This window comes from Populus trichocarpa, chromosome 3 (assembly GCF_000002775.5).
Source record: "Populus trichocarpa isolate Nisqually-1 chromosome 3, P.trichocarpa_v4.1, whole genome shotgun sequence".
Taxonomy (NCBI): domain Eukaryota; kingdom Viridiplantae; phylum Streptophyta; class Magnoliopsida; order Malpighiales; family Salicaceae; genus Populus; species Populus trichocarpa.
The window spans coordinates 13641308-13692570 of record NC_037287.2 but is presented as its reverse complement, the minus strand read 5'-3'; the positions used below and the strand labels follow the sequence as shown (position 1 = coordinate 13692570).

Below are 51263 nucleotides of genomic sequence, written 5' to 3'. Positions count from 1 at the left end.
ATTCATCCCTAGGGTTTCCCTCTTCTTTTTTTTTTTTTTTCTTTTTTAACATCTAGAGCGTTTCCTTAGGGACAATTTTTGGGTATTTTCAATTGGATAGCTATATAGAAAACTAAAAAATAATAACTACTACAATAGTTTTTTTTCTATTGATTTTGGGTCTCCAAGAACATAGCTACATGGGATGCTAAAACCCCTTTTGTCAAAATAAAAAAGGCATTCCTATATGTTTTTTTTTTTAAGAAAACCATAAAATAAAGAGAAGATTTTAACTCTATTCTCTCTTTAAACTTTACCCCTCTCTTCACTCATTCTATAAAAAATTACAAAATAATTTATTAAATTTATGTGTTTGATAATGTAGTGTAAAATATTTTTAAAAAATATTTTTTCTTTAAAATATATTAAAATAATTCTTTTAATAATTTTTAATAATTTACATCAGTATATCAAAATTATTAAAAAAAACATTAAAAAAATCAACTTAATGCTTTTTAATGCTTTTTAAATGAAAAACATAAAAAAAAAAACCGCTGCACTTCCAAACACTCACAAAATACCTCTTTTAATTGGAGAACCAATTGAAGAAAAAAACCAACTACATTATTCAAAATAATAAATTGATAATTTGACTCTTTCAAATGGCTTTTGCCATTGAAAATGCCCTTAAAAAGAAACCCATGGTTGTTAAAATAGAGAGAGAGAGAGAGAGAGAGAGAACAGGGGAAACATTTTAATGAATTATGAAGTTTTACCACTGAAGACAGGTTGCTGATGATGTAATGGACAAAATCCAATCTGAATGATATATGGATTTGTCATTCAAACACCCTATGAAAAAAATGATTATAAGCATTGAGGCTAATGCTGGACTCCTAATATTATATAAAAAAAAAACATGAGTTTTTCACTCTAGCTCTACGCTATTATGGACTAAGCCAGGGTATTGCTATAGATTACGACACTGTTTTGTTTATTTTTTTTCTTCCCAATCTTTTTTATTATTTTACCTTTATTATACCAAATTAATGGTGTGAAAAAAGTTCACTTTGGATTTTTTACTTTTGATAAAATTTTGGTTCCTTTAATTTTTGAAAAAGCAACTTAGATATAAAATTTTAATTTCCTTATTTTTTAGTTTCAAGAATAAGAAAAGAAAGAAAAAATCACTAATTTCTAGTTAAAGAAAGAGAAAGTCTCAATTAACACCAATTTCAATCATAAAATATATCAATTTTGGTATCAACGAGTTTCATTCGACAAGAAAAGTTTCACTGGAATATTATTTGGCCTTCCCATCACTTGAGATAATAGATTTAGCTTGACAAGTTTTTTTTTAATTTAGGTTGGTTTTGGACTAATTTAAGGGTTAATTGAGGCTTATAAATGAGTTTATAAAGTCTCTGTAATGTTTTTTTTATCAAAATATTGATTGAAAAATGAGTTTTTATGCATAAAATACCCCTGTTCTAATTTTTTGATGACTTTTTGATCGTCAGTTCCAGGATTGCAAACAACGTGTTACATGTTTTTTTTTAAAAAAAACACGTTGTCTACATTCAATGTAAAATAAAAATTCAAGATATTTGGCGCCTGGACCAGGCCTCTTTTGAATGTTCCAGGCACCCAGGCCTCTTGAAAACTGTCCTACTAAACTAGAAAGAAAACAAAAATGGCTATCGAAGCATCCACATATCCTTTAACATCGTAAGGATACACCTGTTTGGTCGGACAGTCTTAAAGTTTCTGATCATTAGGCTCCCATCCACGTATTCTTTAGCAAGAAGCCAAGAATTTCGGTGTTACGAGTTCTGTGTTTTTCATGGTTTAGTTTAAGGCGTTCTGTTAATAAAGCAGGAGAAGATACCACTTTGGATTCCATTGTAGAGTTAAATTAGTTAATCTTCTATACAAGATAGAAAAGGAAGTTACTGTTTGACTGGTTTCATGCTAATTAAGCTTTTTACGTTGTTGAAGAATCTCTTTAGGACAAATTAATTCTAATTGATCAAAAACAGCTCTTAATAAAACAAAAACCAATAATAGAGACCATTACACTTTGAAACAGTACTGGTTAGATTTGATAACTAGCTAGGTGGGGCAAAGCCATTGAACATAAAGAAAATCTGCATTAAAAAGAAAGTTCTCCGATTAGATCCTTAATTGCATGCAGTAAAAACAACATGGTTGCTAACTTTATAATTTTATTTTTTAAAAAAATTAAGCTCCGTAATTTATTTTCTATTAAATTATTATTATTTTATCACCTGACATGTAGATTGACTGGTTAATCTGAGTTAACATGAATCGATCTCTGATATGTTATCGTTTTAATATTTATATAAAAAATATCATCTTAAATATTTATTTTAAATCAAATTATGTTTATTTTTTAACATGTCAAGCCAATAGATTGTATGAAGTAGATTCTCAAGTAATTTAATTTTTTTATAATAAAAATATTAATAATAACTAGATATTTTTTTATATATTTTTTTTATATTACATGCAATACAACTCAGACTACACAGACTGACAATCTAGTGATTGTCTATGGTGATAAAGAAAAGGATGCCACTGAAATGATAGATGATGCTTTTTCTAAAAATATCTCTACCATTCTCCACTAGCGTATGTTGGCATGAAAAGGGATAAGTGTGATAAGAAAATCAGCTCAAATTTCCAAATGTGGTGAAGCAATATATATTTATTAATGGCTAATGGGACAATATGTACACGTACGTGAAAAGGTTGCTGGTCGTTCTTGATTGAATTAATCTATGAGGAAATCACTTGAATTTGGTTCTCTGGATTTCAATTTCTTTCTGCAAATATTGATTTGTTATTCAACTTTACATCTATCTCCCACTCTTGTTTTGAAATTGATCGCTTTGTTTGGCCTATTGAACTATAAAATATTGCATGCGCATTCTTTGGTTTTGATCTCTTGTTTTTCCTCTATTTTGGCTTAGATTTTTACCTTTATCTCTCACATTTTTAGATATGAGTGAAAGGTCTCATCCTCTTTCAAAAAGGAAGCAACTCTTCTAGTTGAGATCTCCTCCCACTAAGGTATATGATGATGAAAAGTGATGCATGGCCTTCAAATTTGGCTTTTGCTATGCCGAATAGGAGGTGGAGGTGGAGGTGGAGGTGGAGGTGGAGGTGGAAGTCTTAGTTTGCTTTTACTAAAGGGTAGTAAAAGCCGTCTTGCAAGTTAATACATGGTGTTATTGTTAACAGTAAAGTGTTAGAATCTTCAAAGAAAAATCCTCAAGAAAGCATCACAAGGTCAGTGCTATCATGGAAAGTGCAAGAATCCACTAGCAAGGTCTCTGCCATGGGCTCTCACATGGAAGCTAATCACTTAGCATTTGAGGCTGCTTAGCACATGCAAGCAAGCTGAGCCCAAGACAGATCCAGGTTAGTTTTTGTTCATCTACTGTTTCTTTCTTGCTAGGACTCTTGCGTTGTGGGCTCATTCTGAACCATCCTGCACACTTTGATCATTTGCTTGACAATAAATTCGCCTCACCACACATAACAAGCTGCGGTGTCTGTCTTTCACCGTGATTTCAACTTATTTGAGCGTTATTTTGATTGTTTTTTAAAATATTTTTTATTTAAAAATATATTAAAATAATATATTTTATTTTTTATAAATTATTTTTGATATCAGCATATCAAAATGATTTAAAACATCAAAAAAATATTAATTTAAATTAAAAAAATATAAAAATTATTTAAAAAAAAAAAATACTTTTAAAACACAAAAATAAAATCATGTGCAAAGTTTTTCTTTTTAATTTCTTCTTATTCTCAAAGACAACTCCTAAAAACAATTCCCAACTACTAAGAAAACTAACATACTCAATCCATAAAATATTAAATATAAAAATAAAATGAGTATATAATATACAAGTTGGATTGGGTTGACTGAAATTTAAATATTTTGACCCGTCACTTGACTTATGATATCTATTTCTTTAAATAAATATTTCTCTTTAAATATGCCATGAAAAGTAATTTTAGGCCCATAATATTTATATTGATTTGGTTAAATTTTTATTTTTTAGAGTCATTATACACCCTTTTTTTTTAGTATTTGAAATGAGTTTATTAGGGTTTCTAGGATGTTTTTAAGTGTTTTTAGGTGAAAATAAGTTAAAAATTAATTTTTTAAAATCTCAAAACTTGAAACTTAACATTCTAACTATTAAAGATGGTTAGAAAAATAACTAAAAATAATATGTCATCTGTTATTTAAGTAACATCAAATTGGATAGATAATGTATTATATATCTATAAAAAAAACAACTTGACACTTGGGCTGGAATATAAAGCCCATGCATAACTGGGTGTTTTTTTAGATATTCCTTTAGTATTTTTTATCTGTTTTTTAAACTCTTAACAAAAAAATATATTTAAATTCATTAATTAAAATAACATTTTAGCAATTATTCAATTATAGCATTGCTATCAAGAAGATTATGGTTTTTATAGTGATATTATTGATTATTTTATGAATAATTATGAGTTAGTCTAATATGTATATTTTTTAAAAAACAATTTTTTCATTAACATTTAATAAGAATAAAATATCTATTTTTAAAATTTCTTATTAATTTTTAACAATTTTCACAATTTTATCATTCTTAGAATTTTCTCATATATATAAAGTAATCAATTCATGATTTTTTAATTAAAACTTAGAAAACAATACTTATTATAATTTTCTTTTATAAAACATAAATAATTAAAAAGATTAGTTTTTTTTATATATATAAAAAATATACGTTTTCCCTTTTATTGTGGACCTCCACCATTCCAATGTCCAACACAGACAACACGATTATACAAGACTTAAATGTAGTCCCACGTCTGACCCCACTCACTCTAATTTCTTTCTCCAAAACGCTGTCGCTGATAACCCAACTTTAAACACTATTCTCGAAACGACATCGTCTAGCACTAAAAAAAACGCATTCCCTCATTTTATTACAAGAAAATAAAAAACAGCAACTCCCCCAGCAACGTTTAAGACTTTTAAGAGGGCGTGAGACAGCATTTTATCCAAAGAGAAAAACAAAACGACCCGACCCGAATCAGAAAAAAATGGGCAAGGATTTGAGCGACGATCAGGTGTCATCAATGAAAGAAGCGTTCACGCTCTTCGACACAGACGGTGACGGAAAGATAGCCCCATCGGAATTGGGGATCCTTATGAGATCTCTCGGTGGAAACCCGACCCAAGCTCAATTAAAATCCATAATCGCCGAGGAGAACTTGACGGCACCGTTTGATTTCCCTAGATTCCTTGATTTAATGGCAAAGCACATGAAAGCTGAGCCGTTTGATCGGCAGTTGCGTGATGCATTCAAAGTGCTTGATAAGGATAACACAGGGTTTGTTTCTGTTGCGGATCTGCGTCATATTTTGACCAGTATTGGAGAGAAATTGGAGGTGGCGGAGTTCGATGAGTGGATCCGAGAAGTTGATGTCGGGTCCGATGGGAGGATCCGTTACGATGATTTTATTGCTAGAATGGTTGCTAAGTGAAAGTGAATGATTTGGATTTTAAAGATTTGTAAGTGTTTGTTCGTTTGTTTTGGAAGCAAATTGTGGTTAGTTTTTTTTTTTTTTTTTTTGGGGGGGGGGGGGGGTAGTAGTGTTTGCTTTGGGTTTTGTTTGTAATGGATGGTGTTGGTGTTTTTATTTTAATAATTGAATTGTTGAATTAATTTTCATTTTCTTTTTGTAGTTAGCGTGTGGATGCTATTGTTGAATCTGTAATTTTTTACAGATATTTGGGTGAAATATATTGTAAGGAACTATTTTTTAGCTATTCTTCCGTCCGCATTTAAGGAACGTTTGGTGAATCTGGGGTTCTGGAAGATTTTTGAAGAAGAAGAGTCTGTCAAGCATTTGAGAGGGATTTTACAGGTCCATGAAATTCCTGGTTTTGAGAGCTTTTAGGTACACGGTACTGGAAAATTGTAAAGAGCAAAACAGAGATTGAAATCTACCATTATTTAGTTTGCCTGGTTTACAGCTCTGTGCTTAAAGATGGGCATGGTCATGGGTATGTGGACCTGTTGAGGTTGATAAAATAGGTTTGGATTAGCATAAATCATCGGTGTTTCTGCCAAAAACTTGTGATAAATAATGTCAGGTTGATGAAACCAGATTTAATGCTATAGAAGAATGAAAGCTCCTGCTTGTTGACAGTTGTTGTATGTGCTTGTTTTCTATGTTTTACTCTTTGTGCTGGATTTGTTTTGGCAAAGTCGAGTGTGTTCGCGAGTTACAGGTTTAATTTAGGTTATAAAGGTTTGAGTTTTGGAATTGTATCCTTGGTAACACAAGGTGGCAGGGGGAAGGTCGATGAATGCTTCCATTAGACTGTGCTGAGCTTTGAGATATGAATGGGCTTTGAACATAGCGTACTTATTTTGAGAATTGTGCAGAGTAAGTTATCGAGTATGTGCTTCTTGTCTGGCAATTGATTTCAACTGGGACAACCTTTGTTCTTCCCTAGTTCCAGCATGCTTCATGTTTGGGTTTTAGGTGGCCGGACACCAAGTGGTTCTTTTTGTCATGATTTGGTGCTGTTTAGAGTCTTCTCCTCAAAAAGCCAGCTCGAATGGATGATCGTGTTTATTTCTTTCTATACCGGCCGGGCCTGGCAAAGAGGAGCTGGCCCGGGCCTTGGCAAAGTTTTCAATCGTGCTATGAAGTTACACACAACTTGAAGCTTAGGCACCGAAGGGAATCATGGTTTTGAAAGAACATCCGTTCCCTCATAGGAGGAGGTTTAGCTTGCTGACCCAGCTGCATGGATGACCAACTTGCAATATGAGATTTACAATAAACAAATAATTCACTCGATTAATTTGAAGCATCAAACAAAGGCTTCGCAATGACTTACAAAACATTTAGCAAGAAAATGTCCTGAGCCTAAACAAAGAACCTCAAGTAATGTTACAGTTTGCAGCAATTTCGTGTTATTTTACACAACCATGTGCAAATGTCTATTTCACACCATTCGTCTGCGTTTTTGCCCAAAATATGAAGTGATGTACATCAACTTCCCTCGAGAGGGAAGCAAGTCGTAAAAAAGTTTCCAGAGTATATTGGAAAAAGATTTCAATAGCTATGACGTGTTGTTTTCTCAAAAAACAGAGATGAATTGTGTCTCCCGGAGCAATGAGGCAAAGCTGTGCATTACTTAGAGGCTGGTCGTGTGAGGTATGTGATTCTGAGCTTTCCGGAGCTGGACACAACTGATTTTCCTTCGATTGTCCTTCAGAGCTTCCTTCATCATCTTTGGGCTCATCATCTGGATCTTCTTTACCATCTTTCTCTTCACCATGGCTCCCACCAGCGCCATCCTTTGGGATGCCCCTGACCATGTCTGGCTGGGCTTCTAACCCAACTCGTCGCAGGTGTAGCTGCATGATTGGAGATGGCCAATCAAAACATACTGTTTATGAGGCAATAATATTAAACAATGCATATCTATTGGCGAATATAGAAATCAGCTAACCTGAAGATGCAAGTTAACTTCATCTGGGCGTGAAAGAAATGGAAAGTCACCTCCACTCTTCAAGTGAGCACACCGTGCTTCAGGATATCTATCACTCAGCTGATCTTTGAGTTGTTGAGGAGTTGCACAGTAATCATTAGTCTTCGAGAAATGTGGCAACCGTGTCAAAATAACATATTGAGTGGTTAGCAATTTTTTCTTCTTAATTTCCTTCTTTCAGTTACAAGTTACAATTAAATCTGTAGGCTATCTATCCAAGATCAGTGAAAACTTATGACAGAGATCATAAAAGTAAATTAAAAAAGAAAACAAATCATCAAAGATTCAAGTATTCAAGTATTCAAAGAGTCAAAAGTAAGTGTAGTAAAAAAAACTTAAAGAGACATTAAAGGTATGATACTGGCATGCAACATGGTTTCCAAATGTCTGAACGTCAGATCATAAAATATGCAACTAAGTTGAAAAAGGCATAACCAAGAGACTATTATTTGTCTCAGAATCAAATCTCGAATATGAGCATTGATATCCATCTGTCTGAAATGGAAGAGCATATTGTTTGCTTGGTAAAAACATTACAAAAAATATAGGCTGCGATTAATTTTTTTTTCAATGACATTATTTCCCAGACAATTAAATCTCTATATTGTCAATATATCACACTTATTTTTACAAAATATTTTTTCAATCCACACATACAGAGACAAGTTTGAAATAACTTACATCCATTATAGTAATACATGAATCTGAAAGTAGAAGAGATCCAACTGAAGCAGCATCAACATTCAGAGTCAACCTGGAGGCCAAGTCATCTCTCGAAAGCGTTTCAACCTGTTACCAATCAATGAGTCAACCAGGTTCTCTAATGTAGCGAATGGTTTGCCCAAAAAACAGAAATGCAGAATAAATTGCTCTATGGAAGATAAATGATCACATCGTTGTTAATGGACTATAAATGATGAGACTGCATGGTAGATTTATTATTTATTCTTTCTTTAAATGATCTCATTCTTGTTGATGGTCTATAAGAAACAATGAGACTGCACAGTAAATTTATTTGTTATTATTATTATTGAAAAAGAAAGGTAGAACAATGATTACCACCAATTCAGCCTTTCCAAAAGGAGAAAACAGGGGGTAGAAAGCCAATTCAACCAGAAACAGGATGCACTACACAATACTAGGGTTACAAAATAAGATAAAAGTAGAAGCTACTAAGATAAATGGAACACAATTGAATGCACAAATCAAGCTAACTACAAACTATTTATCCACGTTATGGACAAGAAACCTTGGTCTTGAAAAAACTTAAGTCAACCCTACAGCAACTGCCAGCTAAAAAGGTACAAGCAGATTGGTTGACAGATTATAATCAAAGCTGTGAGAGAAATTATAATCAAAGTTTCCACCCCTCCTCCTGCACGCACATGCAAAAGAAAGTGGTTGTTGAGGCTACTCAACATAGGAACCATCTTATTGGACGAAATTTATATAAAATTCTAGAGTTACTTCTAGAACTAATAAAACTTCAATTAATCTAAAGAGATTGTTTCATGGCATCATTGATGCACAGGATAAGTGAGATCAGAGATGGGCTTCATAGACTCTACCTGAGAAACAACAAAATCCACTGAATCTGCAATAAATGGTTCATGAGGACCATCGCGAATTCCAGTTAAGACATACCTTTTCAGAAGAAAAGATGGGGTCCAACTTACACTGCAGAAACAATACAAAAATTAAGACTATTTTGGAGAGCGCAAAATTAACACATGATTGCAAAGAGCACATCAGGTAAAAGTACTGATACAACTCTGAAAAATTTAATGCAGTTAAAAAAAGAGAGTAAAAAAGGAAACATGATGACCACATACACAGGAGCCCACGGCATGGCAGATGCAAAACTGCGAGTCTCCAAAAAGGTGTTTGATAGTATCAATGATCTCACTCGCCTTGGACGATGCTGTGCAAAAAGCTGTGCTAAGAAGCCCCCTAAAGATGTTCCATAAAGATGTATCTGTAAGAAAAGAAATCAGTAACAAGAGCAAAAGGCGAGTAAAACTACAAAGATATGCACTGAAATAAGAAATTCAAACACTTCCAGTTTAAGATATAAGCTATTATTACAGTTAGCACATTGCTTTATGAATCCTACTGAGGTGTTCTCCTTATGTGGTAGGCTCAACTGAACCGCACACCTGCAACCAGTTATTCTTCAACCTACAAGTAATGTTTGTAACAACTTGACTGGGTAGTGGACAAGAAAAAAAGATCAAACCCTACTCCTCTACTACTAATTGAGTTGAACAGGATCTAAATTCATGCTCAACATTTTCAGCCACAAAGATCATCGTTTTTTGTTCCCTGCATGCAAAATCTGAAAAATCTGCAGCTGGAACAAGTAAATCTTGCTGAAAAACTGTACAGCTGAATTCAGTAACATTAAATTATCTACAGATATCATATGGAAATAAATGAAGACTCGCTGGTTACTATGACCAGGGAAAAGGTGAAACTCATGTGTTTTGAAGTGATACCAACTTAAAGTTATTACTTCCTGACTTTGCACTGTACAACCAACATATATAACCACTCAGCCAACTGAAAAAGGATCGCTTCTGTTGTTGTTTGCTGAACCTAACAAGCTTCATATGGTCTTCAATAAAGGCCCTGATTCCTTAACACCAAAGTTCTCTTTGGTAAATTAAAAATGAAGAATATGAAGCCATAATGAACGGCTTCATAACAGATTCTTAACCTGGTATCTGTCAACAAATCTTTACCACCAAGGCAAAGTGGCAATGCTATTCTTTACTAAAATTAAAAGGAAAAACACATAATCTTGCTGGCTGTTCAAAGGGTATTCCTTCCAATATTTGAAGCACCAAGGGAATTAAAGCCTCATGAAATGCAAAGACAGGTTCGATAGCAAAAGTACCACTTTGGAATTCAATAAAAGGTGCACCAAACAAGCAGTAATTTGGTTTCCTGCAACATTATTTTATATAATTATAAGCCACAAGCAAATGAAGGTTCTTACATGATGAACATCGATGACATCCAAAAACTTTTCAAATGCTTGGATCCACTCATGATGATTCCACACGCGTGGAATATCAACAGAAATAACTCGGTACCCCTGAAAATTCACAGAAGTCATGCTACATGACTTCAATATGATAACTGGAAACAACAGAAAGGAGAAAGAACAAAACTCTAAACAAGTAATATTTATGGCAACAGACTGTTAGAGAATAATATAAATCATATCTTGGAGCCTCACCTAACAGTTTAAGCTATTGGGTTGAGATGGTTCTTTGACATGGTATTAGAGCCTTGATGACCAAGCGGTCACGAGTTCGAATCTCACCATCCCCATTTATTTGATAAAAATTAAGCACAAGGTAATGTGGGCCTGTGCAAGTTTCAAGCCCAAAGAGCTTTAACTTGAGGGGGTGTGTTAGAGAATAATATAAATCATATCTTGGAGCCTCACCTAACAGCTTAAGCTATTGAGTTGAGATAGTTCTTTGACAGACCAAGTTTAATTTCCACAAGAAAGGACAGCAGCCAAAGCAGTCAAATTTACTTCAATTAATGAACCCATTCAACTTTTAAAATATAAAGTTCCAAATCATATAAAGATAGAGGAAATGAAAAAAATATGACATTCAAAACAGCCTAACAACAAATAGCAACCTCAGTTTCTCCAATTCAGGGTTTGACAAATTTCTATAGTTAGGAATTTAGGTTCTACTGAAGTATGGATTGTTCTCTGACTCTCTATCAAATAAAATCAACCAGGATTTAAATCTGACTTGGTGAATCAGACTGGATGAAAGGAGGAAACGATTGAAGGAGACAAATGCATCATAACAGTTGAAACTCGGAGATCATGCTCAACACAGAGTGCCAAGTGAGTTGACGTTAATATAATTTTTTAAACAGCTAAAACTCAATATGCAGAGAAAAGTTTTGAATTTTTGCATCTGTTTGCAGCTACAAAAAAGCAGACTCATTCACATACTGTTAAAACTTAGCCAAGTCCCCAATAAAGCTTGTTTTACAAGCCCCCACACCAGCAATAGGGAAAAGTAAACTTTGCTCCAAAGCAATGAGCTTTAAGGATCCCAGTTAAGGAAAACACAAGAATGACAAACCCAGCACCTCTTTCTATTCAAATGTTAGAACAACAAACTTCCTAGTAAATCCATTCTAGATTACTGTAAATAGTAAACCCTTGTAAACAGAAGTTTAACATTATTTTTACCCTTTTTCTTCTAGCATTAGGTCCACCATCATAAATCTATCCTTCAGGATATGAACATGAAAAACTGGGGAGTCCTAGATCAAGCCTGTAGATCTCCTTCGGTGCAATGTGAAAATGAAAAATTGACCTCAACAGATTCAATTGAAAGTGCAAGAAACAAAGAGAAAAGTTTGAACCCCTTGTATCTAAGAAACTATGATATCCAACAAATTACCTTCATGGACAATGACATGATCTGCTTATAGTAAACATCTGCTGTCCCTGCTATTCCAGGAAGACAAATAAGTGGGGGAACCGCTTTGGGACCAAAATCATAGTATCTCCACTGCTTTGTCCCGATCTAAAAAGAAATTCAAATGAAGGAGACAGCAAATGAAAAGAATGATATCAGAGAGGGAAACCATCCAGCCACTTCTTTGTGCTTCAAGAAAAAAGAAAAACAAAATAAAAGAACAACAATCGTAATATCGTCGATTAAATCGACGCCCCATGGTTTGAAGCTTCGTACATAAAAAATAAATAAAAGACCAACTCATCTGTTAAAACCTAGCAGAAAAATAGTACGGGGAAGCTAAGGGATGAAATTAAATATCAGTAGGGCCAAGACTTGCGTGATTCAAGCACTACACAAATTGAAGATACAGAGTATAACCCTCGATCAATTACAGTTTGAAACTTACGTACAATTTTTTTTAAAAAAAAAATTATTCAACCCATTTTAGATTGAGAATTCAAAACGATCCAAGATAATAGAATAAAATTCAAATGAAAGCCTGGGCATTGACTCAAGACAAGAGCTTGTAAGTAAAGCAGGAGCACAAACAAGTAACCAGAGTAAGTGCTAACGAGTAAAACTCCAAATCAAGAAAACCCAGATCAAGAGAGAACATGAAACGGAGACAACATCCGATGATTAACTCTCAGACAGGGGAGACCAAATCATACTTGAAAATAAAACAAATACAAAGGGTAAAAGTAAAACATAAAACCCATGATTCAATTCATAATGAAACGGGAGAAAGCGAGAAACCTACGGGAATCTTGTGGAGAGGGACTTGCGACTTGAAATGAATATAATCACCGGGCGCCGAGAAGACGCCTTTCATTGTATATAGAATAGATAGGGTGGGATAATTCAGATCAGTCAAGGCCACCTTTTGATTTTCCAGTTGCAGGCCAGAGCTTTTGTCTAAATGGAACTGTTCTGAGAGAGTGATAGAAAGAGTAAATGCCAACAAAGGCACTCCTACATCATGATGTGAAGAACTTCGTACATCAAACAAATCTCAAGGATCCATTTCGTTATAATTAGAAATAAAACCTGTTCAAATCTCAAGGTCAATTATTTCATCAGATGACTGCATAATTATAACCTGGCATGGTCTTTTCAAGGATTTTAAAAAAGATTTAAACTTGAAAAAGAAAATCTAAAATTTGAGCTGAAAATATTTAAAGCTCAGGTGTTGATGAATTTCTGTACTACAACACCAACATGATAAAAAAAAATCATTCGTGAGAGTAAAATGCAGTCGCACACACAATGTAGATTTGTCATAAATATGTAGCCATACAATTAGCAATATAATACTCTTTCTTGGATATTTGTTTTTTTTTTTAAATAACGGGGCTGATTTTCTTTTTTAATTTATGTTTTTATTATTATTTATTTTTTGTCTTTCTCCCTCTTTCTATATCTTAGTTAAATAGTGTTTTTGATATTATTGTTATTTATAAAAATAAATATTTTAAAAAATATTTTTAATTATATTTTTAAAAAAAGTAAATTTAAAAATATATGTTGATTAACAAAATTATTAAATAAATTTTTATACATAAAATAAATAAAAAAAACAAGTATTCATGAATAAAAAATAATTTCTATAAAACTAAAGTTTAAAATATGTTTATTTCAATGTAAAATATATAAATTATTTAATTAATCAAATTGTTTTTTTATTGAGTGAAAAAAAATGCTAGCTAAATAGTGATTTTGAAAACTTTGTTTTGGTTATATATATATTAAAATTGAATATTCAAGTACACGAATCTCAACTCCGTCTGGGTCTGTTTAGGAGTGTGGTTGTGATTTTTTTTAAAATATTTTTCATTCCGAAATGCATCAAAATGATATTTTTTTATTTTTTAAAAATTATTTTTGAGATCGGCGCAACAAAACGATACAAAATATAAAAAAATTAATTTTTAACAAAAATATTTTTTTTAATTTTTAACCAAGTTCAGATTCAAACCACTGATACTACAAACTCATCAGTGTTTGCCTTGTTTCGCATTGTGTGTGTTTTTTTAATTCTTTTAACATTATATTTTTTTATTTTTTATTTTAATATGTTGATGTAAAAATTAAATTTTAAAATATAAAAAAAATATTATTTTAATATATTTTTATACCAAAAACACTTTAAAAAATAATTTTAACTACACTTATTTATAAATAAGTTCTAAATTTTTTTTATGTGTGTTTGAGATCAAAAAATATGGTGAGAAATTATTAGTTTTTTTAAGATATAATCTTTTTAAAAACCAAATCATGTATCACTAAAAAGTAAAAATACATATTTTTTATTATTTTTTTATAAATCTTACCCAAATAATCCAACCACACATCACTGCACCTGAATCTAAGGCACCGTGCTTTTAGTTTTGGCTCAAGAGTTTTCCAGAATTTTCATTTTTTTTTCTTCAGCGATTTCAAAATTTCACAGTATCTTTCTAAATAATAATTTTATAAAATAAAAGTTTATGGGCTGAACATGGGCTTGTAATACCAACCCATTTATATCCTGTTGGACTCAATAACGTAAAGCCTAAACAGAACCCTAATATATTTCTCATCATCAACGTCTCAGCTCCACTTTCACTGAAAAACCCTAGCTAGGAAGGCGCCTCTGCAGATCCCTCGCTGCTTTTGATTACGGTACTCAACCTATTCTTCCTTCTTCTTTTTTATTTCCGATTTTTATCTCCACTCGTTCCGATCTGTCTCGTTAATATATCGAATGCCTGTATCTTCTTTTTTATTTGTTTCTCATTCTCATTCTCATTCTAGCTCTAAAGACCCGTTCTTTTTTTTTTCCTTGTAAGATTGTAAACGTTTCTTGGCTTCAAAGTTTTTGGGCTTTAGCTCAGTGATTTAAATTCTGTTTGGTTACTGGGAATGAAAGAAAAACATGGAGAAGAAAAGGAAATATTAAGAGAAGGGGTTCCAGATATTGATTTGGTTGTTTCTCGTATAGCTATTTAATGGGCTTTAATTTTTTTTTTTAATTTCTGTAAGGGGTTAACTATGACTCTGTTCGCTGGGTGGCCAAAGATCAGTTTGTTATTTAAATCGATTTTATTGTTTTATAGTTCACTAGCTGTTTGTTGGCATATAAACGTATATATCATGAAAACCTAGAATGGAATGGTGTAACATTGTTCAATATCCGCCCTTTATTGAACAACATTATCCAAAGGCTGAATAGCCATTTTCGTTTGAATGTTTATTTGTTATTGTGCACCATATTTTTGTGCATCCAAGACATCTGCTGCTAACAACATCTGCAATGTATGTGTGTTGCAGCAACAATGGTGCGAGTTAGTGTTTTGAATGATGCTCTGAAGAGCATGTACAATGCTGAGAAACGTGGGAAGCGTCAGGTCATGATCAGGCCCTCCTCAAAGGTGATCATCAAATTTCTGTTGGTGATGCAAAAGCATGGTAGGATGCCATTTTAACCTGCCTTCTACTTTTAATTGTCTGATGACTTCAAATCATAACTCATATTTTTTTTGCCTTTTGCTCTGCAGGATACATTGGTGAATTTGAGTTTGTGGATGATCACAGGGCTGGTAAAATTGTGGTTGAATTGAATGGAAGATTGAACAAATGTGGAGTAATTAGTCCTCGTTTTGATGTGGGTGTCAAGGAGATTGAAACTTGGACTGCAAGGTTGCTCCCTTCAAGACAGGTCAGTGCCAAAAAGAAAATTTCAATTTCATTTCACGCTTTGAAATTCTGCTTCTATTGTGAATAATGAGCTATTATAAACCCGTGAATGGGATGTGTGGTATATTTAGAGTGTCCTGTCCATTGCCAGGCAACCTCCTTGCAGCTTTGATTAAGTTTTACCAATGTCTATTTTGTCTCAGGGTGTTGTGGTTTTTATTCATTTCCCTAAAATCGTTGCTCTTAGAAATACTTGTCCATATGAGTTCCATTACTGTAGGTTCTTTTGATGGAATAGCTTATGGCGTTTTGCATGACCTCTGCAATATTGGCTGATTCTTGCAGTTTGGATATATTGTCTTGACAACTTCTGCGGGCATTATGGACCATGAGGAGGCCAGAAGAAAGAATGTTGGTGGCAAAGTGCTTGGTTTCTTTTACTAGGCTGGGTTTAGCTGGATTGCCATGGAGTGAGTTGTTCTTATAATGGGAAGGTTTTTGCTGTACCCTGGAACTTATTTTTACAGTAGGATTATTTCTATGCTTTGTTTGATCTATGATCTCTTTTTGTTAGCGTTGGTGGTGGCTCTTTATCCACATTATTTGAGGACATTGATGTTTTTGTGGTTCCCATTTATCTGAAAGCAACTTGATTTTGGGCATCTAATGCTACGTTTCTTTCCAGGTTGAAATTACATTACTGAAATCAAGTTACCATTCATTATTGAAGTATATTCATTAACTAAAAACAGTCTCGGTATGTGATTAAGGCATTATAATTTGATTGTTGCAACCAAAACAACCAGATTGTGAAATTAGATGTATTTCCTAATGAGCTTATATATTATAATTATAATTATAAATAAACTTAAATGGCAGCGGTGCTTTACTCTGCCTCCAGAAACAAAAGCGCAATGGTGCTTTGCTTTACTCTGCCTCCAGAAACAAAAGCCCTAGCTCCTCTTGTGTTAATGCCCGCCCTTATTTAAAATCCCAGGCAGTCAGGCTAGAGGTCCATGGAGAACTACAAGTCCAAGGGCACTCTACTAAACGCCTCGTTGACTAGGGGTTTCATCTTGTACAGTGGAGCATACAAGTACATTGATTGTAAGCCACATAAACGCTGCGAAACTGATTAGCAGATAGGTGCCCCGTGGATATTGAAAGTCATCTAGGTAGCATTTGGTTTTCTTCGGAAAAAATTTGAGTGTTGAAATTAATAATATTATGATGATTTTAATTATAAATTAAGATTGATTTAGTGGGTTAATCTGGAATCGGGTTAACTCGAGGCCTAGATTGATCTGAGTTTAAGAAAAGATTGAGGAAAGATTGACTTGATCTGAACTAGTCAACAACCCGAGTTGATTCAGGATAAAATAAGAGTAAAAAATATGTTGATATTTTTAGAAAAATTTTTTAGTAAAAGATTGTTTTAATTATTTTTTAAAAACATTATCAACCAGGTTGATCTTTCTAACCTTTGATTTGAATATTGTATCTGATTAATTTTTGAGTTGGATTTTAAAGTTATGAGAGGAACTATTTTTATTTATATGTTGAAAAACAACGTATAAAATAGAAATTGGGGCCAAGGTAAAAGATTTTATTTGTATATATTTTTTATTTAAAAAAAAAAAAATTAACTTCTCACTGTAGTGCTTAATTATTATTTATAATTTATTTATTTATTGATTATTATATATTTCAAGTTAATTGTATTCACAGATATATCTTTCTTTACGTCTATGATGATTTATAATATTTTTTGGTATGTGATAATAATAATTTTTCTAGCTAAATGGAACATAAAAGTTGAATTGAACACAAGATGATGTCTGCCTTTTAAATTCAAAAAGTTTTTATTTAAGAAGATTTATTAAAAAATAATATAAATAATATCTTAAAACATTACCTAATAGTCTAATTTTCTAGATTGGAGATAAATTTTTTTTATCAGATATGAGCATAAATCTATATCTAATGGGATGAATATTTGACATAAACGAAGCTAAATGGATAACAACAACACGTGAATTATAAAAGATTTAACTAGTGAAAAGTATTGTAAATATGAATTTTAAATTTATAGTTTTATTTCTTAAAAATAATGTTACGAAAATCTATTTTTTAAAAGGTTTACAGTAATTTTAATTAGACCATAATACTTTTACTAGAAAACAACTAAGAATTCAAAAACATAATCTGAGATAAAATAATAAATCCAAAATCACCTAGAAAAATAACAAAATTATCTTAAACCATAACTTTGTGAGCATAATTTTGAAAGAACCAGTAGTCCAATAAGAACAGACTCATTTCTATATTAAAATTGCTTATAGAATCATTTAGAAAAGTTTAAGTTAAAACCAACAATTATATCAATTAATATATTTGTATTAAGTAGCTAATTTAATCTTGTACCATCATTTTTTTTTAATCTAAACCTATATCACTAATTTATAATAGGTAATTCGTATAATTTTTTTGGATTAGATTCTCATCTAGTTATTGTAAATTCTTAACCAGCTATAACAACTTCTCATTCAAATATTTAATTTTAATTTTTAAAGAAATGTGTTTTTTATTTTGTTAATTACTTGATAAATACTTCAACATTTCTTCATCATTTCCAAATTAATTTACTTAATTTTTTTGTAATATAAAATATATATATTTTATTTTATTCACTGCCAACCAAACAAGATAAAAATATATTCACTCTATTTTCTAAATCACTATCAAATATAATCACGTCTCTCCTGTCTAGTGTTTCCATTGAATCAACTTTCTCTATTTCTTTTTTGCCTTTTCGAGTTCTTGTTGATCGAAGAATTGAAGAAAGAGGTGAACGGATTTTGACCAGTTGGAGAAAAAAAACAAAAAGAGGATTCGAGAAAGGTGAAATTGGTAAAAATTGGTCATTTTTGAATTATAGCTGTTGTTGTAATATTGCAATAGCCCAAATTTTCAGGTCAGTCCACCATATACATATACAAGCCCAATTCTACAAAGAGTAACAAGATGCCCTTTTTTAGTCACGGCAGCCGATTCGTGGTCTTCTGCAAAGTCGAGTGCTCATGACCTGCAAAAACTTCTTGAAGCTTTGCAAGCAACCGAAGAAATGTCTATAATCCCAACAACATAAGCTAGCCCTGTACTCTCTCTCTCTCTCTCTCTCTCTCTCTCTCCATATATGAAAAAGTTCCAGTTTTTAAGACTCTCGGTTGCTTTGTATCAACAAACACCTCTGCATATGCTCATGTTTCTCAAATTTCGAAACTTTTCCCATTCAATAAAATCTACACGGCTAAAAAACCAAAACCCGTGTTTTGAATTGTTTAGATTCTGCCATTTTGATTCAAAACTGGGTTTGGGTTCTTCAAGCCTAACGCCGACTTTATCACCTCAGAAACCCCAAAACAATGTTGCAATTTTCTGGGATTTGGACAACAAACCCCCCAAAACTGTCTCTCCATTTGAGGCTGCTATTAAGCTTAAAACTGCTGTGTGCTCATTTGGGTTTGTTAAATACATGGTGGCTTACGCTAATAGGCATGCATTTAGTTACGTGCCTCAAGTTGTGAGAGAGGAAAGAAAGCAGAGAAAGTCGTTGAATCAGTTAGAAAATAAGGGTGTGATTAAGCCTGTAGAATCTTATTTATGCAGAGTTTGTGGAAGGAACTTTTATAATAATGAGAAGTTTATTAATCATTTTAAGCAAATTCATGAGCGTGAGCAACAAAAGAGGTTGAATCAGATAGAATCAGCAAGAGGGAAGAGGAGAGTTATGTTAGTGGGTAAGTATGCAATGAAGATGCAGAAGTATAAGAATGCTGCTAGGGATATTTTGACTCCAAAAGTAGGTTATGGTTTGGCTGATGAGTTGAAAAGGGCTGGTTTTTGGGTTAGGACTGTTTTGGATAAGCCACAGGCAGCGGATGTGGCATTGAAAGATCATATGGTAGATATGATGGATAAGAGGAGAGCTGAGTGTTTCGTGCTTGTATCAGATGATTCGGATTTTGTTCATGTTTTGAAGGAGGCTAAATCTAGATGTTTAAAGACGGTTGTGGTAGGGGATGTTAATGATGGGGCATTGAAGAGGGTTGCCGATGCAGGATTTTCTTGGCAGGAAATTTTGATGGGGAAGGCTAAGAAGGATGCAGAAACGGTTGTGGGACGGTGGAAGGACCGTGATGTCTTGAAGAGATTGGAGTGGATATATGATCCGGAGGTAGAGAAAAACTTGCATGGCATGGTTTATGAGTTTGATAATCATGAGAGCAAGGATGAATGTGATGGCAATGATAGTGAGGATGGAGATATTGATAATATTCTTGATGGTGATGATGTTGGTTGTTTGCAAAAGGAAGATGCCAGAGGTTGGTGGGAGCTGGACTCTAATCCTGAGGTCACTTCTTCACAATCATGCTGATGGTAATTGGTAGTTAGGTGTACAATCAGTTTTATGGCTTTTGTGGAGTTCACAATTGTCCTGGATAGCATTTAGAAAATTGTATAAGCAGAACCACCACAAAGAACACATGATCAAACACGTATTGTAAGCAAATGGAGCTATATAGATCTGTTAATCTCTAGTATGTGTTTTCTGGAGTTATTTTCCACCTTATATCTTGAATAGTACTTGCAGCCTAAATGAATTGCTTCTTGTCATTTCCCCTTTTTTCTCTGCCTGATTAGTGTTTGTTTTTTCCATTTCTGTTCTGTAATGTTGAAATCTGTCATTTGTCATTGCTTCATTAAGTAAATGGTGAAATTCTTTCTTGCCGTACTTATTTTCTGGCTTTTCTAATTGTCACTTTCTGGACCAGAGAAAGGAGGTTGTTCGGCAACTTGCAGCCTCACGGTGATAAAAAAGCTCATTTATTTTAATGTTTGGATCTTGATCAATTGGGATATTGAAATTCTTAAAACAGAAAGAAGAATTTGTATGCTGTTGGAAATAAGGGACCTTTTAAGCTCAGTAGCATATAGTCGCTCTAGTACTGATGGTAATTCCCAAGGAAAAATTTTCTGCTTGTTCTTGGTATGCATCTTAACTTGCTTAGGCTGTTAGGCTGATGGTATGGACAATAAAACCTTGGATTTTCGATATTAATGTGTGATTCTGCATGAATTGTGAGAAATCTTGAGTGGAATAATGCTAGATGTCAAGATGGAAAAGCAAGACTGTCAGTGGTTGCAGAGTCCGTCCTAGTCAAACCAAAAGAAATTCTGAAAGCCTAACTGTTCTTGGGCCAGGCAATTCTCTGCAGCTTGACATTTTCTTGGCAAAGTAATGCAGAAAAAATTGCAGAATAGTTAAGAAGAAAAAATGCAACGAAGTTGCATAGATAGGCGCTGCAAAAAGCTAGTCGATCTCATGCTTGAGTAGGAGTGGTGAGTTCAGTTTCTTTTTCAGTCAATTTTCTCTCATTTTGTTTTCAGGTAAAGAAATTGCTGATAATTGCTTGATGTCCAGGAGCTTTGTACAAGGACATTGATTGTTACTATGTTCCGGTTGATTTAAAGAATTTCTCTGGAACAAAATGCAATGTTCGTATTTCTTTACTCGTTTACTTGTAGTTGAAAAAATTACATGACAAGGTGCTTGTTTAAGTTCCAGATCGAGGATTGTAGATAGCGTTGAGCAAAATTACTGGACAAACTGTCTGTGTTACAAGTGCTTCAAGGAATATGTTTTATGTTTAGTTTTTCCTTCGTTGTGAATTGAATATTGAGCAACTTGGAGAGGCTCTGTACCCCATCGCCACCAATCAGTTCGCAACTTGCCGTTCTTGACTTGATTCGTATGGAGAGGTTCCGCGTCTGGATAATGTCATGGTTGAGAATGAGGCATGATGAGGACAGAAGAAGAATCTCAAGACGTGATCTCCAGGATGTAGGCCTATCAGTAAGCGTGAGGAAGCGAACTATCAATAATGGAATTAATCAGACGTAGTTAAGTTATTAGATGTAATTGTATATAATTAGATGATATTATATGATTAATACACCCATTTACCAAAGAGAAGCGTTTATCATAAAGTATATTATATTTTAGTGCCATGCACTAAAATATCACAAAGAGGTGTTTAAAAATATAATAGAAATTATTTTTTAAAATATTTTTTTAAAAAATTTATTTTTGATATTATCATATCAAAATTATAAAAAAAACACTAAAAAAATAATAATTTAAAACAAAATTCTTTTTATATTTTCAAGAAACACCATTACCAAACAATCACTAATGAGCTCCGTAGAAACAACGCTTGTGGAAGTGGAACAAGTAAAACATTGTATGCTTCTGGATTTTCAACTCAAGACTCTAAAGTATAATCCTGCATAACTTTCATAGAGAAGCCTGATCCTGAAACTGTTTACAAATTCCTCTCGATAATGGTATAATCTAACTCAAACCCCTCATTTTTTCTCAATATAGGGACAGTTGAATAAAAAAAAACCTAGAAGTGCGCGTCGGGCAGATAGCACACCAGACCTGGCCGTTTATCCACGCAGTCCAACCATGCTCTTCTCATATTTTATTTTAAATTATTTTTTTATATTTTTTAAATTGTTTTGATATACTAAAATAAAAAATAAATTTTAAAAAATAAAAAAAATATTTTAATACATTTTGAAGAAAAAAATTATTTTAAAAAATAATTATTATTACAAAACCAAACACTATCTAAAAAGTGTGGTAAAAATTACTTTTTAAAGTGTAGAAATAATATTGATTTGGAAGCAATCACTGCGAGATGAATTTCGGATTTACTACCTGTTTAAATTAGCTTGCAAATGAACAATCCACAAGCTTTCAAATAATTCTGCAATCTTAATACCGCTGATAAATCTTGCATAACGGAGCTGATTTCTTAATGTTTCATGGATGCTCCAACATGCCATAGATTATAATTTATACCAAGACTTCCCTTGCCAATTGCCACAGGTCATACCCAGATGCTACTGGGTTCCAGGGCTTTACATCACACCTAGGTTGCATTCCGATAGTCCAAAGACGTCTTTCAATATATTGGATGACAAAAGGACAGCAGGTATTACTTTTCAGCAAAATTCCCCAGTTCTCTCATGTTCTCAACGAGCATAAGCATTAAGCAGTCGTTTATTCACAAATCAAGAGTGATTCAACTAGTGAAACAACGCAAATTGGCTTTCTTCCCAATCTGATCAACGAAATACAAGTCTTATATGCACTCAGGTTCGGTGTGATTAAAGATGACAGCAGCGGGAATACAAGACACTCTGTTTTTTGAGAGTGAAGAAGAACAGAAAAGAACGTTAAATCTCGAGAGCCAACCAAAAACTAACAAGAACGATTAGTTTGCGCACAAATTACTATTTAGCAATAGAATCAAGAAGGGTCCTGGACGAAAGCGTCCACTAACAACAGCTCAAAACTTGCGAGAATAACATCGGAGAGTGAGGTAAAAACAACAAAAAAGATTGCATGCCAAGCAACGTACACGTACTTGCCTAACTTGAATTAAAATGGTCCTAAGGAACACAAATCTCATACGACCTGCATAGTTGAATGCCTGACTAGATTAGCTGCTTTTTCATTGATAAAAGAAGGCAATGTCCATGACATGAAGAAAGGCTGCTCAAAGGGCACCAATCTAAAATCAAGAGCAGAATAATTTAACATCAGAACTCATCTTGAAATTATTTTCCAACAATAATTTCATTTTCTAAGACTATAAACCTAAAACAAATGAAGTAACCTGTGGAAAAAAAACAATGAATAAAACACTTCTACTGAGACGATCAGATATCTCCTGCAAAGAATATGCTTCCACCTAGCATATCAAATGCATTGCAAGACAAATAGTCCTCCTTATATCATAAGCAATGACAAGTTGGCAAAGTATATTTCAACATGATAAAATTCAAATTCAAAGCAAGTCATGTATAATTCACCAGGATTTCTTCTTTGACCCTGAAAAATAACCAGTATACCATCTCACAAACTTCTTGAGCCCCGTCTCCAAATCTGTTGTTGGCATATATCCAAGCTCCCTCTGGGCAGAACTAATATTGGCATGCGTAAACTCCACATCCCCATTTCTAGGTAACGGCAACACCTTCTTCTTAGCCTTTACCTTCAAAAGTTTCTCCAATATGCTCACAAGCTTACTCACAGGCACCGGCGATGTATTCCCCAAATTGAACACCCTCAATTGCGCTGGTCCCCTTTTCTTCCCTCCGCTCCCAGTACTATTTTTTGCTGTATCCAACGCTGCTAGACACCCCTTCACAATGTCATCAATGTAAGTAAAATCCCTAGCCACGCTCTTTCCATCAGCAGTCTCATATACACCAATCTCCTTCCCCTTCAAAATATTCTTAGTAAAAAAGAAATACGCCATATCCGGCCTTCCCCAAGGCCCGTAAACTGTAAAAAACCGCAACCCAGTAATCGAAAGACCATAAATATGATTATAACTATGCGCAAGCGCTTCACCTGCCTTCTTAGTCGCTGCATATAAACTCGCAGGCTGATCAGTCCTATCCTTCTCCGAAAAGGGTACTCTTTTATTAAGCCCATAGACAGAACTCGATGACGCCCACACAATGGCAGGCTGTGGATCAGCTGATTTACAAACCTCGAGCAAGTTAACAAACCCAGCAATATTACTATTCACATAAGACTTAGGATTCTGCATCGCATAACGCACCCCCGCTTGAGCAGCTAAATGCATAACATGAGTAAAATAAACAACATCAAAAAGTTTCTGCAACAACTTAACATCATTAATATCTCCTTCAACAACGAAAACCCCTGATCGTTCAAGTACCTTTTGTCGGTCTCGTTTTAAATTAACATCGTAGTAATGATTGAAATTGTCAAGTCCAAGAACACCATCGCCGCGCCGCTTCAGAGCAACAGAGACATGGGTTCCTACAAAACCGGCGGCACCGGTGACAAATACGGTGAAGCCGGCGCGTAATTTGGGACGCGCCGATTTGAGGACTTTTTTCTCCCACTGAGAGCCTCCAGGGAGGGAGTTGGTGATTTTGCTGCGGTTGGAGGGAGAAGAAGGAGAGGAAAGGAGGGAAAAGAAGAGGAATATAATGAGAAAGAAGAAAGAAGAGAGAGCGAATTTGGAGAGTGAAGAGTAGAGGCGGAGGGAACGTTGGCGGTGGGTTTGGAGGTAAAGTAATGATTTTTCTTGTTTTAATTTGCCTGGTGTGGAAGGTCGGGTTGTGTCAAGGAGTGACATGCTTTAGAGATTCTAGCCTTTTGTAGAAATAGGTATATAGTTGCGGCGGCGGCGGCGGCGGCGGCGTGCTGCTGGCTGCGGATGAGGCCGATGGTTTTTGGAGGGTTGGGATTTGTCTTTTGGGAAAAAGTGGAGGTGTTTATAAGGCAAGGTGTGGTGGGAAAAGGAAAGTTAGAAATTTTGTCCGAAAGAGAGACAGAGATAGCCGGGCAGTGTTCGGAACGGGGTTAAAATCGGTTTATAAAAAAAAATTGATTTTTTTAAATTTTTTTAATTATATCGATGTGAAAAATAGTTTTTTTTTTAAATAAAAATATTATTTATATATATATTTTTTAAAAATATACTTAAAAAAATCTTTATCATACTCAAACATTCTCTTATTTATACTTTTAAGTTTTAAGTTGGAGGTTTTTCTTTAATTTATTATTACATGAAGTACTAAATTTTATAATTAGTGATTTGCTAATTTTCCTTTTATTTTATTAGCAAAAGTGGGAAAACACGGTCATTTACAAAAGAACAAAGCATTTAATTGGCTGAATCCAGCTGGGATTTCTGATTAAATTGAAACGGAAAAATGGAATATGATTTTGTTTTGAATGTTTTTGATGATTGGACGGCTGGGATGTAGCGACTTCCATGTATATATATATATATATATATATATATATATATATATATATATATATATATATATATATTCTGCACAATAGAATTGACATAATGGTCAAGAAAATCCTAATTCAATGAAATCAATAAAATATCTCATTTAACGACAAAAAGAAAATTAAATTTCTCATTTAAGATTCTTTGCTTGAATGCTTTGTTTCCTATAAAAAACAATTATTTGGAGTTTGGACACATTGCTAGTTTGCCCCTTGACAGGCATAGAACGCATCATCACACGTTTTTCTAATACTGATTGGCTCAAAACAAAACAGAAAATGAGTTTTTTCACGTTAAACAATAAATACCCAAATGGTATTTTATGAAAATAAAAGTTATCATACTCAGAAATTGGGTCTTAATAAAAAGTTCTTAAAGGATTGAGACATTATGGAAATTTCTCTCTCTTTCTCTCTTTTCTTTCCATTTATTTTATGTCTATTTCTATTATTTATAATTCATCATAACTTTTTATTACTTTTATACTTAGAAGATATGCTTAAATATTTTTTTTTTTGTTAAACTTATAGAGATAGGGTTAATTTAATACTCAATTATTAACTTGTGAAATGTCAACATAGTCAAATTCATATACATCTTGCTCTGTTATATGTTATTCTTGATGTTAATTGATCAACCAAATAATTTATTAATCACTTTATATGACAACCCCAACTATTTGAATATAATTTCAAGTAATTACTTTTAGAAATAAATTAATATACACTCTACTGAAATTCTGGTGGAGTTTTCTTTATACTTGGACTATACCAAGTTATTGATATCTTCATCAATATCTAGATCTAATAGTACAATCTTGATCCAATCATCCTAAATCTTGTTCTATATCAACAGTTCAAGAATGATATATAAATTAGTTTAACATCAACAATTTATAATATTTATATTTATATCACAAGATAGTAATATAAACATCGACGAGTGGACTCTGGTGCAAGTGAAATCTAAAAATAAATTATTTTGTTATGTTAACAAATAGTTTAACCTTGTGAGAATTAAAACTTATTCATGATTGTTCAACTCATTAGATCGACTTGAAAACAATTATAAGATAATTCATGCATATACTTTACCTTATAAGATAGGTTCAATATCCTGGTAATTAGACAAATTGATGTCACTGGCTCATTACCTGACACTAGCCCCATTATTAGATGATTAGTTTCATTGTCCATTACCAAGTTAATCCATTTATTAGGTAACTAGTTCCACATATATTAATATGAAAATAAAAACATATCACATTTAAAATATTTGCCACTATTTGGCATAATGAATTTGTTGAATAAAGTATTAAAGTGTCAAGCACCTTTTTCACAATAATATTCATTCACTTGCTAACTAACTCACACATAAGTTATTTTAGAGTTCTTCTTTTTCTCCTCTCTCTCTCTCACTCACACACACACACACACACACATATTCAACATTACTTTCTGTTATGGCAGTCTAACATGAATTACACATGATTTCCACTGTTTCAATTAGTAATAGATCATATATCCAATCTTGTCAATATGGTTGATAATAATTCTTGTATAGGAGTTCCACCATTGTGGTCAAAAGTAATACATACAAGTTTTTTCCATCGTTGTGGTAAATCACATCTCATAATATACTGTATATTATTGCCTATGCGATTTAATTACAAATTAAATATCAATTTCTACCTTGAAGACATATGCCTTCCATTAACAATAACAACAATAATACATTATACAATTTAATTACCATTATAATTCTAATGATTATAAAATCATGTATAAATAATTAAAAAGACAATGGAGGGTCAATCCCTTACCTTCACTCTTGTTATCCAAGCTCATATGGAGTCGAGTTTCTTTTCGAATATTTTTTCACATCATAAATTACATTAAATCACTAGCATATCCATATTATGTATCTCAAACGTTTGTGTGTGTGTGTGTGTGTATCAACAGATGATAATGGTTGATCGGATTAATTCAATTCAATAACTTGATCGATCAGTTTCTCTAATATTTTGTTAATTTCCCCTATCGGTAGATTAACCAATAGACTGGTTCCATCAACCGATTAAGATAATAATAATCTTAACTGTTTATTTTATAAAACGACCGTTCGATTCAATAGAATCATATAATTTTTGTTATTTATCTTTTGATTTTTACCAAGCTATCATTAACATCATCGCACTATATTTTTACAAATAATTTAAAACCTTCATTGTTAATGTTAATAAGCATCCAATTACTAAAATTCTTGTATCAACCATTTAACAATTTATCAATAACTACTTCTCATTAGAATCACTATTAAATAACTTTTTTCCATACTGATATTCTATATTTATCATTATGTTATTTTCATCTCTAATCTCATCTTACTTATTCACAATATTTTGTTTCATTTTAAATATGTAGTCATATCAAAATATATAAATTATATATATTTATAAGCACAAATTTCACATAACTTAAACCTTTTATTTATACTGAAATCACAACATATCAAGAAATCTATTATAGTCAACGCATGACTTCATTATATCATCCCATCCCATCCCATCCTCATCATCCTATTACATCATTTTTTTTCCCCAGTAGGATCAGTTTTGACCTTGTTTCTTGCATGTTGTTGTCTTTTGCAGGGGTTCCTCTAACCACTTGAGCATTCACTTAGCCATCTTTGCAAGCTCTATTGTTGGCTTTTTTCTGTTATTCGGTGCGCCATTTGATTTAGTTTTTTCAGCTTGGACTTTCTCTAAGGTACTTTGCTTTGTCTCTTTTGCATTCTTATTGATCGATTGTTGTCCATGGAGATTGACTTTGGCTCATCTTGATCTTCCTTTCTATGTTTTTTATGTTTAAGGTCACCTCATGGCTGGCAGGCAGGTTGAACTACAAAAATCAACCTTTTCTTCTGGCAATTCTTCCATGAAAGGATTACCTACCCCGACTCTTGGTGGTGGAGGTGACTTACCTGCCCAGTATAAGCATCTAGATGGTATCAGTTCATCAATTCCAAACTATGGATTGAGTGGGTTTTCCATAAATCCAGCATTGGCTTCCATGATTGCTCAGCACCTTGGCACAGGTAATCTGCCACCATTATTGAAAATGTTGCTGCAGCATCTGCCATGGCCACCCTGGGATGGACTCATGAGTGCTTGGAGGTGGCTTGCGTTCTTGAGCAAGTCTAATAGCTGCTTCATTGGAATCTTGGGAGATGGGGCAGTCCAATAGCAGGAAGTGCTCTTCAGGCACCTTTTGTTGATCCTATGTATCTCCATTACTTGAGGGCTCCTGACTATGGTGCTACCAGCTTGCTGCTATTAATGATCCCTCAATAGATATGAACTACTAAGGTAATTCATTCTTGAATTAGCTTGAAATTTAAAAGGCTTATAGTCTTCTATCATCTTTGAATCACAGTGTGGTGTCCTATTAGGTGGGAAATCTGTCGTTTCTGATCATTATGGTTATTTTGGGAATCCTGCCTTCAGTGTTGGTATGCCATATCCTGGAAGTCCCCTGGCAAGTCCTGTCATTCCAAACTTCCCATAAGACACAATGAACTGAATATGCATTTTCCTCTGGAATGAGGAGCTTAGGCATCATAGGACACTGGCCCTTGGATGCAGGATGTAACATGGAAGAAGCTTTTAGTCATCCCCAATGGAAGAGTTTAAGAACAATAAACAAAGTTTCTTGAGCTTTCAGAAATTGCTAGCCATGTTGTTGAGTTCAGGTATCTATTGAACAAAAACATCTTATTTTCATTCATTATCTTATCATTTTTATCTAATTCAATGATTTGAAATTCCTTACAGCAGTGCGGATCAGTATGGGAGCCAATTTATTCAACAAAAACTTCAGACTACCACAACGGATGAGAAAAATGTGGTTTACGAGGAAATCATGCCCCAAGCTCTGGTTCTGATGACTGATGTGTTTGGTAATTATGTAAATCAGAAGGTGCCATATATCTATGCTTTCTTACTTGTCATGGTTTTTATGGATTCTGCTTGTGAAATTAACTGCGTATTTGCATGTAGTTTTTTGAGCACGGGCTTCCATCGCAGAGAAGAGAATTGGCTGGCCAGCTTTTTGGTCATGTTTTGACACGTAGTGTGTGTTTATTTTAGTGGTTGATTTTGTATTTGTTGCAGGGTAAAATTCTTAACGGCACAAAACATAAACATGTTTTTGCTATTGTATTTTTTATTTTTAATGGTGAGTTATCACTAAAAACAAAAACAACAGCAAAAACATACTCACTTCAAATGTATGGCTGTCGAGTGATCCATTAATCATACTAGAGGAAAAAATAAAAAAAGTTTCACCGCTTAAGATAAGCACTCCAAGGGAATAATACAAAAACCATCACATATAAAAAGCCACGTATGATCGAGGCAATATAAAAATCACAATCACAACAGACCTCAGAAATTATTCAATCGGAAATCCCTGGAGTTCTGAGAGGTAAAAGCATGTATAATCAAGCACAATAAGCCAATAGTGGATTTATTATATAGTCCTCACTCGGTGAGTTAATATATTATCACGGTCACTATACCATTTATGCGTAGAGGTTCAGGTTGGACAATCTGGGCGTTGGAATGGCGATCAGAGGAGTTGATTTCTCCAGAACAACCCCAAACTTCTCTGAAGTATCAGCCCTTTCACCGTTTGGTAATTCCCATTTGAACATATGCAAGAAGGTGGCCAAACAATACATGAGCATCCTTTCGCCCAGAGGCTGACCTGCACAGATCCTTCTACCGGACCCAAATGGAAGATATTGCATATTATTTCCGAGATAATCCAGTCTACTAACGTCGCTCAGGAACCTTTCCGGTTGAAATTCTGACGGATTGTCCCAGAATTTAGGATCTCTATGTATAGCCCAAACGTTTAGAAAAACTTTCGCATTCCTTGGTATTGTGTATCCCCCAACAAAGCAAGTGTTTGATGGGGAACGGGGTAGTAACAGTGGCGCTACCGGATGCAATCTCAAGGTCTCCTTCACAACCGCGTGCAAGAACTGTAACTTGTCAATGTGGCGTTCTTCAACAATTTCGTCGGTGCCCACCGCATCTGTCAGTTCTTTCTGGGCATTTTTCATCACCTCTGGGTGTAGCATCATTTCTGCCATTGCCCATTCGACCGTAGTTGAGGTTGTGTCGGTGCCACCGACAACGATGTCCTGTCGTTGTCGTCATCATCATAAAAGAAAAGAAAAGAAAGCATTATTGGAGATACTTGGAAAAGAAAGGAAGAAAAATAAACGTCCCTCTTGGGAGTGTTATGTATCCACCTCCATGTATATGATAATTTAATATGATATTTTTTTATAATATATGCATATATCGGTTTTTTTAACTAACTTCCGGTAAAAAAAAAAAACCTTTTTAACTAATATATATATCAGAATTAAAATAAAAAATTAGGTGGTCACCGATTGTGCCTCCTATGAATATGCTCTAGTCTAATTTTTTTTTCCAGAAAAAAATTTATGATACTTAAATGATAATTAAATAAATATTATTAATTACAGCTTGATCCGAATAAAATAGATACACCGACAATCTCTCCTTACATAAACTCTTTCAATCCATTATTTTTCAAAAAAATAAAATAAAATACGAACTTCCTTTATATCCATAATTGAACTTTGAATCTCACGCTATTTGATTATGCTTGATTAAGAAATTTAAAAACCTAATAAAAAAAATCAAAGTATTTTAATTTATTTAATGATGGATAATTTGTTTTAGTGAGACTAAACTGTAACTTATAGGATTTGATTTAATTACAAATGAGTATTATAAAATTTCTCATGTTACGGGACATTATCACCTATTTTTATTTATTTTATGCCAGTAAAAATAAATACTCACAAGAATTCAAAATTATTTTTTCCTTGTATATGCATTTTTTTTTATCTTGGTGAAATAATGACCTTTTCCATTAACAATATGCTTATTTGAATAAAATGCTAAAGCAATTGCAATAAAAATTCAAAAAATCTAAATTTAAATGAAAAAAATGCATTTCCTTAACTTTGACTCCCTTTTAGTTATTCAGTCATCTTGATGCAAAAACATGTCTTTTTTTATGAGATGCATGGTTTTTCAAATAAGAACTTACCATGATTTGTAAAGTAATTTTCAACTAAGAAATTATTTTTTGATTATTTTTAAATATATGATTGAATTTATATGTATAAAAAACTCTTTATATAGTTTCATACATAATGATTATATCTACTAAAAAGTATATATATATATATATTATTTTTTGAATTATTTTCTATCTCTGGTTGCTTCCTTTTTGAGTTTTATATCTAAAACAAGATTTTTATTAAGCATTTATTCCAATTGAAAAGGTGATTTTATGAGTTTTTTTAATCCATTTATAATAGTTTAATTGCTCATGTGTTCATTTTCAGTCATGGAATTGCGGTGATCCAATTTTATAATTTTTTATCAAAAATAAAATAATAATAATTAGTGTTTGCACATAAGTCATTTTATTTAATTTATATAGAAAGCTCATCCGATATACGGATGTCAACTATTTTCATAACAATGAAAAATCAAGGTTTGAGTTCTTGCTAATCCAAAACCTAAATTTAAACATGATTTCAAATCCACAAAGAAAGAAAAGTAATAAAAAAAAAGATGAAATGAGCAGAAGAAGAGGAGTAGTGAGAGAAGGCGACTCATCAAACAAACATCGACAACTGGGTATCCCATCAAAAGCCAGAAAAGATTCCAGAAAGAATATATACGTACGTACTGTCTAAGAGCGTGTTTGGCAGTGTGGTTGCGGGTGCTTTTTAAATAACTTTTCGTGCCAAAATGCATGCCAATGATGTTTTTTCATTTTTTAAAAATCATTTTTGACATCAGCACATCAAAACGATCCAAAACATACAAACTATATTAAATTTTAACAAAAAAAAAAAATTTAAATTTTTTGGGAACGCAGCCGCAGCCGCGTTCCCAAACGTTACCTTAGTGTAACGCTTAACGATTTATATGATTGTTACTGTCCATTTCGGTTTGCATGATTCATAATAGTAAAGAGGAGGTAGTGGAAACGTTACCATAAGCAGAGCCTTAATTTGTTCTCGGGAAATTGATCTCCTGCTGTCTTGTTCTTTGAACCCCAAAAGGAAGTGCATGAAGTCCTTTCTTTGATCATTTTTAGCCTCTGATTCAACTCTTGCACTGCCTTTTTCAATCCATTCATCCATGACAAAATCATAGATTTTCTCGATCCTTTGTGTTGCCTTCTTCATTTTCCTCTCAATTCCTTGTATATCAAATCTAGCAAGGACTGGAAAGAAGTCTGAAACATTTGGTTTTCCCAGTATCTCAATGAGTTCCGAGGCTGCCGCTCTAAACTCGGAGCCAATATCAATCTCCGTGTCCACTTCTAAAGTACCACCCCAAAACATGCCTGATATCATACTGATCACCGTTGAAAATGCCAATTCCCCGATATTTACAGGTTTGCCAATTTTTCTGTACGTTTCATTAACACTCTCCTTCACCTTATTTCTCCTCAGAGAATAAAACGCATCAAGATTTGCATTGCTTTGCATCTCCCGCAACAATATTTTACGCAGCATGCGCCACTCGGGACCATATGGTTGAAATGCAATATCCTTTCCACCGTATGAGAAAGTTTTTGCTGCAATAGTTGGATTTCTATTGGCAAATGTTATGTCTTGGTCACGTACAACCTCTTTCACCAGTGCTGGAGAGCTTATTATGACACATAACTTCCGTCCGATTGATAGCTTATAGATTGGACCGTAAGTTTGTGCCAATTCCATGAACAATTGGTGAAGATTGGGGCCTAAAAAAGGGAGGTAGCCCACTATGGGAAGGCCACGGGGTCCTGGTGGCAGCTTATCAGCAGTTTCTCTTTGCTTCTTGAATCCCCATTGGAATAAACAGGTACCCAGTATAGTAACAGAAACAGCCAGCAATATTATCGGCAAAAGTATGTCTTCATTATCTTGATCACCTTTACAAAACCAAGACCACGGGCCACAAATGGTGCTCGACGACATATTATCTGTATTCGTAGCCATTATGAAAGGATGTTGACGGGAGGATAAGACGGAGATGAACTCGGCTTGAACTGTATCAGGACCAGCCTCTCGCCCTTTAGAAAACTAAGGCGATCATTTGTTTTTTGGTTATCTTCTGTAAGCAAATAAAGGAATTCATTTGAGAACTCGATAAGTCGATAAGGCTATATATCGTGTGGTCGATCTCTTTTAGACAAACTTTTATAGAAAACCATGTGATGATGGTATAAAAAAATGAAAGTATTAATTTTTTGGTTTTGATAATATAATTTATTTTTCCCAGCTATTGTGGCTAGAGATAGGTGTCTGATAAGATTCTCTTTGATGAATTTAGAGACTTTCTGATGATTAAGTCGATGATTTTTTAAAAGAAAATACAATAATATTACAAAGAGATACTCTGAAAATAAATATGCAATAAAAAATAAAAATTCCGAATCTTTTGTTTAAAGAACTCGTGGTCTATTTATAACTCGTGTGTTTTTATGGAGAGGAAAAGGTAAAACGTAATATTGCACTGATAATATTTAAGAGGGTATTAATGTTGATGAGAAATATCCCTAACACATGTATTAATGTGGATGAAAATATGATGGGTCCTGAAATGACTTTCACACACTATCTTTTACATAACATTAATATTGATGGAAATATAGTGGATCCTTAGAAGATTTTTATACATCTAATGAGTGTAAATAGAGTAGGATCTAAAATACAGTTGTGCCCAAATGAGGTGGGTCCTTCCATTGGCTGAGCCCAAGGGAGGTGGAACCTTCATTTAACTAAGCTTAAGGGAGATTGGGTTTTATGGGCCTTTAAATTTGAGTTTATTAGTAGTTCCTCAAGTTTTTGTGATATTTACACGCAAATACTTGTAAAGGTATCTAGTACGACGAGTTTGTCAATTTATTTTTTTAAAAAGTGGGGTGAAAACCTTGGTTAATATACCAAAGAGTCTGTATGTAGGGGTATGTCCCATGTTTGAAAAAAAAAAACATTTCTAAGTATGTAGAGGTGAACCATGGAGGAACCTATACTTAGAGAATTTTTCAGGAGGGTGAGGTGAAACTATAGAAGAATCCATACTAAGAAATTTTTTCTAATAAATGGAGAAACCCAACGAGGGTAAGCTTATATTTAGAAGATTTTTTAAAAGGCTGAGAGAACCCATGGAGGGTGGAGCTTGTGTTTAGAAAATTCTCAAGTGGCTAAAAGGAACATAATGAGTGTGAGCCTATATTTAAACAAATCTCTAAGAGGCTGAGAGGAACGAATCTCTATCAATGCTTATACTTGAAAAATTCTTAGTGGGAAGAGGGGATGGATCCATATCGACGTCCATATTTATAAAATTTTATAAGAGGCAGGGGGAACCCAAGGAGGGCGGTGCTTTTGCACTATATATAGAGACCAAGTCAATCTTTTTTTTTTTGAAGAGTTATTGTATTTTTTTAAGAGTTGAAAGCATGTGACCTCCATGACGATGATATGGAGCGTGAGAGCCCTTAACTGGAGAGAGAGACCAAACCTGAGAGTGAAATATTCAAGATTATCCCTAGAGATAACATAAGGTCTGAGAGCCTATCTAGAGAGTTATGTTAGTTCTCTAGGTTCTAGTTAGCTTTGGTGGTATATATTTGATTATAAGACGAGAGTTCTAATTAGTCTTGGTGGTATATATTTGACAATGACATTTTGTGACCTGTGAAATGAAAATGTTATATCCGATTCTCTATACTGTATTGTTTTTAAAAATATTTTTTTGTACTATATTATTTTATTATTATTTATTTTTGCATGCTAGAGTAAAAAAAAACAGTCGGTAGAAAAAACAAATCACTTGATGTGATTTAGAATTGCAATCATGCTGATGCATGGTTTTATAGAAAAATCAGATTAAAAGACGGAGAAAAGAGAGAGCTTCTTTTTTTTTTTCTTTTTTAATTTTTTTTTAGAAAATAACACTCTTTAATTTGTTTTTATTAGTAAAATAATATATTTTTATATGGCCGCATCTCAAATTCACAATATATAATAAATATTATTTTTTTAATCGTGATAAAATAATTGTTATAATTGTTGATAAATAAACATGTTGTGTTTTAAAAGTACAATAATTTAGAATAAATAAATAAAATAAAAAATAATCATAACTTGTGTATCTTGTGTAGAAACAAAATAATGGTTGGTGGTCCAACCTGAAAAAGAAAACGAAGAGACCGTAGCAGACAACTTGCAAAAACCCCATATAACAACTAGTTATATTTTTCATGCCAATTCTTTCTTTCCAAATCTAGACCTGCCACAACTCTTGAATGCATGCATCCATGCCCCATTTAGATTTTGTGTTTGATTTCGTTATATACAACAAAGCAATCATTTTCTTAGCTTCTTATCCCATTAATTTTTACCTTTTAAAAAATATTAAAATTTTTAGTATTTTTAAATTATTTTAATATATTAATATTAAAAATAAAATAAAATAAATGTTATTTTAATAAATTTTTAAATAAAAAACACTTTTATAATACCAAGTTCCACACAAGTCGGTCCAACAAATTAGTTGGTGTACAGTTTACATAGTTTAAAAACTTGATATTTAGAACCATTTAGGTGGTGGCCTAATGATAAGAGTTTGAGACTAAGAGGTTTGCTCTCTCTGTGATCTCAGGTTTGAGCCCTATGGTTGCTCATATGATGGCCACTGGAGGCTTATATGGTTGTTAACTTCAAGGCCCGTGGGATTAGTTGAGATACATGCAAGCTGGTCCGGACACCCACATTAAACTAAATAAATAAAAAAAAAAGTTGATATTTAGGCAAGTTGTCCTTGGCAAGGAAACCAGCTCCTTTATGGCCAACCAAACCTTGAAACGATAGAGCATGTGCAGATGTTGACAAATATCAACTGTGTTTCTCGAATCCTATATATTATCTTATTAAATTATATTATTTTTTTCAAATATTTTTTTACTGTACTACTTTACCTTTTTTTTTCCCACTGTGATACAAACAAAAATCTCGTAGAAAAGAGATCCATGACGTGTATTTTAGAAGTGCAATTTGCTTATGGTTTTATAGAAAAGTCAGAATTGCAATTATGACTTTACCTTCTAGACTCCTTTTGTTAGGTCCTAGCCCCAATGCATCTCCTCTTTTAATATTACCCTTCAACTTCTTCTTCTTTTTTTTTTTGAATAAAATTCAATATAAATAAAATAATTGAAATAATATTTAAAATATTATCTAATCGTGTCATAGTTTTCATATAGGTTATATATTTTTTTTATTATGATATAGCAATTACTCTGTGAAATATTAAATATGAATATAATATGTAAAACTTGTATAAAACAAATATGCTCTTGAATATTAATTGAAAATAAAATATCTATTTCATTATTATTTTTACCATAATTGTTTTACATGATTTGTTTAGATTAGTTATTTTTATAGAAAAGTCATATTAAAAGACGGGAGAAAAGATCGATCACATGACGTGCATTTTTGGAATTGCAATCACGCTCGCTGATGCATGGTTTTATAGAAAAGTCATATTAAAAGACAAGAGAAAGAGAGAGCTTCGAGGGGATAATATATTCTTATATTATCACACTTAATATTTAATAAATATTATTTTTTCTATTTATAACAAGATAATTATTGTATTTTAAAAACATGATAACTAAACATGTTATATTTTAAAATACAATAACTTAACCTAAATAAAATTAATAAATAAATAATCATAACTTTTGTTTATCTTGTAGAAACAAAAGACTGGTGGTGATCCAATAAGAAGAAGAAAACGAAGAGATCTCGACATATTCCATATACAAATCATTCTAGCTTGTAAGACTCTTGAATGCATGAATGCCAATTCTACAGAGCAATCATTTTCTTAGGTTTTTAGCACAGTGGAGAGAATTCAGTCCAACAAATTATTTGGTATACAGTTTATGTACATAGTTTAAAAAATTGATATTTAGGCAAGGTGTAGTTGACTCCTTTATTTTTTATTTTTTTGATTCGAGGAAACCTCACCCCTCAAAAAACATATTTTGTGGGTCCAGGTGAGCGAGTAAAACTCCGGCTGTCCCAGGCTCTTACAAGAAGTGCACGTCCTGACTCGAACTCGAGATCTACTGTGCAAATCTCAAACTCTTTATCGTCACGTTACGTTCATTGAACACTTGACTCCTTTATGGCCCAACTAAACCTTAAAAAGGATAGAGCATGTCGCAGAATATCTACTGTGTTTCTCGAGTCCTATATATTATCAGCCACTTATTAAATTATATTATTTTTTTCAAATATTATTTTTACTTTACTACTTTACCAATTGTTTTTCGTTGTGATACAAACAAAAAAACTCGTAGAAAAGAGATCACATGCATGACGTGTATTTTAGAATTGCAATTTGCTGATGGTTTTATAGAAAAGTCAGATTAAAAGACAACCATGTCATTTTAAAAGACAATTTAATTATCTAGTTATTTTCTAAAGCTTATTATTACAAGAAGAACAAATATCTTCACTTGGAACCTTGAACCAACGAGGGAGTTCCTCTCACAATTTAACCTACTACTAGCAAAAGACAACCATGTCATTTTAATCGAGGCATGCTGAATAATATTAATTGGACAGGCTGGACATGACAAATAACTATTTTCCCTTGTTTGTGTTTAATATGTATTGAATTGGATTGAATAATTTGTTTTATTTTATATTTAATATATACTAGAATTGTACTCCCATCTCAGGTGGGACTCGTACGTGTTTATGTACGTAAGAGAGGGGATTACAGCTCCAATATTATACCTTTTAGTTTCTCAACATTTCATCTTCTTAGCATTAATTAATTTCCCATGTATATGTAACATTAATTCTACTTCCTAAGACCCTCTTTTGTTTCGAAGGCCAAAGAAGTGATTGTTCCATCAATCGAATGACACCAAGAAAGAAAGATATTCGCTCTTTTGGATTCATATTTTATTAGGTATCTATCTGTATTCGAAGATGATAGCTGCAGAAAAACATCAATCGGCTTGTTTTACAAACTATTTATTCTATCAAAGAGATGTGAGATATTGTCCTCTGATGGATGCATCTTACACTAATCCTTGTGATAGTTTCTGGTTCTTCTTTGCCTGTGTTTCTGTCACGATGCATTCTCATCTAAACTAAATCCCAATCAATCCACGAACCAGACCAAGTTAATTACAATACTATTTCGTTATCGACTACATAGAGAGTAGAAATGTTTACACATATTAATGTTTTTTTTTTTGCCCCCCTGGTAAACGTTGCCTCGATCTGCATGCAGTGGAGCTTAATAGCAAGTGAAGGACAGGATATATAGGGCCTTCCCTGTGCTAGCTCATAGCAAGTGTACTGGGGGGCAAAAACAAAAAAAATCTATTTTAACCAGAGATAGAAAACTATTTTTTTTGTATATAAAAAAATCTATTTTAATTTACAAAATTATTCATAAAAAATAAATCTAATAATCCAACACCACTTGTTTTCTACTTTCAGAAGAACGACAATGAAATCAAAAATAGCACTTCGATTTTAAGTTTTGTATTTGGGTAGTAAGCTTATTTTAAATATCACCAATCTTCACTTGGAAGTTGAAATCTAAGAAGATATTCTTCACTTTCTGTCCATAAAATTTGCTTAAGCGCGGATTATATATATCCAGTCAAAGACAGAATTGCTACCACGATGTGTGTGTGTGTGTGTGTCTATATCCTATACAAGTTTTTTTCTCTCACTACACTACCACAATGCAAACACATGCTAAGAATATCTTAATTTCAAATCATGAAAATATGCTTATCGCCATAACCAAATGAAAGGATTTCGACTGTTATACAATTACAGTCCATTTGTTGTCAAACTTCGGTCTTCGGCTCACGGCACCAATGAGTATATGAAACAAAAACCAATGAGTATATTATAGTATCTTCACAACAATCAATTTGAATTCATTTACCCAAAGAGGATTCCTCATCCACCGAATGCCCACTCAAGGAGGACGCTAATTTGACCATTGGTTAGACAGGGTACAACCCAGTCATCAATAAGAAAAGCTAAACGAGTTCAACAAGTAAGAAAAATATTATCAGTGAACCATTGCATCAAGCGGCACTGACCTATTATAGTATCTTCACAACAATCAATTTGAACCCCTCTAAATAGAAGAGAAATTAATTTTTGTAGCACTCTCCACCAACACGTCAAAAAAGTCATCAACCATGAGGTCCAACCAAATGACTCACCGCTGAAGAAGCTGCATTAGAATGTGACAGTTCTACATACACCACATAATCCATCCCATTTTCAGTATGTAACTGATTGAAAACAGAAACGATTGTCAGCTGGAATACTCATTCAAATACAAGGAACATTGTCAATGTTGAATTAAACTATTTGCATAATACCCAATTGACATGCACCACAACAGTATTCAACTTTCACTGACAGGTTCCAAAAGAAATTTTAACACTGCAAGTGCTTGCCATGAGAATTGCAACATTGTCTAGAGACAGAAGCAATCAGTGTAACAAAATCCTAAATGCACTATGACAGCACAAGCTTACATTCTGAAAATGGCAATTAGTGTTTGGTTTATTTGGACCACAAATATGTAATTGTCTCATCTATCAAAACCCACATTTAGGTTGGAATCATGTATAACACTTGAAAATTTTTCTTCCAAGAAAGTCTACTTATCTGCTGAATTCTGTTGCTGCTTAGCTCTGCGAACACATTCATAATAACTCTTAGTGAGGGGGGCACATTTCAGAATATCATCAGCATGCTCCTTGTAGCATGCCCTGCAAGCATTATAATCAACCAAACATGGCATAGGCTTCTGGTTTGGAAGCTTGAATTCCTTATCACAGAGATTCTTGGCTCTTTCAGTTACTTGCTGCACCATGTTATCCTCCTGCTTCTGGAACTTTTCCAGAACCCTCTCGCTCTCTTGAATGACTGATCGGATTGCATCCAACTCGGCATTTGCAGGATGTACAGTTTGGGTTATTGGCAAGTACAGTGGAGGTTGAACTGGCCATCCTGGAGAAGCAATCCGTTTGTGTGTTTCAGAATCATCATGCAGCTGTTTCTCATTCACCTTAGCTTTGAGCAGGGGAGTTTCTCGTCGGGTCTTAGGTATAGTCTTCTTTGCTTTCTTCTTTAATTTTTCCCCATCATTAGCAAACCGATTAACAAGTTCAGGAGTAATTTGAACTGAAAAATCACCCATAACAGCAACCCCCCTCCCCTAAAAAGAAAATACCCGAAACATCAATAGGAGTTTGAGCGACATTAGAATCAAATAATCCAAAGCACCAGCCTACTTGTTGTACACATGTAGAAAAAACTTTCTCCATGCCATTGATGTTAGTAATAGGCTTGTTCTTACAGCTTACAAGGAACTGCACTGCTTAAGAAATATTAATAATCCAGTATATATATAAAGAAGATGGAATAACAGAAGAACGCGTATCTAATCCGAGTCTCATTACAGAAACCAACGGTAGATAAGGAGCAGAGTAGACATTAAGGGAATCCCATCAAATTTATCCCCTTCCATTGCTAACAACACCTACACCCCTTCCTACGAATTACAATGGAGAATGCGCAAAACACACTTCATTATTATATAACTTAAGGAATCAGCATTGAAGCAGGAGACAAGTAGGCAATTGGATAATCATGGTTAATTCTAGGGTTTTGAGATTGTGCAATACTAAGGTAAAATTATGATATTAAGAAAATTAAATAAAGAAAAGCAAGAGTCAGAAAGAAAAACACCTGTGAGAGACAAAATTAATGTGGAGAAACGCCACTCGATTCGATCACGATCCACCTCGCTTTCCGCCTCCTTCTTCACTGGAATGAAATAGTCTCTTCGTTCAATATGAAAGCGATGTCGTGTCCTTCAATTTTCAGGGGTTCTGAAACCTCCAGCACTCTCCTGAACGACTCGTCCTTCATGTCTTTGGTCATTTTGAGAGCAAGTGATAATGTAGTCTTTTTAGTTTAACAAAGTTTTATTAATTAATCCTTATACTTTTAAACAAATTATATTTTTTTCATCTATCTTTCGAAAATTTGTTTATGATTTTTTCTATGTCAATTTCATATTTCTTTCAATTTATTTTTTTCCTAAAATAAAATAAAGAAAAATAGAAGAAGGTAAGATAGAAAATTTGAATTGAAAAAAAAAAAAACTCAATTGAAGCTGATCGATATTTAATAATAATGATACTATAAGGATTAATTTTTGTAAACTGCACAAAGTGAATGATAATGAACTATAATTTGATTAGATAAAAACATCTTTTTCCTAATCAAATATGATTAAATATTTTTTTAAATACATCACCGTCTTATATCAAATCATCAAGTAATATGATGAATATTAAAAATTTATATGATTATTAATTTTAAGACCTGTAAAACTAGTTGAGATACACACAAACTGGTCTGGACACCCACGTTAATAAATAAAAAATCATCAAGCAATCGGATACAAGAGGAAATAACACCAACTCAATCTCGTGTGAATAAATTTGTTTGGTGTTAAAGAACCGATTTGTTCGAATTATAAATTAAAATGAAATTCTAATCAGAAAACTAAAACTAAAAATACATATCTAGTTGATTTTATTAAGAACTGTTTTTGAATGCTGGAATCCCCCCTCGTACAATCTACTAGGTAAAGATAAATAACAACTTTGTAAATATCACACACTCAGAAAAAATATTCTAGAAAGACAAATGTCTGAATCTTATGTAGGACTTGCTAGAGTAAAAGAAGAGCAAAAAATAAACAATTAATTTTTTAGCTTTTATTCCAGAAAAACCATTCTTGAAATATTAAAATAGATTATTTAAAAATTTCTTCTTTTATGGATTAAACTTTTCTATGAAAAAATAAAAATAAAAATATTATAAATGGGTTGTAAATTTTCTTTTTTTATTGGAGTGCACATAAATTTTTTTTATATATAAACTACTTAAAAACTTATATCAACAATTTAACTCTTTATAACAATTTATTGTTAATCATAAAAGAAAATAATTTTTACGATTTTGTTTTCGATTTAAAAAATCTAAACAACATTATATTAACAAATTATATAAAAAGACTATACTATGATTATCAATCAAATTTGTATATGAATTGTAGCTATCAAATAAAGTTTCAAACTTGACAGAACTAAAGTTTTTTTGTTTGAAATTGTGATAACAATAACGGTTTAAAGTGTTTTTAACTTGAAAATATATTAAAATAAATTTTTTTATTTTTTAAAAATTATTTTTTATATCAGTATATTAAAACAGTAAAAAAAATATAAAAAAATTTATTTAAAAATAAATAAATTTTTAAAACTAAGTTTATAGAGTATTTCCTAACACTCTCTTGGTGTCGGAAGATCAATCCATGAGTTAATAACCACGCACATATATGGATTTGAAAAGAAACGGCAGCTTTTAAAATTTAGATCGGTTCAGATCTTGATTGAATCAATAACGTGGATAATCCAATTAAATATCTTAAGACCAGGTTCCTACTTCTGGGACAGACCGAAACGGGCTTGGGAACTATGGTATAAAATATTAAAAGAAGCTGTTTATTGGAAAACAATGTAGATGCAGATTAAAAAAAATACATCATCTAGGTGGTGGCCCAATAGTAAAAACTTGGGATCAAGAGGTTTGCTTCCTCTGTAGTCTCAGGTTCGAGCCCTGTAGTTGTTCATATGATGACCACTGGAGGCTTACATGGTCGTTAACTTCAAGGCCCGTGGGATTAGTCGAGGTGCGCGCAAGCTGGCCCGGACACCCACATTAAACTAAAAAAAAATATTATTTATTGGAATGGTATAATAACAATTTTATCATTCACGCCACAAAAATTAAACTACTCAAATCAAAGGGCAATTTGATATTTCCAAAATGATTTTTTTATTATCAACATGTCAAGTGAGAGGTAATTTTCTTTGATTAAATATAAAAAATAAAAAATATAGTGAAATAATTATAATATCTTTAAAAGTAAAAATTTTAAAACTTGTGTTAAGGGTCTTTTTAGTCTTTTCACAAAGATTTTTTTGTTATTACCATGTCAGCTCTGGAACAATTTAATATTTGGCTAAATAAAAATAAAAAAGTCAGGCGTGTGTACGACACTCGACGTTTGGGAGGTGCCAGTGCACTTTAGATGGTTCATGCGGCATCTTTCAGTGTCCAAAAATACCTTTCTACCGTGTTATTAGGAGCTCCTTTATGAACTCTTCTTGTTGGGGTAGTGCTTATAGGCGTTGGGTGATCGGTTTGTTGCTGGTGAAACTTTCTTTTTCCCCCTTTTCTTTTGTCTCTTCTCCCCTTAAAATAACAGTTTGTTCCTCTTTGTTCTTGGTATTTTAAATTCAGTTTTTATTTTTTTGATTTCTAATTTTTGTTCATTGGCTCTTTTTCTAAAAAATTTATTTATTTTCAATTTCGTCCATCAATTCTAATTTGACATATATTATTTTTTCAATTTGATCATTATTCTTTTAATTTTTTATTTTTTTCATTGACCCTTTTGTAAAAACTTTATTGGTCTTCATTCTTATCTTTCAATCCAAATTTATGGTGTTATGTTTTCCAATTTGGTCTTCATTGTTTTGATTTTTTTATTTTTTAAAAGTTTTATTTGTTTGCAGTTTCATCATTCAATCCAAATTTATAGTATATTATTTTTATTAATTTCATTCTCATTCTTTTGGTTTTTTTTTTTCCGGTCCTTTTGTTAAATTAATTTTTCTTTTCAATTTCACCCTTCAATCAAATACAAGATTTATTTTTATTTCAATTTTGATCTTTATTCTTTTAATTGCTATATTTTTATAATCCTTTTGTATAATTAAAATTATTTCTTCAATTTCATCTTTCAATATTTAATTTATTGGTAATTAAACTTCATGGTTTTTTTAGATATAGTGCTTCGGGTCTAATGACCTGAGTTACGAGTTTGAAAAGTTAACACAAGTTGATATTTTGTTTTTAAAAATATAAGCTTTATAAATATCTTTATTTTTTTTATCGGGTCATTCTAATCTCACGATCTAGACCGTGGGTTTAACAGGATATTTCGGATTATCTCAGCTCTAATTATCGAGATTACAGGTTTATCATATTAACTTAAATTGACCAAGACTAATTTTTTTATATATCCTTTTTTTATCCAATTTGTTCTTCCATATTTAATGGACTATTAATTGAGATATATTATTTGTTTTCTTTTGAAAAAATATTTTTTTCCATGTTATCACTTTTCTTATAATATTCATTTATAGTTATTTGTTTTTTTTTAATTAAAATAAAACTAACTTATTCAATCAAATGTTACATATATTTTTTTAAAAAAATTATATTATTTTTTAAAAGCATGTCAAGACCCGCGCATGATTATAGCTCATGATTCAACATTCCACTTTGCAATCACTCGTTTTTTTTTCCGAAAAAAATAATGACCCTGCAGCGAAGCGCAGAAACAGGAGCTTATATGTGCGCGCGTGTTTGTAAAAATGGTCTTCCTACAAGCGGAATTCACAACTCAAGCATATAATAGCGTTACATCATTTGGTTTTTGATGAACTTCACTCATTTGTCAATTTAAAAGAAGTAGTGAAAATTTATTACCAAATTTTACCCAGGAGCCCCCCTTTTTCTGGCGGCCCCAAGATTTTTTTTTTTTTAAATTAGAAGCTCGTGCTGGAGACCCACAGGTCCTGAGTTCTGATTCTAGCTGTTTACAGCAGAAGGTCATTTTCCTTAACTATTATTACTATATAGTCCAAAATGACCAATGATCTTGCAAAAAGCATTACCCTAGCTAATTAATCGCAGCAGCAATATATGAATACCTCAGCATATCCATTTCTTTAAGGTAGTATTGTCATGGGTGTCTGTAATGCTATATCATCATGTTCTTTATGATATATGTTATTGGTCTGATAATATACATAAACTTGTCCATTTCTTCAACACATCAACATGCTTTTTGAACACAACTTATCTTTCTTTAATGGCTCTTTTCAGTTTTCTGCAATGTGCACTAACCATGCATACTACTTTTTTTACAAAAAGCTTTCAACTCTTCACAGATTGTACTGGAGCTCCATAACTTTACATTTAGATGGTACACACACATCAACAGAGATAGGGAATGGACACCTTTCTCTAGTTATAATTGGAGTCTTGTTTTCATTTTTTATTTTTTTCTTAAAATAAAAAACACTTGAAAGCTGCAGCTAGCATCAGCTAAATTGTGTTGTTTTTTAAAAGCATGTCAAGGCCCACACATGATCGATCCTAGCTCATGATTCAACATTCCACTTCGCAATTACTCGTTTTTTCAAGGCCGTGCCAGTCACAGCACTGTTCGATGGAGCTTGAGAACCTTACGTGCAGTGTCTTCACATCTTCCACGCCCTTTTTTAAGCACTCACCTGATTGTTTTCCTTGAAAATCTTCTTATTTCTGCTGAGATCCTACTCCCTTGCTACCAATTCAGTAAAATTAAAAAAAGAGGTTCTTGTCATGAGGTTTTTATTCTCATGTACCATGATTTTCTAACAAGGACCAATGTTTTTTTCCCTTGTCTTGTCCTTTCCAAGTTTAAGGTGTGTTATTAGGGCTAACGTTAGTTTAATTATGGGGCTTCATAGATAATCTTTATATTGCGAAATTTGCCTTGCCTTGTTTCTTAAGAAAACTCACATCGACACAAACCTTAGTTCCATGATTGTGCAATTTGACAGGAAGAACTTCTTGCTTACACTTGATGGCTTTCAATTTTCTTATCATATGAATAAAATTTTGAAGCGCCTTCATGAATAATAAGAAAATTTAAGCTCATTATCAAACATCTAATCTTAATTGTTACAAATGTTGAATTTAAGGTCTATTGAGATGTCATAATCTAGTCGTCGAGATTATGGATTGATCAAATGGGCTAATTTTTTTTATTTGCCAAGACATTCTTTCAGAATAAATTCTTCTCAATCAAGCTCAAGGTGACATAAGATCTTTGGACCTTGGCAATGTTCCAATGGTTGCAGACAAACTTAGGTTAGAATCTTCACTCAAAATCATGCATTCCCTGTCAAAGATAAAAAAAAATGGTCCGTGTCCGGGTTTTGTTTCCAATCCAACTAATTAGTTTGATCAATTCTAGCTAACTTTACATATCGAGTAGTTAGATCGTCCTGCAAAAGGAGTGGGTATTCCCTGGCTTTTTTATTTCTAGCACAATTTGTGTTCTATACAAAGGGCTAAATGGTACAGCAGAAAATTTTATATATCAAGAGAAGCAACTAACCAAATTCATTGTTCTGAAATAAACAGAATAAAAAAAAGATTAATTAAAGAGGCCATTAATCCATTTATGTTTTGGGAGTGAGGGGGTGCTTCCAAAAGAATCCTAGTTCTGATCAGTCGGTAGCCCGTTGGTAGGTTCTAGAGTGAATTGATCAAGTAGTGCTTTTTAGCTCCACTAAAGAACTCATGCTGAAGGGCATATCCAGATGAGAGGTATCATGATTAAGACTGTTGCTTAAGGTGCAATTATATTAGCGAAAACATCCTGATCAGGTGCCCTTTTTTCCCCAGAATATCTGTTAAAATAATGATGATGAGGCGACAAGTTCATAGAAAAGAAACATTAATGGAGTTTGTGCTCCTTAAAGTTTCATTATCTTCTCAGCTTAAACTATGAACACATAAATATCTTTGCCACGCCACATGTGGCTCGATCCGTAGCAAATGAATATACATCATTCTTGGATGCTTTGGGATATCCCAGCTATAATCTAATATCATCCACTTAAAAATTGCTGATTATTCTGTATCAGAATAATCTCCAAGACATCGGTAACATTGAAGAGGGCATCAAGCCTTCAACACTTCAGTATTAATAATAAAAAGTACACAGCTGCTTTTGTGTTAACTAGTTGCACCCTTTCTACTTTTCACGAGTGCTGGCACTTTAAACAATGGAAACCCCCCCCCCCCCCCCCCCCCCCTGTATTTCAGTGTTTAAAGTTTAACCTTTCTGTACATCCTGCATAAAGGTAAGAGTTCAATGTTTTTTTTTTTCAATGACAGGCATTGCCTTTTTCCTTTTCTGCCTGACCTGAATCTTTTTCACTTTAATCTATGGAAGTCTTTGTGTTTGAATTCGTAAAATTTGAAAAGTTGCACAAAGGCATAGCTGCTTGATGAACCACCTACCAAACTGCATCAGCAACTTGAAAATCTCTCTGATAATAGAGTACTACTTGTTCTGTACAAAGCAGAGTGAATTTAGATAGTGAGATTTATGCTACTAAATCATGAGCCCTGTTTCTTGTTTGTTTGGTGAGCTATCTGCTGAAGCTTAAAACCCCTATTGATATGGGCAGAAATAAAGTTTTTGATCCTGCAGGGTAATGAAATTCTGCTGAGACCAGTAGCTACCATTCAAGGAAAATCAGAGTTGTCCATGCTAGTTAATCACCACGGATTAAGAGTGCAATTATTGGATTAATCACTCTCTTAATAGTTACAAAAAATAATTCATAACAGCATCCACTTTATTTCCATCGTATGTACATCATATACAAATAATTATAATGCTGTAAACAACCCCACTAGACAACATCTGCCAGAGCCTGTCCCTATCTCTTACATATGAGATCACAACATTTGTAAAGCACAAAGTAATGTCACATTTTAATGATTTTGGTTTGATATCACTGTTTAACTGGGTTGGTGAGAAACCTCTGAAGAAGACGGGTATACTTCGACCCACCCAGCAATAATTACCATCTGATGAAACATGTAAGACAGATAAAATTCAATCCTGACAACCTAACTTCAACAACACATGATACTTCGTAACATGTTCACATTTGAAGATGTAAGATTTTCTCAACAACACTCTAGCATACACGCGTATAATCTAGCGATTGAGTTCCATCTCTAATATGTTAAGTGCGCTTAATTCAATGGTGTCGAAACAATCGAATCCGAAATCGTGAACGCCAAAATCTTGACAATCCGATAACCCTGTGTAGTTATCCTCCCATGATGGATAACCCATGTCATTGTTAGTATTTTCTGCGGCCAGAGGAATAATTTTGTTCCATGATGCATCAACTAGCGGAGGCTCATCCATCCACAAGCTATTCAGTAACATTTCATCATTGCAAATACTATCTAACAAGAGCGAATCCTCGGTACTACAAGAATTTTCAGTCGGTGATCTTGAATTATCATCCGAGTTAATAACGATGCCATCCTTTTCTTGCATATCATTGTTGTTACTGGATTCTGGCAAAAGATCAGCAGGAGATGATGAGCTTTCCTCAGGCTTGGCTTCTTTGTGTAAGGGTTCATGTGTAACAGGATCGATTCCCCTCTTCAGAAGCTTCTTCTTTATATGAGTGTTCCAGTGGTTCTTAATCTCATTGTCTGTCCTTCCTGGCAATCTAGCAGCAATCTTGGACCACCTAAGTGAAAGGAAAAAATATCCAACTCTAAGTTTTACTTTCATTCCAAAATCAGACGCCGAAAATTCATTAAAAATTATTCATCACTTGAATCTTAAGCAAGCAGCAATAATATACACTTAGTTTGTGAGCTCATTTGAAAGCAGGCAATTAATGAACTATTAAAATGACGACTAATTTATAAAACCACGATCGATGGCATAGTTATTCTTGCACTTTATAGCAACTTGCAGATCCAAATGACTCTTTTTGTTGAAATTTTATGGCCCTGTCTTATACCCCACCTTTCTATCTGCTCATATGATCGAATATAAGAACAAGAAGAAATATCTGCAGGTTTCAAATATTATTAATTTTTCAAAATCATATGTTATCACAATCTATCACGTCGCATACTCGGCAATCTAAAGACTTGATTGCTTGCATTTTTTCCTCAAATGCAATCGACTACAAGTTATTTAATTACCTTGTCAAACACTTCAATTCAAAAAACGCATTATACTGATCTTTCAACACGGCGATACAAGACATGCTTAACCTTCACATTAGTAATATTTTAACCTGCTCCACGGACGTTAGCAGAAAACCATGTCCATGAAGACAACCACCCAGACACCATTAATAAAACAACCAAAATATTTAAACAATATGCTTTGATGCAAGTTCGTCACCAACATGTATATATGAATGTAACATGGAGAAAGATTTAACCTATTGCCAAGACGAGCATGGAGATCAATAACCAGCTGTTCTTCTGCTTCTGTAAGAAGCCCTCTCTTCAAGTCAGGGCGAAGATAATTAGTCCAACGAAGCCGGCAACTCTTGCCGCATCGTCGGAGTCCTGCGAGCTTAGGGACAGCCCTCCAACAACATTGGCCATTGGTGAGAATGAAGTTAATGAGTTTTTTATCCTCTTCAGCTGTCCAAGGACCTTTCTTGACCCCGAGTTTGTCACAGCAAGGTTGCCTTCCCATATTGCACAGAGTAGCTAGCTAGCTGACTGTAGCTAAGCTTACAAAAATAAATAAACAAAGCAAGTCTCGTCAATATTGCTACCTGTGAAGACTCGAAAGCCCTCTCAACCACCTTTATATAAAGCTCTTACTTTCCTCCCTAAGTGTTTATAAATACATAAAACACATCCATTTATGGAGGGAGGGAAGGAGATTCCAGGGTCCACCATTGGTTTGTGAAAGGGAGATGGGAACTAGAATGGCTTGTTCTTGTTTATGTGGGTACACAAAAAAATAAGTGAAAGAGAATATTGATAAATGACCCAAGGACAGAGCTCCATCTTAACACCCAAAATAATTTATTTTTTTAATGAAATTCTTTCCATTTTCCTACACAACCCCACTCCCTGATTGCACTCTTACTCCACCATTCCATCACCTATTTCGTCATCCCCACGTTTAAGTGTCCCTGTAATATCTGTACTCTATTACACCATTTGCTAATCAATAGGTAACATGTCTTAATTTCCATCAATCACATTAACCGTTGGATTCGTACACAAATTAATCTCTCTTTTTTTTTTTCTTTTCTTTTTTTAGCTTTACCAAAACCTATGTTTGTACCGTGCATCGGAGCCTTTGGGTGAAAATTCAAACATCCAGTCACGATTATGATCGGATGTCGAACAATTCGATCATGAACGGGAATATTATATATGTTGTCATTAGTTACCGATCGATTTATGTTTGTCTAATCAAAGTTATTATTAAAATCAACATGTAAACTCTAAATTTATATAAAAATCAACATTGGCCACCGAAATTTTTTTTTTATTTAAGTCCAGTAAGTGCTTCGGTTTGTTGAGATAGAAAAAGACCTCCTGGATTAAATGGGATTTATGTGACAACCAAAAACATCACAGAAAGAGCTCCAGTGTTATGTATCGATCTTCACTTTATTG

At 33.2% G+C, this 51263-nt stretch overlaps 8 protein-coding genes and 1 pseudogene across 12 annotated transcripts; 4 read left to right on the top strand and 5 right to left on the bottom strand.

Moving 5' to 3' along the window:
• Positions 1–5011: 5011 nt before the first annotated feature.
• LOC7465803 (probable calcium-binding protein CML13) lies at positions 5012–5845 on the top strand. Its single transcript, XM_002304399.4, has one exon. The coding sequence runs from the start codon at positions 5116–5118 to the stop codon at positions 5557–5559; it is 444 nt and encodes a 147-aa protein (XP_002304435.1). The 5' UTR covers positions 5012–5115; the 3' UTR covers positions 5560–5845.
• Positions 5846–6861: 1016 nt separating this feature from the next.
• Positions 6862–13350, bottom strand: LOC7479225 (uncharacterized). 3 transcript variants are annotated; one of them, XM_024597792.2, is made up of 8 exons: positions 12844–13348; positions 12028–12153; positions 10584–10682; positions 9418–9560; positions 9154–9262; positions 8267–8374; positions 7547–7687; positions 6862–7451 (listed from the first exon to the last, which is right to left on the bottom strand). In XM_024597792.2, the coding sequence occupies exons 2-8, from the start codon at positions 12043–12045 to the stop codon at positions 7032–7034; spliced, it is 1038 nt and encodes a 345-aa protein (XP_024453560.1). In that variant the 5' UTR covers positions 12046–12153; positions 12844–13348; the 3' UTR covers positions 6862–7031. The 3 variants fall into 3 exon arrangements, with proteins under 3 accessions (XP_024453560.1, XP_024453558.1, XP_024453559.1); XM_024597790.2 differs by having other exon boundaries at positions 12848–13348; XM_024597791.2 differs by lacking the exon at positions 10584–10682 and having other exon boundaries at positions 12848–13350.
• A 1240-nt stretch (positions 13351–14590) lies between these two features.
• On the top strand, positions 14591–16429 carry LOC7479224 (40S ribosomal protein S15a-1). Of its 2 annotated transcripts, XM_002304398.4 has the most exons (4): positions 14591–14748; positions 15397–15534; positions 15624–15784; positions 16108–16429. In XM_002304398.4, exons 2-4 carry the CDS (start codon positions 15402–15404, stop codon positions 16204–16206), a joined length of 393 nt encoding a protein of 130 aa, XP_002304434.1. In that variant the 5' UTR covers positions 14591–14748; positions 15397–15401; the 3' UTR covers positions 16207–16429. The 2 variants fall into 2 exon arrangements, with proteins under 2 accessions (XP_002304434.1, XP_024452720.1); XM_024596952.2 differs by lacking the exon at positions 14591–14748 and having other exon boundaries at positions 15369–15534.
• A 2230-nt stretch (positions 16430–18659) lies between these two features.
• LOC7465802 (uncharacterized) lies at positions 18660–20439 on the top strand. The gene has a single exon (XM_002304397.4). It carries the CDS (start codon positions 18959–18961, stop codon positions 20198–20200), a length of 1242 nt encoding a protein of 413 aa, XP_002304433.4. The 5' UTR covers positions 18660–18958; the 3' UTR covers positions 20201–20439.
• A 2877-nt stretch (positions 20440–23316) lies between these two features.
• Positions 23317–25191, bottom strand: LOC7465535 (UDP-glucuronate 4-epimerase 5). The gene is made up of 2 exons (XM_002303493.4): positions 23710–25191; positions 23317–23408 (listed from the first exon to the last, which is right to left on the bottom strand). Coding segments are annotated over exons 1-2 (1305 nt in total). The 5' UTR covers positions 25014–25191; the 3' UTR covers positions 23317–23407.
• A 3370-nt stretch (positions 25192–28561) lies between these two features.
• Positions 28562–29994, top strand: LOC18097024 (pumilio homolog 2-like; annotated as a pseudogene).
• Positions 29995–30053: 59 nt separating this feature from the next.
• Positions 30054–33937, bottom strand: LOC18109822 (flavonoid 3'-monooxygenase CYP75B137). The gene is made up of 2 exons (XM_006388051.3): positions 32796–33937; positions 30054–30890 (listed from the first exon to the last, which is right to left on the bottom strand). Exons 1-2 carry the CDS (start codon positions 33789–33791, stop codon positions 30264–30266), a joined length of 1623 nt encoding a protein of 540 aa, XP_006388113.3. The 5' UTR covers positions 33792–33937; the 3' UTR covers positions 30054–30263.
• Positions 33938–40247: 6310 nt separating this feature from the next.
• On the bottom strand, positions 40248–41817 carry LOC7465533 (uncharacterized). Of its 2 annotated transcripts, none has more exons than XM_052451041.1 (2): positions 41616–41817; positions 40248–41418 (listed from the first exon to the last, which is right to left on the bottom strand). In XM_052451041.1, exon 2 carries the CDS (start codon positions 41062–41064, stop codon positions 40522–40524), a length of 543 nt encoding a protein of 180 aa, XP_052307001.1. In that variant the 5' UTR covers positions 41065–41418; positions 41616–41817; the 3' UTR covers positions 40248–40521. The 2 variants fall into 2 exon arrangements, with proteins under 2 accessions (XP_052307001.1, XP_024452558.2); XM_024596790.2 differs by having other exon boundaries at positions 40248–41082.
• Positions 41818–48409: 6592 nt separating this feature from the next.
• On the bottom strand, positions 48410–50599 carry LOC7465532 (MYB-like transcription factor ODO1). The gene is made up of 2 exons (XM_002303490.4): positions 50060–50599; positions 48410–49348 (listed from the first exon to the last, which is right to left on the bottom strand). The coding sequence occupies exons 1-2, from the start codon at positions 50320–50322 to the stop codon at positions 48799–48801; spliced, it is 813 nt and encodes a 270-aa protein (XP_002303526.4). The 5' UTR covers positions 50323–50599; the 3' UTR covers positions 48410–48798.
• Between the last annotated feature and the right edge of the window lie 664 nt (positions 50600–51263).

Excerpts from the sequence above, each read along its gene's own strand:
- LOC7465803 (XM_002304399.4), top strand. The coding sequence starts at position 5,116 with ATGGGCAAGGATTTGAGCGACGATCAGGTGTCATCAATGAAAGAAGCG.
- LOC7479225 (XM_024597790.2), bottom strand. The coding sequence starts at position 12,919 with ATGAAAGGCGTCTTCTCGGCGCCCGGTGATTATATTCATTTCAAGTCG. Across the intron at positions 12,154-12,847 it reads TCCCTCTCCACAAGATTCCC|ATCGGGACAAAGCAGTGGAG; the intron begins GTAGGTTTCTCG and ends ATTTCTTTTTAG. Across the intron at positions 7,688-8,266 it reads CATGTATTACTATAATGGAT|ACTAATGATTACTGTGCAAC; the intron begins GTAAGTTATTTC and ends CATTTCTCGAAG.
- LOC7479224 (XM_024596952.2), top strand. The coding sequence starts at position 15,384 with ATGTGTGTTGCAGCAACAATGGTGCGAGTTAGTGTTTTGAATGATGCT. Across the intron at positions 15,535-15,623 it reads GTTGGTGATGCAAAAGCATG|GATACATTGGTGAATTTGAG; the intron begins GTAGGATGCCAT and ends TTTGCTCTGCAG. Across the intron at positions 15,785-16,107 it reads GGTTGCTCCCTTCAAGACAG|TTTGGATATATTGTCTTGAC; the intron begins GTCAGTGCCAAA and ends TGATTCTTGCAG.
- LOC7465802 (XM_002304397.4), top strand. The coding sequence starts at position 18,959 with ATGAAAAAGTTCCAGTTTTTAAGACTCTCGGTTGCTTTGTATCAACAA.
- LOC7465535 (XM_002303493.4), bottom strand. The coding sequence starts at position 25,013 with ATGTCACTCCTTGACACAACCCGACCTTCCACACCAGGCAAATTAAAA.
- LOC18109822 (XM_006388051.3), bottom strand. The coding sequence starts at position 33,791 with ATGGCTACGAATACAGATAATATGTCGTCGAGCACCATTTGTGGCCCG. Across the intron at positions 30,891-32,795 it reads AAATTAAGGCTCTGCTTATG|GACATCGTTGTCGGTGGCAC; the intron begins GTAACGTTTCCA and ends CGACAACGACAG.
- LOC7465533 (XM_052451041.1), bottom strand. The coding sequence starts at position 41,064 with ATGGGTGATTTTTCAGTTCAAATTACTCCTGAACTTGTTAATCGGTTT.
- LOC7465532 (XM_002303490.4), bottom strand. The coding sequence starts at position 50,322 with ATGGGAAGGCAACCTTGCTGTGACAAACTCGGGGTCAAGAAAGGTCCT. Across the intron at positions 49,349-50,059 it reads CATGCTCGTCTTGGCAATAG|GTGGTCCAAGATTGCTGCTA; the intron begins GTTAAATCTTTC and ends CCTTTCACTTAG.